The sequence below is a fragment of the Musca autumnalis genome, unplaced genomic scaffold, assembly GCF_047663935.1.
Source record: "Musca autumnalis isolate F117 unplaced genomic scaffold, ASM4766393v1 scaffold_4, whole genome shotgun sequence".
Classification (NCBI taxonomy): domain Eukaryota; kingdom Metazoa; phylum Arthropoda; class Insecta; order Diptera; family Muscidae; genus Musca; species Musca autumnalis.
The window spans coordinates 238545031-238615876 of record NW_027411977.1 but is presented as its reverse complement, the minus strand read 5'-3'; the positions used below and the strand labels follow the sequence as shown (position 1 = coordinate 238615876).

General features: G+C 36.9%; 8 protein-coding genes across 10 annotated transcripts in view; 3 read left to right on the top strand and 5 right to left on the bottom strand.

The window, feature by feature from the left end:
• Positions 1 to 3771: 3771 nt before the first annotated feature.
• Positions 3772 to 5667, bottom strand: Rpn10 (regulatory particle non-ATPase 10). The gene is made up of 6 exons (XM_073987855.1): positions 5503 to 5667; positions 5134 to 5274; positions 4953 to 5067; positions 4316 to 4888; positions 4176 to 4260; positions 3772 to 4113 (listed from the first exon to the last, which is right to left on the bottom strand). Exons 1-6 carry the CDS (start codon positions 5526 to 5528, stop codon positions 3881 to 3883), a joined length of 1173 nt encoding a protein of 390 aa, XP_073843956.1. The 5' UTR covers positions 5529 to 5667; the 3' UTR covers positions 3772 to 3880.
• A 2143-nt stretch (positions 5668 to 7810) lies between these two features.
• Positions 7811 to 8944, top strand: VhaM9.7-b (Vacuolar H[+] ATPase M9.7 subunit b). The gene is made up of 3 exons (XM_073980992.1): positions 7811 to 8079; positions 8171 to 8218; positions 8299 to 8944. The coding sequence occupies exons 1-3, from the start codon at positions 7985 to 7987 to the stop codon at positions 8426 to 8428; spliced, it is 273 nt and encodes a 90-aa protein (XP_073837093.1). The 5' UTR covers positions 7811 to 7984; the 3' UTR covers positions 8429 to 8944.
• Positions 8945 to 13715: 4771 nt separating this feature from the next.
• Positions 13716 to 15506, bottom strand: RpLP0 (ribosomal protein LP0). Its single transcript, XM_073987980.1, has 3 exons — positions 15396 to 15506; positions 15149 to 15249; positions 13716 to 14912 (listed from the first exon to the last, which is right to left on the bottom strand). The coding sequence occupies exons 2-3, from the start codon at positions 15200 to 15202 to the stop codon at positions 14022 to 14024; spliced, it is 945 nt and encodes a 314-aa protein (XP_073844081.1). The 5' UTR covers positions 15203 to 15249; positions 15396 to 15506; the 3' UTR covers positions 13716 to 14021.
• Positions 15507 to 21244: 5738 nt separating this feature from the next.
• On the top strand, positions 21245 to 24423 carry Ddx1 (ATP-dependent RNA helicase Ddx1). 2 transcript variants are annotated; one of them, XR_012412925.1, is made up of 7 exons: positions 21245 to 21369; positions 21425 to 21476; positions 21531 to 21952; positions 22010 to 22616; positions 22675 to 23491; positions 23616 to 23935; positions 23996 to 24423. XR_012412925.1 is itself a non-coding variant. In XM_073987077.1 (7 exons), the coding sequence occupies exons 1-7, from the start codon at positions 21354 to 21356 to the stop codon at positions 24221 to 24223; spliced, it is 2187 nt and encodes a 728-aa protein (XP_073843178.1). In that variant the 5' UTR covers positions 21247 to 21353; the 3' UTR covers positions 24224 to 24423. The 2 variants fall into 2 exon arrangements, 1 of the variants encoding a protein (XP_073843178.1); XM_073987077.1 differs by having other exon boundaries at positions 21247 to 21369; positions 22675 to 23434; positions 23834 to 23935.
• On the bottom strand, positions 24176 to 25113 carry LOC141403953 (GSK3-beta interaction protein). Its single transcript, XM_073987078.1, has one exon. The coding sequence runs from the start codon at positions 25111 to 25113 to the stop codon at positions 24628 to 24630; it is 486 nt and encodes a 161-aa protein (XP_073843179.1). The 3' UTR covers positions 24176 to 24627.
• A 3035-nt stretch (positions 25114 to 28148) lies between these two features.
• JMJD7 (Jumonji domain containing 7) lies at positions 28149 to 29221 on the top strand. The gene has a single exon (XM_073981859.1). It carries the CDS (start codon positions 28207 to 28209, stop codon positions 29191 to 29193), a length of 987 nt encoding a protein of 328 aa, XP_073837960.1. The 5' UTR covers positions 28149 to 28206; the 3' UTR covers positions 29194 to 29221.
• Positions 29222 to 31299: 2078 nt separating this feature from the next.
• On the bottom strand, positions 31300 to 57174 carry cmb (combover). Its single transcript, XM_073981978.1, has 6 exons — positions 56116 to 57174; positions 51750 to 51882; positions 44790 to 47159; positions 42642 to 43671; positions 40376 to 42017; positions 31300 to 32451 (listed from the first exon to the last, which is right to left on the bottom strand). The coding sequence occupies exons 1-6, from the start codon at positions 56599 to 56601 to the stop codon at positions 31606 to 31608; spliced, it is 6507 nt and encodes a 2168-aa protein (XP_073838079.1). The 5' UTR covers positions 56602 to 57174; the 3' UTR covers positions 31300 to 31605.
• Positions 57175 to 66334: 9160 nt separating this feature from the next.
• LOC141401645 (uncharacterized) overlaps positions 66335 to 70846 on the bottom strand; it is a 6756-nt gene continuing 2244 nt past the window's right edge. Inside the window, exons 1-2 of one of the 2 annotated variants that reach the window (XM_073981981.1) lie at positions 67638 to 67677; positions 66335 to 67560 (exon numbers count right to left, since the gene is read on the bottom strand). In XM_073981981.1, the coding sequence (XP_073838082.1) occupies positions 66407 to 67531 (1125 nt within the window). In that variant the 5' untranslated portion in view covers positions 67532 to 67560; positions 67638 to 67677 and the 3' untranslated portion in view covers positions 66335 to 66406. Of the gene's footprint in view, positions 67561 to 67637; positions 67678 to 70846 lie in introns of those variants that run through there. The other variant, XM_073981979.1, reaches the window with a different exon arrangement.

The following is a 70846-nucleotide window of genomic DNA, read 5'->3' as shown; positions in this document are numbered from 1 at the left end:
CCACGTATGGCAACTCTCAACTGAAGTTGCGAATCTCAGTTGACGAAGCGGCTGTTCTTCAGCAACCACAAATTTTCAGTTGCAGTGAACATTTTTGAAGAAACAAGAAGTAAAATAGAAGGAAAAATAAACATTTTGTTACCAATTATTCATTCTTTGCATCATTAATTAATTTTGTGTATCAATATGGTGAAAATAAAGACAAAGCAACAGTTCGAAATATTAATTGATAAACTGAGTGAAAATCCAAACTTAGCCCGAGGAGTTTGGGTTTTTGTTGAAACCAAAGCCACAGCGGATGAAGCGTGGAGGTCCATTTCGGACATTTTAAACAGCCATGGACCTCCAACACGAACACTTGAAGAGTGGCAGAGAGTCTGGATTCACTTTAAAGCAACGCCACTGGTGGTGGTCCATCACAAGAAGTGACAGCAGCAAATCTTTTGCAAATGAATTTGGTGACAAATCCAGTAGGTTCAGTTTATGGTACTGTGGAATCATGGGTACTCCCTCAAATTTCTTCTAATAAATGCAATGTCCTGTACATTTTCTTCTTCATCATCAAAAAATAATTCCACCGAACTTATCATTTTTTGGGATAGCAAATAAAACTTGACGATCCGAAGATTCAATGGGCAGGTTATATTCCAATCTTGGGTTGTTTTCCAAATTTGCTCGAAAACTCAGCCAAAATATTAAAATATTGTCCAGAATACACAAGAGTTATCTAAAGCGCAATAATTTTTAAAATGTTTTTTTTTTTTGCGAATAGAGGTCACAAGTTTGAAAAAACACTGATCGATAACATCCCAGCAAAATGTTTGCCTCCAAAGATGCAGTTAAATGATATGTACAAGTGATCTGGATGTGCATCAAATTATGCATTTTCACTGATGATTTTTACAAGAGCGTGACTACTGAAAGATGCACTCCAAAGCACTGCATTTTAACTAACCCTTTGGCACTGCATTTTAACTGACCCTTTGGCATTGCATTTTAACTAACCCTTTTGCACTGCATTTTAACTGACCCTCTGGCACTGCATTTTAACTGACCCTTTGGCATTGCATTTTAACTAACCCTTTGGGGTAGAATAGGAGGCAGTCCAAAGCACGTGTTTGGTACAGGCATTCTGCGGAAATTGTGCAAGCCATTACAAAATATGCCAGAACAAATAAAATGCATTTATTATTTGTGCAAAACAAAAATATTAACAACTTTATTACATTAACACAAATGATGAAAATTCTCCATTGAATTCAATCGCAAACATGCGTGTTTCCTCCGCTTGCATTTGTTCCAAGCTGAACTGTTTTTGCTTCATTTGCTAAATGGGTTGTCTTCCCATCACCAGTTAAGATTTCGACACGTACTCCAACAGCACTCCATTCGGAAATTTTCTTCTGGTGAGTTGCCGGAAAAATCTTCACAAATTAAATATTATTTAAATATTAATTATTATTTAGTTTGTATTAACAAATGTTTGGACAAGTTAACACGCTTATCTCTTTTTGGAAAATGAAAGCCGCTGCCTGTAGAGATGTACAATCTGATTTATGTACATATAGGGATCTCTAACAACTGCTAATAAAATGTAGCGAACGGAGTGCCTTTTTCACGACTCCGTTTGGACTGCATCCGGATGCTGTTAAATTGTGAGGAATTGGAGTGCCTTTTTCACGACTCCGTTGAACTGCATCCGGATGTTGTTAAAATGTGACAAGTGGATGTGATTCTTTAGATTGCATCCAAATGCGGTTAAAATGTGAGGATTGGAGTGCCTTTTTCACGACTCCGTTTGAACGGCATCAAAACATGCCGTGATAGAAGCAGTCTACATTGCACTACTTCCAATTTATTTTGCTGGGATGTTTATCGACCACCCAGTTGAGTTGACATTTCGTCTCAGTCGCGCAGACAACTCGTCGGTGTCATGCTTAAGTGTTCCATACGCCATTTGCCTGATTCGGGAAAAACTCAAGTTAATGTTTAAGGCCATACAGGATAAAAATGGTGCAATAATCCAATACTTTAAGGGCTCAGTTCTACTTAACTAAACTCAGAGAATATATCAGTAGTTTATTTTAGTCAGATATCTGTGATAGACTAGAATTTATGGCAAATTTTTATAATTGCAAAAAGTTGCTGAATTGTTCCATGGAATCTTTTTTTCATGTTTTTGTCAGTTTGTGTCACATGGAACACGTTTTGTCACATTTCAACCAAAACACTTTTTATCAATCGTGTTCCCCTCCCTTATATGAAGTGCTACTGTGGAGTTTAAAAATCAGGACTTTAAATGAAACATTTATTTTTCTCATATAAATACAATAAGGATCATTATTATAGGCTTCCTTAACATTTATTTAAGGGATTGCCTCCACTTATCACTATTTTTTGAGGTAAAAATTTCGATCGGACAAAACGGATTGAAATTTTGCATTTCTAAGGTAACATAGAACATTTAAACGCGATTTTCTTATAATACCATTTTTGTAGTCGGTTAGCTTCATGTCGAATGGACGTTTTGCGTATATTTTTGTGGACTTACATCAAAATGTTGTCTTTAAACTATGGATTTATTGTTTAAACGATTTATTGTTTAAACGACAATGTTCAACAATATTTGGATTTAGAAACTATTATTCTTCAGTTTTTAAACCAAGTCCTTTAAAACAATTTGTTCCATACGCCACACTTTTCCGTAACTTGGCAAAAATGGACAATTTTTTGTTCCAAACGCCATCATTTTTGGTGCGGAACAATTCGTTTTTGTCTATTTTTGTTCCATACGCCAAACGACATAGATATGGAACTAAAAAGTTCAAAGTTGTTTTGTTCCATACGCCAGGCTTTATGGATATGGAACAAAACGACAAGACTTTTTTTGTCACAAAGCGGATATGGAACATACTGGCATCTGAATATCTCAGAAACTATAAGAGATAGAGAAAAACCGACAAAAAGATCTGAAAGAGCATGGTTCAAAACCTTGTAAGGTACCTTAATCTCAAAATGTCAAAAATGGCGTATGGAACACTTAAGCATGACACCGACGAACTGACAACGCAACTCAAGTTTAGTGGCAATACAAGATAGACCCATTAAACATAAGTTAGCTATGATTATCTACGTGAAGTCTGTTAGCCACGGTTTCATATTGAACAATGGGCGAGTCGGACCACTGTACCTTTCTCAGTGATTATTTAAAACCTGTCCAGTAGTTTTTGGGTCTTGTCATTGGTAGCCATATTTCTCAAAAGTCAGTGTAGGCCGATGATATGCAAAGACAGTCGATTTTGTCCCATGGTTTCGTTGAAATACTTGCTCGGTTACAGTGACAGTCATCTTAATCACCATATAGTGGATAGGACCCCCACCAAGCAATGTCAGGAGTGATCTTCATGATCTAGAGAGAGGGTTCCAATGTTAAATGTTACAAAATATAATCCCCAGAAGAGCAAGCCTATTAAGCAGATTTGAATAGCATGCACACAGATGCAGTCGAAGATGCGATAAACTATCGTATGTATGCGGTCCTCGTACATATCCCATCTATCGCAGCTGAAGAAAGCTCGCTGCCACGACTACGTTTCTTTTGTCGTTCCACAATAGGCTGGAGCCAAAATAAATTTCTAATACGAAAGTGCATTTTTTAAGCATATTTTATATTTAGTATTCAGTGGCGGTGGCTACTCTGCAAAATAATTCTCATCAGATTTTTTTGGACCACACATCTCGATTTTCTTTTTGTAATGCAAAGGAATTACGTATAAAATATTAAATAAATGAATTTTTAATTGATTAATAATAAGAAATGATTCATTATATGCCAACGAGGGGAACGCTTATGATGACACCTCCTTTGACATTACTTAATTTACTGTTTGTCTGAGTTGCCATCATTCTTCTTATCCTTGTCTTTGTCCTTGCTTAATGAACCGACAGCATCACGTACAGCTTCCGATTGAGGATCTACACCGGGTAGATTTTCTAAAACACTTTGTAGGAAAGCTGGATCGCCAATAACTTCGGAATAGTCTTCATCAACTTCCATGGGGGCATTCTCTTCAGTTTTGGGGCGTTTGGCTTGTTGGGTAACGGTATCATCGGCTGGAAATATAAAACAGCATGTAGTTTGTATAAAGAACAAAATGTTTGAGGTCCATACTAACCTGCATCCTGCATAGACATTTGCATGGCAAAAGCAATCTGTTCTTCTTCAGTCATATTGGCAAAATCTGGCAAATTGTCATCGCTCTGCAAAAAAATCAACAATAACTTCCTTTCTAACTAAATGTATCAAAAAACATACCTGTTCAGTTGACATGGCCAAAGCACGCTGCAACATGGCCTCCTCGGAATTGGGTTCATCAACAGCAGCTGTGGTGGCAGCAGTAGTTGCGGTTGATGTAGACTTTTCTCCAGAAGACTCCTCAGCACTGGCTCCAGCAGCACGTCGTTGTTCCTCTTCTTGACGTTGCCTTTGTTCCTCCATGGAGACACGCAATGCCAAAGCCAATTCAGGATCTTCATTGGGATCAACGCCAAATTCAAAACCGGCTCCTCCCAAACCAGCACCACCCATACCATCTTCACCTTGGATTATGGGTGATGACAATAAAGCTTCAGACAATCCCGAACCGCGAGGAACACAAACCAAATGCGAGCTAGTACCGTCTTTGCCATTTAGGGTATTGATAAATGCTTGCAAGATTTCATTGTTGCTTTCATGATCGCCAAAGCTAACAATGTCTACATTGACCTTTTCTTTTTTCAAACGTTTGGCCAATTTAACCAAATCGCCTTCTTCGCTTTTAATTGGTGATCCCACAAACACAACAATACGCATTTTATGATTCTTTCCTTGGCGATGTTTCAGTACTAGCTGTAAATAAAAAGGCTTCGATTTATATGAAATTCCAGACAATATTTCCCATTTCTTTACTTACATGAGCAATACGTATGCCAGTCAACAGATTTATTTCGCCCTTTGGTTGTACCAAATGCATTTTGGAAAAAATACGTCCCACATCACTGGTTAGCGTGGCTAATACTTCTACGGTGCTACAAGAAACATATTTCAAATATTATTCTACTCAAATTTCTCGAAATTCACTATACTTTACTTACTTGGAGATTGTCATAAGGCCAACATTGTTTTCTGGATTAGAACGAACTTTAGTGAGGCAAACAAGATTAATGCCATCCTTTTGGACATTTAGACGTGTTGGAGAGTAATCACCATTACGCTGGTAATCACTGTTATCAAAACTAGAAACAAATATAAAGAATTAATGAACCATCTCCTCGGAATGCATTTTTTTGTACATATTTGCAAATTCATGCCCAGCAATATTCATGCAAACGGACAGACGGACACACAAACATGTTCGCACAAGAAAACGTCGTCAATTGTATCTTTGTAACTACACAATTTATTTATTTTGCTGAATTTGTTTAGCATGCATTTATTTCTTTATGTTTTTATTAAATATTTACCATATCATAGTACTTTCCAAAACCATTTTTACGGTTTTTTGAGATTTTTGTTAATATTTTTGCTTGTCACTTTCCCACTGAATAGTAATTATTTGCATTATCACCTCGAAATGACAGCTGACATAAACAACACAGATTTTCATAGTTGTTAACTTTCGCTTATATTATTAATGGGATTCCAATAATGGTGAGACTTGAATGTCGCCGTAACACAATTGGCAAGATTGCCAAGATAAATTTGACATTTGAAAGCAAGCAAATGCTTGGTTTACATTTACGAAATCCACTCGATTTCAACTGTCAAATCCATAGGTTAAACGTCAAATGAAATCCAGATGAGATTTCATTTGACGTTTGAGCTATGGAATTGACAGTTGAAATCGAGTGGATTTCGTAAAGTACCCATTAGCAAAAGAGCTGATTCTGCCACGGCCTTAACGCAATCTTTAATTTAGAGCTTTTTCCCGTGTTAACCCCCTTTATGAGAATTTATTTAAAGTATACGCAATGAATTTGACAATATAAATCCACTGGATAACAAAATAGCATAGTTTAAATATACTGTAGTTCTGTTCCTTTACGTGCAAGAATCTTCAAGTTTTTCACTTTTTATTCGAAAAGCGTTCCTTTACTTCAGATACCATACAATTCATATGAGAGCAGTTTACAACTTTTGCTACGTTTGCCGGTTTTACCATTTTCAATAGTAAAGGAACAGACCATGTATGTCAAATAAAATCAAGTGGACTTGAAACTATGAAGGCCTGCGTACATAAGCTGCTCTGTCTGATTGCCTTGCTTTCCTGCTGCATTTTTGACATAATAAAAATAAAAGAATAAAGAAGGCCGAGGAAATTTCGAACTGGGTTGCCCTTTTCTTTTTCATTCATTTATCAGGAGTAAGCAAGGTAAGCAGGCAAGGCAGCTTATGTACGCAGGCCTTGATTTATAGTAGGGTTGCACTAGAGTTTTTTTGCCGGGTTAACCCACTTCATGAGGATTTATTTGACGTGTGCCCTATGAAATTGACATTTGAAACCCAAACCCACTGGGTTAACCCGGTTGAGTGTAACCGGGATATTATTTGACATATACGCCATGAAATTAAACGTACTATAATTTCGGATAATATCAAACCTTTTAAAGGAAATATTTCAGACAAATAAGCATGAACCTACATAGTAGTCCTGTGTTTCATAGAATATAGAATAGAAATTCGAATTTATTGTTCTGTTCCTTTAAGCTGTAAATACATCCAATGTTTAGGTAAAATGTTTCGTTTGGCATTGATGCCCAAAAACTTATCTTGTTCTATTTCTCTATGTGTTGCACACAACGGCCCAGGGCCTGAATTCTTGTTCTATGAAAATTTGAAATGAAAAATATTTCCTTTATAATTTTTTTTTCATTTGACTGCTTTTTCCTTTATAAAAGTTTTCATTTCACATTTTCATAGAAACAGAATTGACACCAGGTTTATACCATGTTTACATTTACGAAATCCACTCGATTTCAACTGTCAATTCCAGTGCTCAAACGTCAAATGAAATCCAATCGATTTCAGATGAGTTTTAATTTGACGTATACACAACGGAATTGACAGATGAAATCGAGTGGATTTCGTAAATGTGAACATAGTGTTAGGCTTAAAACTTAACCATTTTTGAATTTGGCGGTTCGGCGGCGGCGGTTTTTTTTTAAATTTCTTTGTTTACTTGTCTCTAGTGTGGACCGGGCATAAGCGTACTCTTTTCTGGAAGATTCTGGTATGTAAATGAACAGAACTTATATGAGAGCAGGGACTGGATTCTTGTTCTATGAAAATGAAAAATGTCCTTACATTTTTTTTCATTTGACATTTATTTCCTTTATAAAAATTTTCATTTCACATTTTCATAGAAACAGAATTGAGCCCCAGTCACAACTTTTGACAGGATATACGAATAAAAGCCTCGACACATAAGAAGAATGACATTCTTGCTTAAGTCATATCTGGTAAATGACTAAAGACCAAGTTCGACCTAATTCAAATGTGATTCTGAAATCTTTTTATTAGGTCGAAATCGAAATTGAACTCGACAGTTCTTTGTTATTTTACCAGAAAGTACATAAGCATGTGTGGCAGCCATTTGTTTGTCTTCCCTTGACAGGTGATTATCATGATCAAAAGAATTAACATTAATTTTTTCCTAATAATTTACTTAAAAAGGTATATTTTTTATTATATTCACAAAGAAACATATCTTTGTCAACTGACGTGCATAATTCCGTTTCCATTCAAGTCACACTACTTAGTTATTATTCTTTCACATCTGGCAACACTACAAACTTAATCATGTGACAACGACGACAACCTGACCTGTGACAGAAAAAAACTTTATTTTGTTCGGTTGTTTTTTCCGTCGATTGGCTTGTAATTTTTAATTTTTCTTCGATTTTTTTGTGTTGCTTGCAAAATTAAAAGTTAAAAACAAACAACAAAATGGTTGAAGCCTACGTTGCACCCACCATCATTACCTGCATTTGGGGTTTTATTGGTATTATTTGCCCATTCTTTGCCAGAGGTCCAAACAAGGGGTGAGTTATTATTCGAGATGAATTATGTTACAGAGATTTGCAATTGATTGTAATCCATTGTTTGTTTCCTCTTTACCACACCCACCTTTAGCATTACCCAATGTTGTCTTATGTTGACAGCTGCCACTTGTTGGCTTTTGTAAGTTGCATATTTATTTTCCATAGCCAATTTCAAGGTTCTAATCAGTTGTTATCTATCTTCTCTGTCCCCCCTTATAGCTGGCTGTGTTGTTATATGACTCAAATGAACCCCTTGATTGGCCCTAAACTATCCATGAACGAAATCATGATTATTGCCAAGGAATGGGGTAATCCCATCGAAGACACCATCGACATCACCTATTACTAGAGGAGGAAAGAAAAACAATCGAAGATAGATTTCCCCTTTTGGGAATCATATCTATTATTTCGTTGGATTATTTGTTTTAGTAATACTACTTTTTTGTTTTGTTTGTGAAATTTACTGCCCCTTAAAAGGGTTTACAATATTCCATCAGTATATTATTATTTACTTTTATTTTCGTTTGTATTCCATATAATTGCGTATTAATTATTCAGCTGACTTCTCAAAATAATCAGCAGGTGCCTTAAAAGTTTTACAATAACAAAACATGTGACCTTCAAAAGTTAACAGCACAAATTTTTGTAAATTATCTATTCTCTGTGTACAGAGCTTTACATTGTTATTGTTTGCCTTGTGAATGTATCGGATCAATCATAAATGGTGTGTTGTGTTCTTGTTAAAAATCAAAATTTTTTGTGTAAAATATAAAGCCAATGTTATACATTAATAATAATTATTCCCATGTACATGTCTTGTTAAAACTTAAAAAATAAAAATCGAAGAAAGTTAAGAAAAATCAAATTTAAACATATTTTAAAGTCGTAACGGGTGTTTCTTTGGCTATCTTATCATCGGCAAATTTTTGTTCACCCCTTAAATGATATTAGGATAATAGAGGGAGAATACAGATGGATAAAAGGGTGTAGATCAACCCTGCTCAGTACGGTGACGCTAACAGGCAAATCTAGTTCGGAAACTCGTCGAGGCGACCTTTCTTTCAGAATGGTTCTACAGAAGCACCATTTCTTTCAGAAAGGGCAGGAAGGGTATATAGAAGCACTATTTCTTTCAGAGAGGGTCTATAGAAGGAAAACTTTCTTTCAGAAAGGTGCAGAAAGGTGCTATAGAAGGACCCTTTCTTTCAGAAAGGTGCTATAGAAGCACCCTTTCTTTCAGAAAGGTGCTATAGAAGCACCCTTTCTTTCAGAAAGGTGCTATAGAAGCACCCTTTTCTTTCAGAAAGGTGCTATAGAAGCACCCTTTTCTTTCAGAAAGGTGCTATAGAAGAACCCTTTCCTTAAGAAAGGTGCTATAGAAGCACCCTTTCTTTCAGAAAGGTGCTATAGAAGCACCCTTTCTTTCAGAAAGGTGCTATAGAAGCACCCTTTCTTTCAGAAAGGTGCAATAGAAGCACCCTTTCTTTCAGAAAGGTGCTATAGAAGCACCCTTTCTTTCAGAAAGGTGCTATAGAAGCACCCTTTCTTTCAGAAAGGTGCTATAGAAGCACCCTTTCTTTCAGAAAGGTGCTATAGAAGCACCCTTTCTTTCAGAAAGGTGCTATAGAAGCACCCTTTCTTTCAGAAAGGTGCTATAGAAGCACCCTTTCTTTCAGAAAGGTGCTATAGAAGCACCCTTTCTTTCAGAAAGGTGCTATAGAAGCACCCTTTCTTTCAGAAAGGTGCTATAGAAGCACCCTTTCTTTCAGAAAGGTGCTATAGAAGCACCCTTTCTTTCAGAAAGGTGCTATAGAAGCACCCTTTCTTTCAGAAAGGTGCTATAAAAGCACCCTTTCTTTCAGAAAGGTGCTATAGAAGCAACTTTTTCTTTCAGAAAGGTGCTATAGAAGAACCCTTTCTTTCAGAAAGTTGCTATAGAAGCACCCTTTCTTTCAGAAAGTTGCTATAGAAGCACCCTTTCTGTCAGAAAGGTGCTATAGAAGCACCCTTTCTTTCAGAAAGTTGCTATAGAAGCACCCTTTCTTTCAGAAAGGTGCTATAGAAGCACCCATTCTTTCAGAAAGTGTCTAAAGAAGCACCCTCATTTTCATTTTTCAAGGTTCTATAGAAGGCCTCTTTCCTTCAGAAAGGGTCTATAGAAGGCCCATTCTTTCAGAAAGGATCTATAGAAGCACCCTTATTTTCAGAAAGGGTCTATAGAAGCACCCTTTCCTTCAGGAAGGGACCGTTGAAACCCCCATTCTTTCAGAAAGGGTCTATAGAAGCACCCGTTCCTTCAGGAAGGGACCATTGAAGCCCCATTCTTTCTGAAAGGGTCTATAGAACATCCCCTTTCTTTCAGATGGATATATAGAAGCAACCTTATTTTCAGAAAGGCTCTACAGAAGCCCCCTTTCTTTCAGAAAGGGATTATAGAAGCCCCATTTCTTTCAGAAAGGCGCTATAGAAGCACCCTTTCTTTCAGAAAGGCGCTATAGAAGCACCCTTTCTTTCAGAAACTACCTTTAGAAGTTCCCCTATTTTCAGAAAGGGTATATAGAAGCACCATTTCCTTCGGGAAGGGAACATTGAAGCCCCCATTCTTTCAGAAAGGGTCTATAAAACCCTTATTTTCAGAAATGGTCTATAAAACCCTTATTTTCAGAAAGGGTCTATAGAACATTCGCTTTCTTTCAGAAAGGATCTATAGAAGCACCCTTTCTTTCAGGAAGGGACCATAGAAGCACCCTTTCTTTCAGGAAGGGACGATAGAAGTCCCTATTCTTTCAGAAAGGGTCTAAAGAAGCACCCTTATTTTCAGAAAGGGTCTAAAGAAGCACCCTTATTTTCAGAAAGGGTCTATAGAAGCACCCTTTCTTTCAGGAAGGGACCATTGAAGCCCCCATTCTTTCAGAAAGGGTCTATAGAAGCACCTTTATTTCAGAGAGGGTCTATAGAAGATCACCTTTCCTTTAGAAAGGGTCTGTAGAAGCACCCTTACTTTCAGAAAGTACCTATAGAAGTACCCCTATTTTCAGAAAGGGTATATAGAAGCACCTTTTCCTTCAGGAAGGGACCATTCTTTCAGAAAGGGTCTATAAACTCCTTATTTTCAGAAAGCGTCTATAAACCCCTTATTTTCAGAAAGGGTCTATAGAACATCCCCTTTCTTTCAGAAAGGTGCTATAGAAGCAACTTTTTCTTTCAGAAAGGTGCTATAGAAGAACCCTTTCTTTCAGAAAGTTGCTATAGAAGCACCCTTATTTTTAGAAAGAATCTATAGGAGCACCCTTTCATTCAGGAAGGGGCCATAGAAGCACCCCTTTATTTCAGAAAGGATATATAGAAGCACCCCTTTATTTCAGAAAGGATATATAGAAGCACCCTTTATTTCAGAAAGGATATATAGAAGCACCCCTTTATTTCAGAAAGGATATATAGAAGCACCCCTTTATTTCAGAAAGGATATATAGAAGCACCCCTTTATTTCAGAAAGGATATATAGAAGCACCCCTTTATTTCAGAAAGGATTTATAGAAGCACTCTTTCTTTCTTATAGGAGAAACGGACACCGTAACGGTAGGTTTTCCTAAACTGGGGCCTAATTACGACATTCGATTCGATCGAGTATTTGCTCGTGAATAAAAAAATCGAACTATGAAAACCTATGCGTTTTCAAAGAACATTGAGAAGGTAGATGGTAAAAATGGGTTTATTTTAAAATAAAAATTAAAAAACAAAATTTTTAATTAAAAAAATGTAAATATTTGTTGAAATCGTTGAAAAATGTACGAAATTATTTATTTTTGTAAAACATTTTGAGATTGTTGTAACAGATTGCTAATGTATCTACCTTATGGGTCGATTCCGTATTGCGGGGCGAGTCATGTCGCGTCGTCTATCTTCTCTGTGACAAAATTTAAAAAATGCACTACGTAAAGCGATAGAAAATAATCGTTGATAACAAGTTATCGGTGATGTAGCGGAGGGTTTTTTGTTTTGATTTCAATAAATTAATAAAAAAAATATCAGAACAAGTTGTACACAAAAGTTATAGTTCTCAAAAATCTATCAGACGACACTTAAGAGATAAATCTAATCCTTTAGAATTGTCATCAATATTGTGAGTTTGTTTGGTTTCCAACATTCATCAAAATAATTGTTATTTTTTTAGGTTTAAAGCCTATTTTCGGATTCCAAAAGACGCTGTTATTTATATAGTGGAGGCATTAAAAATGACTTCAACAAAGCCACAGATCAACAGCAATACAGCCACTACTTAAAGTTTGTGCTGTTTTAAGGTTTTTTGCAGAAGGGAGCTTTCAAAAATCTCATGGCAATGACTTTAACCTCGGGATGGCTCAACCCACATTGTCAAAGGTATTAAGCAAAGTTCTGGAGTTAATAGAGGAAAAACTGTGTGCAATTTGGATTGTTTCCAAATTAACAGAAGAGGAAAAGCGTCAAAATAAAAATTATTTTTATTTAAAAACAAATTTCCCAGGCGTCGTCGGATATAATAGGACCAAAGGAAGATGGTCGCCATTTATATCTGAATAGAAAAGTTTTTAGTTTAAACGTTTAGTTGGCAAGTACGTTGTCAATTTCTACTTCATTTTGAGGTTTTTCATTTTCTACCACAGCAAATTGTCCAATTTCACTGTTATTATCATCCCATGTCTCTTCAATTCCGTAGATCGCACCTGCAGGATTTGAAACCATATTAATTTGCAGTAAGTCTGCTACCGCTTGCTCCATCGACGATAAAGATATTTCTTGTGATGGTCCACCTCCTGTAGCTGTAATGTTCTTATTTTAAGATTTTTTTCCTTTTGTTTGGATTTAAAATGAGTCCATACTCTGTTCCATTCATCTGATGTACGCACACAACTATTTAATTGCTCCACAACATCCTTCCACAACTCATCAAAAGTGGCTTTAGTTTCGCCAAAAAGTCTGACTCCACGAGCTACGTTTCGGTGGGCTTCCATTTTTTCAAGCAGCATTTCAAATTGCTGTTTTAAAGTAATTTTTACCAATATATGTAAGTACTGAAAAACCAAAAAACTTATATAATATTAAATAAATTCACTTAAAATAAATGAAAATGTGATTTACGATTCATTTTTTCGTTTGCAAAAAAGCACGGCGACAGCTAATTTGTTGTAGCCGGAAAATGAACTTTATGGCGACAAAATTTGACGTCGTCGGGCTTTTGCCATACGTAATAGAAAAATTGCAACTGGCAACGCGACACGACCCGCGTCGCAATACGGAATCGACCCATTAGTTGTTGGTGGCGCGAAAAGGTTTTCATAATTCGATTTTTTCATTCACGAGCAAATACTCGATCGAATCTAATGTCGTAATTAGGCCCCTGGCCGTGTTCCCAGAATAAGGCTTGGGGAAAATATTTCTATCCGACACTCAAGCCTACTATTTACCGTGCGCCATCTCCCCGAGTTATGGGAATTTCAAGTCATACGTACTCCCAAGGTCACCTTTACCATAAGGATTCCAAAAGCCCCACAATAATTAATGACTAAAAATAATGACTAAAAACAATGACCCAAAGTCCTTTAATCCATTGCCACTGACATTTAAAACCCCAACCCAAAAAAGAAATAAAACCCAACTTTAGATTACGACTTAATGTTTATTTTTAACATATACGATTTCTAAGCACAACCACACGTATACAACAACTTGCCATTGGGTTTGTCAGAACCGCGACAATAATTTGTTGCAACAGTGGGTTATTAGCATACAAATCACAGTTTGGATGGTATTTGTCGAAAAACATCAACTACTGACTGGGGCCATACAGGTGTTATACATGGTGTTATTTTATATGGCAGCAAATCGTCGTAATCTCTTCAACTCAAATACCCAAGAACATGGGTAAAATTGTTGTTCTGATGTTAAAAGTGCAATCGAACTTCTTAATCGAAGAGACCCAAGCCCATATCGTCATCATCCTCTTCTTCGGATTCTTCTTTCTTGGCTTCTTCCTTCTTTTCGGCAACTGGAGCGGCAGCAGCAGCTGGAGCAGCGGCAGCAGCGAATTTGCTGGGATCCTTGATGTATTCCTTGATGGTGGTGGCTTCCTTGAATTCCACTTCGGTGGTGGCGGCAATAGCCAACAAGTTCTTGAAACCGTTGGCAATGCTGTGAGGAGCAGAAGCAATGGTGGGGTAACCAATTTCCAAAGAAACGGCAGCCAAATTGGCAACACCAGCTTGGAACTTGGCACGCAAATCCTCGGGCTTGATATCCAAGATTTCGGGAGAGAAGATTGAACCAGAATCGTAAACTTGGTTGACAATCAAACCATATGAGAAGGGAGAGATGTTCAACATGTTAAGCAAGGTAGCTTCGGAAGCACCGACCTTGTCACCAGGCTTCAAGATGGGGACATCGTTGATGATTTCAATTGTACCCTTGGAAATCTTGGTGGGGATGGACAAGGCTTGGAAGAAAGAAGTCTTTTCGGGACCCAAACCGGTGTTCTGGGCTGGGATGATGACGGGCAATGGAGCGATGGCACCGGCACGAGCTGGAGCACGGACCTTGGATTCCAACAATTTGTCACGAACTTCAGCCAAATCGCCCTTGGTGAAGACGAAACCAACATTACCCTTGATGTGGGGCAACAATTTTTCCAATTGGGCGTTTTGCTCCAAATGACCACGGATGGCCTTGCGCATCATGGTGTTCTTACCCATAAGGACAACACCCATACCACGGAGGCTGGTACGGATGTGTTGCATTTGACGGGAACCGACATTGTCAGCACCTACAATGAAGCACTTGGGGTATTCGTTGAAGAGTTCCTGGAAAGGGATAAAGAATTAAATCATTAGTAATTCATTCAAAGGTAAATGAATAAAAAAATATTTTTGTTTACTATCAGACGCGCTCTAAGAGCATTTTCGCAACTTCTAGTCTACCAGAATACCTGGGTTCTGCTTTTTCAAGCTGGGCATTCAGACGATAGACATTCAGACGTAAATTTGTTACATCATTTGGGTTCCAATTGTATTCATATAGTGAATAACAGGATACTTACGACTACTTTAATGAAGTATTGAGCCTTCCAGGCAGCTTTGTTCTCCCTAACCATCTTGAATAAAGTGTGAAATTAGGGACTCGAGAATATGAATTTAAGAACTGTAAAAAATAAAGATAGTTCATTGTTAGTTAAATATTCTTCATTGCAGGAATTAAAAGGATATTGTTTTTTTGTATAAAATCAATGGATGTTTTATATTTTTTAAGATTTATACAAAAAAAATATGTAAATGTGACACACTCACCAAAGCAAAACGATGTGTTCACGTTGACGTCTTTGACGAAAAGAATGGCCAAACGTCAATTATCTTCGTCATTCATTGACATTTGTTTCGCTATCAACTGCAACCAACTTCGGAGTGTTGTAAATCGTACACTTAAATAAAAGCGTATATGCGTTCAACATACGACGAGTGAGAGGAAAGCTGAAAACACATTCAACGTTTGGGAAAAAGTTTTGTGTCGTTTTGGCCGTTTTTACACTGTTGGGCATGATGCCGAAAAATTCAAATTCATTTGAAATATATGCCGGCAAACACATCAACGCCGGACTTTGGTATCGGCGTCGCCCTGTTGTTGTTTTTCGACGCCCAACACAAAACTTTACTCAAACGTTGTATGTGTTTTCAGCTGAAGGCTTTTCATGAGAGAACTTTGTCGATGGTCAGACTAGCAAATGTTTCTTGAAACCAATTTTGTTAGTCCCGGTCCACACTAGAGTGATTTCATTGAAAAAATTTCATGAAATTATGCGTCTCTAGATCGACTTCCATAGTAGAGTAAAATCATAAAATTGCTGCAGTGAGGAATTCGATTTAAGAACGCCTAATTTCATGCAATTTTTTAATGAAATTCACGCTAGTGTGGACCGGGACTTAAAGTTTCTTTTCAAATTTCGTTAGTCCCGGTCCACACTAGAGTAAATTTCATTAAAAAATTTAATGAAGTTAGGTGTTCTTAGGCCGAATTCCCCATTACAGCAATTTCATGATTTTACTCTACTATGTCCCGGGCCACACTACAGTAATTTCACTGAAATTTTGATATGAAATTATGCGTCTCTAGATCGACGTCCATAGTAGAGTAAAATCATAAAATTGCTGTAGTGGGGAATTCGATTTAAGAACACCTAATTTCATGAAATTTTTTAATGAAATTCACGCTAATGTGGACCGAGACTATGGAACTCAATCTAGAGACTCATAATTTCATTTTAAAATTTCAGTGAAATTATTCTAGTGTGGCCCGGGACTTAGTGTCCATACACGTTAGCGTGAAATTTAAGATTTTTGCGTGTCCTCCTTATTTTACCATTCGCGTTTGTTGTGTTTCTCATACCAATGAAAACAAAACAAACATAAATGATCTAAAAAACAACACAAATGCTCTGTTCCAGAACCTGCAACAAGCTACTATTTTTTACTACGATAACTGGGTTGCCCTTTTCTTTTTTATTCTTTTATCCGGAGTAAGCAAGGTAAGCAGGCAAGGCAGCTTATGTACGCAGGCCTTGATTTATAGTAGGGTTACACTAGAGTTTTTTGCCGGGTTAACCCACTTCATGAGGATTTATTTGACGTTTGCGCTATGAAATTGACTGGCTTAACCCAGTTAAGTGTAACCGGGATATTATTTGACATATACGCCATGAAATTAAACGTACTATAATTTCGGATAATATCAAACCTTTTAAAGGAAATATTTCAGACAAATAAGCATGAACCTACATAGTAGTCCTGTGTTTCATAGAATATGGAATGGAAATTAGAATTTAATGGTCTGTTCCTTTAAACTGTAAATACATCCAATGTTTGGGTAAAATGTTTCGTTTGGCATTGATGCCCAAAAACTTCTCTTGTTCTATTTCTCTATGTGTTGCACACAACGGCCTGGATTCTTGTTCTATGAAAATTTGAAGTGAAAAATATTTCCTTTATAATTTTTTTCATTTGACTGCCTTTTCCTTTATAAAAGTTTTCATTTCACATTTTCATAGAAACAGAATCGAGCCCCAGGTTTATACCATGTTTACATTTACGAAATCCACTCGATTTCAACTGTCAATTCCAGTGTTCAAACGTCAAATGAAATCCAATCGATTTCAGATGAGCTTTAATTTGACGTATACACAAAGGAATTGACAGATGAAATCGAGTGGATTTCGTAAATGTGAACATATTGTTACGGAATTAGATTTAACTAATGTCCGTGTAGACGTTGTTTTATTCCCCGATACGATTTGTACCAAATAAAACAGGGTTCGTTTTAGATTACGTTTCTACAATTCTTTATTTACTTTATTACACTTATTCAGAACCGACTTTAATTACTAAGCACACAGCAAGTCTCTAGTTAGCACGCAGCTCTTATTTAACCGATCTGTTCAGTTCAACGCTTAAAACACAACTCAACTCGTCATTGCCAGTTCCCCTGTATTTATATCCCAAAGTCTCCCTGTTCGAGAGTCCTCTAGAAAATATCTGGCAACTCCTCGAATATGTACAACGAACACACAGACGCACATTCGCACTAAGGCGGCCATCAGACCATCTGCTTTTTCATATGTATGTTGTCACTTTGAGTATACTAATATACAGAACAGCTGATTCATACATGTGAAAAAGCAGATGGTCTGATGGCGGCCTAATGGGTACTTTACACGATATGTTTTTTACATATGAGTTGTCACTTTGCATATACATTTTGTATGGGAGAAGTGACAACTCATATGTAAAAAACATATCGTGTAAAGTACCCATAAGCGAACAACCAGACTCACATACATGGGGGATGATCAATGACGTAATTACAACAACAAATAAATGCAAGAAAAGAAGTAACAAACTAAACGATAATTGCATGATTTTGGCAAAACAAACAAAAGAACATTAACAAAAGGTAATGTAACGACTAGAATGATGAAGAGAGTTCTACATGATAGTTGTTGTTGCTTAAATAAAATAACTGCGTGATAAAACGTTACGTTACAATTCAAATTTTTTAATTAACGGAAATTAAACTAAATTAACTTAAACCTATCAGTTACATTCGTAACAATATGGTCTGTTCCTTTACTTTTGAAAATGGTAAAACTGGCAAAAGTAGCAAAAGTTGTAATCTACTTCCATATGAATTGTATGGTGTCTGAAGTAAAGGAACGCTTTTCGAGTAAAAAGTTGCAAAACTTGAAGATTCTTGCACGTAAAGGAACAGAGCTATAGTGTTAGGCTTAAAACTTAAACATTTTTGAATTTGGCGGTTCGGCGGCGGCGGTTTTTTTTAAATTTCTTTGTTTACATGTCTCTAGTGTGGACCGGGAATAAGCGAACTCTTTTCTGGAAGATTCTGGTATGTAAATGAACAGAACTTATGTGAGAGCAGGGACTGGATTCTTGTTCTATGAAAATGAAAAATGTCCTTACATTTTTTTTCATTTGACATTTATTTCCTTTAGTCTGTGTTTAGACATACAAATTTCTCGGGAAAGTAAATTGATTTTTTTGGGAGAGATCGGAGAGGAAAGAGCTCCTCAATACTCTTTCCTACCCCCTATTGCCTAAAAACTGAATTTACTTTCCCGAGAAATTTGTGTGTCTAAACACGGACTTATAAAAATTTTCATTTCACATTTTCATAGAAACAGAATTGAGCCCCAGTCACAACTTTTGACAGGATATATGAATAAAAGCCTCGACACATAAGAAGAATGACATTCTTGCTTAAGTCATATCTGGTAAATGACTAAAGACCAAGTTCGACCTAATTCAAATGTGATTCTGAAATCTTTTTATTAGGTCGAACTTGGTCTTTAGTCTTTTACCAGATATGACTTAAGCAAGAATGCCATGCTTCTTATATGTTGAAATGGAAAGTTATGTATATTTAAATATTTAGAAAAGTAAAGAAAGAGTGTTTATAATGTAATTTTCAGATCGATTGGTCGAAAGAAGCAGTCTTGGAAATGATTGCTTTGTGGAAAAAACATAAATGCCTCTATAACCCCAAAAACCTATTCTACCACAACAAACATGCTAGATATTCATTTTCCTTTAACCAAAATTAAAATATGCGCAAATTTGCAACTTAACAATAAATGTAAACAATAACAAAAAAATGTGTTTTTATATTTATAGGTTATGTCATACGAAAATAACACTTGTAGGTATGAACGCACAAATTGAAAGTTATATGGATGACGTCAATTTTGACAAACATAGGGAATGTCATAAAATTACTTTTGTATGGAACTCGATCTATGAACGCCAAAATAATGGGAAAGTTTCGTATGAAAGTTTTAGCGTGTAACATAAGAGTTTGTTTACGTCTGTTTCGTAAACAATCAAAAGAGCAAAGCGTACATACCCACACACGCATGTGTATTCGTTGATGCGCCAACACAGACTGATATTCATTATTTCATGAGCTTTGTTCCTTTACTTTGGTGGTAAAAGAGAAAAGTGTCTAAATTGCTCGAAATTGCTCTCTCATGAACATTTTTACCAGAAAAGTAAAGGAACGGAAAATGGTAGATCTGGCAGCAATGTCAAAAAGAAACATAAAAAAATCAATTTTCGTCTTTTATTTCACAGTTTTTAATGTAGTTCGACTTTTTCTTCTGGTTTTTCATCCATTTTCTTTTTCATTGTGAAATAATCGTCAAACAAAAGTCGAAAAATCAGTTCTGCCATTTTTTACCTGCAGAAATTTGTCTGGTAGCCTGTGGTAGAAGAGAAAGCCATTTTCGCTCTCTCTCCACTCTCACTCTCTTAAAAATTGCTTCCAGTTTTGCCACTTTTCGGGGTTAAGGAACGCTTTGCAGGTTAAAAATGGTAACAAATGGTAAAAATGGTAACCTCAGGTAAGTAAAGGAACACAGCTATGATAAAGTTTGAAAGCTCTAATAAAGCTTTCCAAAGTTCTTTTGTGAAATATGAAAGCTCTTTTCACGTGAATACAGAACAGCAATTGCTTTCACAGGTGATGTGCATGTGTGATGTGAAATTGATGCACGGTGAATTGCAGAACATGCCCGTATGTGTATACACATGCAATAAATAGACTTCTAAGTCCCGGACCACACTACAGTAATTTCACTTAAATTTTGATATGAAATTATGCATCTCTAGATCGACGTCCATAGTATAGTAAAATCATAAAATTGCTGTAGTGGGGAATTCGATTTAAGAACACATAATTTCATTAAATTTTTTAATGAAATTCACGCTAGTGTGGACGGGTACTAAGCACAAAATATTGATGAAACTAATTGATTTCAGTATATCTCAAAAATTCATGCACTGAGTGGTGAGGACTTTTAATTATATCCCACCAGTAAGACATACGGTGATGATAAATACGATTTGGGTCATCAAATCACCCCAACGTAATAGCAGGGTTAAGAATGACTAATTTCATGAAATTATTTCATTGAAAACTCTCTAGTGTGGACCGGGACTTACCTCGAGTTCCATACTAAAGTAATTATATGAAATTGCTGCATTAGGGAACTCGATCTAAATAGACGTTTACACCAGACAGTTTTTCTTCAAATACAACTCTGATATACTAACACATACATACATTTGTCGGCTGTCTTCCAGCTGTCCATCACTTTTTCACAGACAATCGGGTTAACAAATTTTTGACATTTTTGTAAAAATAAGTGAGATAATAATTTAAATGTGTTGTAAATAAAAGAACATGAACAAAAATAAATTACGTGAATTGAAAATAAAAGATGATTTTCAATCATAATTTTACAAGTGTTTTTGCAGTTTTCGGGACGCCTACGTCACACAGGCAAGTTTTGGGTTTTTGACAATCAATACAGTTTCATAAATTTTTTTCAATGAAATCACGCCAGTGTGGACCGGGAAATAGTAAAGATTAATCTGGCAAAAAAACTCCAATGTAAACATAGTGTTAATAATATATATTCTATTTATCGATAAATGTCGCATTTGTAGATCCATATATGCTCTGTTCCAGAACCTGCAAGAAGCTACTACTTTTTACTACGATAACATTTTTTCCTTTATGTTATCGAAAAAAATAGTAAAAATTAGTAGATTCTTGCCGTACTGGAACAGACCAATTAATTTTTCTCATTTATAGATCCCTACCACTTCAATAGACAAAAACTCGCCGGCTTTTTTGCAGACATTTCTGGACTTTTATTGGAATACACGGATATTTATTGAAAAATGACTGCATTCGAAGGTATTTAAATATAAATAAAAACTTTTTGCAATGTAATAACATTTAATTCTTACAGAGTTTGGCGTTTTGCCAGAAATTGCAAAGGCCATTGATGAAATGGAATGGACGTGAGTTGAACTGTCGTTTATAGAGGGGATGATGCATTCATATTTTTTTTCCAGATTACCAACGGATGTCCAGGCAGAAGCAATTCCTCTTATTTTGGGTGGTGGTGATGTTCTAATGGCTGCCGAGACGGGTTCGGGTAAAACAGGTGCATTTTGCTTGCCTATTTTGCAAATTGTATGGGAAACCCTTAGAGATCTAGAGGAGGGCAAGGGTTCAAAGGGGGGTACAGGGTCTTCGGCAAGTGCAGCCCCATGGACAATGTCCTTCTTTGATCGTGGCAATGCCCTGGCTGTTACACCTGATGGTTTGCGTTGCCAGAGTCGTGAGTTTAAGGAGTGGCATGGTTGTCGTTGTACAACTGGTGTTAAAGGCAAAGGAAAGTTCTATTTTGAAGCCATCGTTACCGATGAGGGTCTGTGTCGTGTAGGCTGGTCTACACAACAAGCAAACTTGGATTTGGGAACATGTCGTTTTGGTAATAATTGGAAATTTTGTTCTTTGAGAAAGCAATAATAATTGAGCTCTTTTTAAGGTTTTGGATTTGGTGGAACTGGCAAAAAGTCCAACAATCGGCAATTTGATGATTATGGCGAAGCTTTCGGTAAAAATGATGTAATTGGCTGTTATTTGGATTTGGAACGGATGGAGGTTTCGTTTAGCAAGAATGGTGCTCAGTTAGGCACAGCTTTTCGCATTAATGATAATCTACGAAATGAAACTTTTTATCCTGCTGTAGTTTTGAAAAATGCTGAAATGGCTTTTAATTTTGGAAAGACGGATTTTAAGTATCCGCCCAAAAATGGCTTTATAGCTGCAAGCCAAGCTGGTCCATCACATACTAAACCAAATCCCTTGGCAAGTCCTGCTGCCAATTCAGCAGCTAGTAAACCTTCTCCAAATGCGCCCCAGGCCATTATTATAGAACCAAGCAGAGAATTGGCTGAACAGACATATAATCAAATTGAAAAGTTTAAGGTTCATTTGTCCAATCCAGATGTTCGCAGCCTATTGTTAATTGGTGGTGTTAAGTTGGAACAACAAAAGAGCATACTGCAGCAGGGAGTGCATATTGTTGTCGGCACCCCAGGACGTTTGGAAGAAATGATAAGTGGTGGTTTTGTCCAATTAACACATTGCAAGTAAGTGAGGTGTTTTGAGGATTCAAGGATATTCTTTAAAGTTGAGATTATCTTGCAGATTTTTCGTTTTGGATGAAGCTGATGCTTTGCTTAAACAAGGCTATACCGATCTCATTGATCGTCTGCATAAGCAAATACCAAAAATGACCTCAGATGGTCGACGCCTGCAAATGGTTGTTTGTTCAGCCACACTCCATGCATTCGAGGTCAAGAAAATGGCTGATCGCCTTATGCATTTCCCCACATGGGTAGATCTTAAGGGTGAAGATGCTGTACCCGAAACTGTACATCATGTTGTTTGTATGGTTGATCCCCAACGTGATACAGCATGGCATAATTTGCGTCAACATATTCGCACTGATGGTGTTCATGCACGCGATAATCCCCATCCTCACAACCTAACTCCGGAAACTTATTCCGAGGCAATAAAAATACTAAAAGGTGAATATTGCGTTCGTGCCATTGAAGAGCATAAAATGGATCGTGCTATTTTATTCTGTCGCACAAAATTGGATTGTGATAATTTGGAAAAATATCTAAAATCTCGTGGAGGACAGAGATATTCGTGTGTCTGTTTGCATGGAGACCGAAAACCAAATGAACGAAAACAAAACTTGGAAGCATTCAAGAGAGGCGATGTTAAGTTTTTAATTTGTACTGATGTAGCCGCCAGAGGTTTAGATATTACTGGTCTGCCATATATGATTAATATTACCTTGCCCGATGAAAAGTCAAACTATGTCCATCGTATTGGTCGTGTGGGACGTGCAGAACGTATGGGTTTGGCTATTAGCTTGGTGTCAACTGTACCCGAAAAGGTAAGTATCTAGGATAATGAACGCAGCAGGCCTTGCAAAATTTGGCATAAGTTGAATATACGGACTGGATTCGGATCGATGATAAAAAATTTCGATTTAAAGGAAAATTTTGTTCACGTTAGCCGAGATTTGTTCCTGTCCATAGGAGAAAGTCTTAAAACTCCGGCCGAAGTCCTGCTACAAATGAAAAAATTTCGATTTAAACTAAATTTATCGCCAAAACCAAGGGAACTTTTTGAACTTTCGGAGCCTATATCTCGGGAAGTATGGACTTCCTGCCCGTGATATATACATTGGCGTGATCAGCACTGCAAGCCCTTTCTGTGATAAAAATTTCAGATAGATCCGAATACAGTCCAAGCATTAATCCTGGTCCCAAAATTTGTGTTCTCCTTCCAGGTATGGTACCATGGCGATTGGTGTCCAACTCGTGGCCGTAACTGTTCCAATACAAATCTCACCGATAATCGTGGTTGCTGCATTTGGTATAATGAAAAGAATGTAGGTCACATTTACACTCCTGTTAAAATTGTTGGTTATGATGTCCTTTTGTTTTTGTAGCTTTTGGCCGAAATTGAAGATCACTTGAACATCACCATTCAACAGGTGGACAAAAACATGTCGGTACCTCTTAACGATTTCGATGGTAAAGTGGTTTATGGCCAGAAGAACCTTAATACTGGCACCGGTTACAAGGATCATGTCCAACAGCTAATACCAATTGTTAAAAAGCTCACTGACTTGGAACTACAATCACAATCTTTATTTTTGAAACGTTTAAAAGTCTAAACAAAATATTACATACATACATATAGGTATATTTGGAACGATCATCATTATACAATCGTATGGAATTAGTAATGTTTAAAAAACAACAATCACATTCATTATTCTTCTAATTAATAATACAAAAAAGCGTTCGACGAGCGTACATATACAAATACTCTCCAAGCTGCTTATTAAAAGAATACCATAACACAAACAGAAAATTACATGTTTTATTACAAAAAATGCCTATGAGATACGTAGGTATGTGTTTTTGAGGGACATTTCCTAATGGCAAATTTTGTAAGTTTTTCATTTTGTTTTGCAAATTGATACATGACGGGGTGGGTTAGTCTTCCTTCTTGCGAAATGGTTAACTTATGAGTCTAAAATGTTAGTCTGTATTCTCCTAAATATTGTTCGTTGATTCAATCATCTTCCTCGTCCTCTTCTTCTTCAAGGCCTTCCTCATCTTCCTCCTTGAACTCCGTACGCATTTGTTGTAGCTGTAGTAGTTGTTTGCATAGCTGATTACCAAAGGATTCAACATATCGTGGACTTATTTTATCCAACAAAGCATAAGGTGTTTCATAGACTTCATCTTCGTTCACTTCCGCCTTATCTTCATCTATGGTATTGTAGATTTCCGAAACAACTCGAAAGCCCATACTACTTACATGTATACAATAAGTTGCTCCTTCAAAAGTACGAATATTCATGTAGATATGACTTTCATTACTTGGTAGTTTGGCTATTTCAATTTCGGCTACATGGGTCTTGACATCATTGATTATTGCTGTTGCTTCCACCTGCCAGTTGATAATTTCCTCACCATTGTCATCCGGGTCAGTGGAAGGGATATTAGCAGCAGAAGTTGTCACTGGCAGCACAGATTCCTCTACTTTGGTATCCATAATCTTAAATTAGTTTTTTTATGCTACGCTATGCTAAGTTTCATTCAATGATGGTATAAAAATCAGTTCCAATGTGTTTTTCTTTCAAAAATGTCAAAGATTTTTTGTCTAAAAGCCTGTTTGCACGACGATTTGCGAGGCGTGCAACTGGCAAAGTTTGATTAGGCTGCCATCAGACCATCTGCTTTTTAACCCAATGATTACACATGCAAGTAACTTACAGACAGTTGTGTATACATATAACTCTGCGTTTACAAATGACAGGACAGTTGACTTCATGTATTGATTGTCAAAATACCAAAACTTGCCTGTGTGACGTAGGCTTCCAGACAACTGCAAAAACAGTTGTAAAATTATGGATGAAAATCATCGATTTCTTCTTGTTTTCCGTTCACATATTTTGTTTTTGTTCATGTTCTTTTGTTTTCAACACATTTCAATTATCATATCACTTCTTTTTTACGAAAATGTCATAAATTTGTTAACCCAGCTGTCTTTGAAAAAATGATGGACAGCTGGGAGACAAAAGACAAATGTATGTATGTGTTAGTAAATCAGAGTTGTATTTGAAGACAAACTGTCTGGTGTAAACGCCTAGTTATAGTCGAAACTTCAATTTTTTCGAACTGACACTTGCATGTGTAGACGTTCGGAAAAAAATTGAAGTTACTTTCAAAGCACTTACATTGATTACTGACAAGGAAATTTTGTCGGCAGTGAGGTTGTTAGTTGGTGTGGCAGTGAATATGTGTGAGTGTATTGGTATTTTTCGAACTGTCACTTGCATGTGTAAACGGGGGGTTACATGGAAAGTATTCTTTGATGAAAAAAGATTGTTCTATGTCCCAATTTACATTAGGCAAGTTTACTTGCGGCAAGTCTCTGTTTGTGGGAGAGACACGTAAGGGGAATGGAAATGGAAAAAAAATTGCTCGTACCGGCAATTTTCAGGCGATTCCTTTTATATTTTTCGTATTTGACATTATTTTCATTGTTTTGAAAACAAATCTTGTCGGAACAAAATTGCCTTTTATAAACGCAAGAGGCAAGTTTAAAAAGGAACGAGAAAAATTGCGCAAGTAAACTCGCCTAAAGTACGAAATAACTATTTTTTTTATATTTTTCAAAAAAAAATCGCTTCATTTGTATATTTTGTCGCTCGCCACAAGTCACGTCGTGTAAAAAGCCTCTCAAATAGGGGTATAAAAATCGAATGTGTGTAACATATGTTTTTCCATCGGAAGGGATAAGAAGCTTGTGAGTAATCGATTGTCGATAATAGGTCAGCAAAAGAAACTGATGCTAGGTTTACATTTACGAAATCCACTCGATTTCATCTGTCAATTCCTTTGTGTATACGCCAAATGAAAACTCATCTGAAATCGATTGGATTTCATTTGACGTTTGAGCAATGGAATTGACAGTTGAAACCAAGTGGATTTCGTAAATGTAAACATAGTATGAGGAATATTTCATTTATTTAACCATCTCGTCTAAATAATAAAAAAAAAAAAACAAATATGACACTCTCATATAGTTTCTGCTCTCCACGGGTATAAATGAAAGAATCTTGTGTCTCCTTATAACTTAGTATTGGTCTGTTCCTTTACTTTAAAAAATGGTAACAGTGGCAAAAAATGGTAAAAGTGGTGAACTGGTCTCATATAAATCGTATGCTTGTTAAAGTAAAGGAACGCTTTGCAAGTTAAAAATGGTAAGAAATGGTAACCTCAGGCGGGTAAAGGAACAAAGCATGGTACAATAATTCTTAGTAGAGTTGTACTTTTTAGCTCTTTTAGCTGATCGCTCTTTTTAGTTCAGCTCTTTTCAACGAACTAGGTCGTTCTTTTAGTTCAATCGTTCGTCGAAAAGCTCTTTCAGTCAGCTGTCTTTTCGTTCTATCGTTCAGCGGCTCTGACTCGTTCGCTTGCAAGTTCGTTCATTTGTATACAAACACACATAGAAACATATGTATACCGATAAAGAACAAACAACAGAAGAATATTTTAAAGAACCTAGCAACGAAAATAGGTTTGGTGTGATTAAAAAGCTAATTTGGAGTTTTTTAAACTTTAAATTTGTAATTAAGTTTAAAATAAATGAAAATATTAAAAATATAAAATTACGATGGATAAAGATGTGTGTGGGTATCTGTGTAAAATTCAAAATGTAAACAAAACTATTACCATTACAAAGGCAATAGTTAACTCTGACGACGCCGTCACATTTTGATACGTGAACTGAATTGTTCGTTCTTGAATCGAATCGTTTGATTTCATCGTTCTTTTATCTTTCGGTCAGTGCTCAGTGAGCTACTGAACTATAATGAACTATATCGACTGATCTAGTTCGTACGCTCTTTTCAATGAATCGTTCAATTGAACTAGTTCGTTCGTGAACTATACAACTCTAATTCTTAGGTAGGCCACAGCTAACAGCTGATTACAATTTTTTTTATGGCTTAATCTGTCAAAACTGTGTTGACATGCAGAGTTGATATTTATTATTGATCAAAAAATTCAACTCTGTTTTGTTTTTATTTCAACATTTCGTTCTTCTTCTTTGTATACTCATCCGTTATCATTCATCAAAACAATTTTGACGTTTTAAGCCATAGCGACAGGGTTGTATTTTTTTGGCGATTCTCATACCTGTCCTACCTATGAATTATTGTACCATGGAACAAAGCTTATATTTGTGATTGCTACCTTGCATGGTACAATTACTTAGGTAGATGCCTCAGCCCAGCTGATCGAATCTAAAACGTCAAAAAACTAGGAATTCGCTATGAAAAATCAAAACAAAAAACCATATGATTCGGTAAGTAAGAGATAGCATGTGTTCACTTCACTGTACAAACACAAGCGATAAAAAGAGACAACAAGAAACCATTTGGCGAAAATTTTGACAGTTTACATTACAAAAAATGTTGCTTTGTTGTAGCAATTCGCCGATGTTTCTACCTAAGTAATTGTACCATGCTACCTTGTTAATGATATTAGGGATCTATAGAGACCGACAACAGATGTTTCCGCTATCACCTGCTCCGACAACCAGAAAATTCCCTGCCTCTTGCCTCCTAGTCAAAACACAATGAGTGACAAAATAAAATCTTCCTTCAATTTACTGCTGAATGAGGCACAAGATTTTTGTATTGGAACTGAAATCAATGAACTCAATAATCTACCGGATGCCTTGGAATTTTGCCGTGAGTATTATGCCAAACAAAAACCGGTAGTATTTAGAAATGTTCTGTCGTCTTGGAATGCTTTACACAAGTGGACACCAGCGTATTTTAAAGAAAAACTTGGCTCCAAACTAGTGGATGTAGCTGTAACTCCCAATGGTTATGCTGATGGTTTGGCCGTAAGGCATGTGGATAAAAAGGAATATTTTGTCCTACCATATGAAGAACAAATAACAATGGAATCATTTCTCGAGCGGCTTGATGATCCTATGGGTGCAGTGTACTATATACAAAAACAAAATTCCAATTTCACTTTGGATTTCCCAGAACTGGCTGAAGACATTGATCCCGCGATATTTGAATTTGCCCAAGAATGTTTTAATAAACCTCCCGATGCCGTCAATTTTTGGATGGGTGATGAAAAGGCCATAACATCAATGCATAAAGATCCATATGATAATATTTATTGTGTTATATCGGGATATAAAGATTTTATACTCTTTCCACCACATTGCCTGCCATGGATACCCAAGGCAATGTATCCAACTGGTGTATATAAACGCAACGAGAATAATCAATATTATATTGATCCTGTATTGCAGGAACATTATAATGAGGAGGGTGAAATAGAATCGATTGGGCCAGATCCTTTGTTAACAGAATGGATTAGCATAGATCCCTTGGCTCCTGATTTGGCAAAATATCCCCAGTATTCTAAAATAAAACCTCTAAAAGTGCGTCTTAATGCTGGTGATGTTTTGTTCTTACCAAATTATTGGTATCATCATGTTCGTCAAAGTCACAAATGTATTGCTGTAAATTTTTGGTATGACATGGAATACGATAGTCGTTATTGTTATTATAGAATGTTGGAAGAATTAGCTAAAAGTTAACGAAATAACAGATACTTTTTTTTAGGAATGGCGATTGTCAAAAACTTTGGAATCTATGGAAATAATCAACTTTTGTTCTCAATAAAATTTTAAATGGAGATGTTTGTATCCAGAAAACTTAGTTCGCATTCGTCTTGCTACAACAACAGAAATGGGGAGAAGAACTTCAATAGGCCTCTGTGGGGAGAATAATTTTTAAAGGTCTTCTATAGAAGAGAATAACTTCTAAAGGTCTTCTATAGAAGAGAAGACCTTTTAAAAGTCTTCTGTTGGGTGAATCCCTACAGGTCTACTTTAGACGGAAGATCCTGTAATGGTTTCAAAAGGTATTCTATATAGACAGAAGACCTTGTAAAGCTCTTCTTTGAACAGAAGTGCTTCTAAAGAACTTTTATAGACCGAGGGTTTTCTTAAGGTCTTTTATAAACAAAATGTTTTCTAAAGGTCTCCTGTAGAGAGAAGACCTAAAGATTTTATATAGACAGAATGCCTTCTAAAGACAGAAGACCTCTTAAGTCTATCATGGAAAGAAGATCTCTTAAAGGTCTTCTGTGGGCAGAAGACGTTTTAAAGGTCTTATATGGAAACAAGACCTTCTAATTGTCTTCTACGAACAGAATACCTCCTAAAAGTCTTCTACGAACAGAACACCACCTAAAAGTCTTCAATGGAGAAGATTTAAGTTCTTCTACAGACGGTAGAACTCGAGAGGTTCTCTACAGATAGAACTCGTGAAATCTTCTATATAAACAAGACGTCGTAAAAGTCCCTTCTTGGTATTTCCCTTCTTGGTATTTCTAAAGGCACAAGACCCGCAAGAGGTCATCTATAGATAATATAAAAATGTTGAGGTATTCTTCTTCCCCTTGAGATATCTTATAGACAACAGAAAACCTTTTGAGGTCCTCGGCAGACAACAAAAGACGTCTTGAGGACTTTTATAAAGGCCTCTTGAGGTCATTTATAGACAACGGAAGATATCTTGAGGTCTTTTATAGACAATAGAAGAACTTTCGAGGTCTTCTGTAGGCAACAGAAAAACTTTTGAGGTATTCTATAGACTATAGAAAACCTCTTGAGGTCTTTTAGAGACAACAGATGACCTCTTGAGGTATTCTATAGACGTGGGAAGACATATTGATGTATTTTACAGACAATGAAAGAACTTTCGAAGTCTTCTATAGACAACTGAAGACCTCTTGAGGTCTTCTATAGACAACAGAAGACTTTTTGAGGTCGTCTACAAACAACGGAAGACCTCTTGAGGACTTTTATAGACAACGGCCTCTTGATCATTTATAGTCAACGGAAGACATCTTGAGGTCTTTTACAGACAATAGAAGAACTTTCGAGGTCTTCTATAGACAGCAAAAGACCTTTTGAGTTCTTCTAGTGACAATAGAAAACCTCTTGAGGTCTTTTATAGACAACAGATGACCTCTTGAGGTATTCTATAGACGTGGGAAGACATATTGATGTATTTTACAGACAATGAAAGAACTTTCGAAGTCTTCTATAGACAACATATGACCTCTTGAGGTATTCTATAGATATGGGAAGTCATCTTGAGGTATTTTACAGACAATAGAAGAGCTTTCGAGGTCTTCTATAGACAATAGAAAACCTCTTGAGGTCTTTTAGAGACAACAGATGACCTCTTAAGATATTCTATAGACGTGGGAAGACATCTTAATGTATTTTACAGATAATGGAAGAACTTTCGAAGTCTTCTATAGACAACAGAAGACGTCTTCAAATCTTTCATGGACAATAGATTATCTTTTGAGATATTCTATAGGCAAGGGAAGGCATCTTGACGTCAACTTTCGAAGTCTTCTGTAGACAACAGAAGATCTCTTGAAGTCTTTTATAGACAATAGATGATCTCTTGAGATATTCTACAGACAAAGGAAGACATCATTGCCGTCTTCTTTGAACAACAGAAGAGCTCATGTTGTGTTTCACAGACAACAGAAGACCTCATTATGTCTTCTTCAGACAACAGAACACCTCTTGAATCTAGAAGAAGACCGCTTGAAAATTAGACATTTCTAGGTCACCTAATTATCTTGGTCCCCTGATTTCCGGTTAACACTTTTAAAAACATTTAATTTTTTGAATCAGCTGTTTATTATTTGCCTGGATATATGTATAGCTTGTTTATATTATAAAAGGGAATGTTGTGGTTTCTAGTTTTAGATTGGGGGAATAAGGTTATGTTGGGGTCAAATTGGGGGAAGGAATGTAATTATATAAATGCCAATATTATTTAGGAATAATTCAATAAATTAAAACATGTATAGGATAGAATAAGGTGGGACAAACTTAAAAACTAAACGGAAAATATACATCTATATATGTATGGGTGTGTGTGAATATAATAGCATACCAATAGAGCCGAGCCCCGATGGTTTATTCTTTTTCGTTAGTATCTTGTTTTTCTGATTTTATGCCAGTTTTTTCAATAGCTGCTACAAGGGGAACAGATTGTAAGCCATCTAAATGATTGGTGGTGGTGGTGGTGTTAGAAGAAGAAGATGAAACTAGTGCACAAGCCCCCTCTAAGTTGTTATCTTCATTAGCTGCAGCCTCCAGTACTACTAGTTTGTTGGAATTTTCACTCAGATTCATGTCGGTTGGAGTGGAATCAACGTCTTGCAAATAGTTAGCACTGTTGTTGGATGAACAATTTTGATCAGCTTCGGCTAAATCACCATCATCTTGCTGTTGTGGTGGTGGTGCTGCAATTGGTGGTATTGATGCTTGTATACCATTTTGTTGCTGTTGTTGTATGTTTATGGAATTATTATTGCTTGTTTTGGATGCTTTCATTTTCCCTTCATTTGGAATATTGCCAAATAGTGTGTTTTCTAAATAATGTTGATACCATGTCAAAAACTCATCTCTTTCCTTGGGTATGGTTAATTTTTTAATTTTCGTATAAATCTTCTTGGGTGATATAATGTTGCCATTTGTATTATTACAGGTGGTGTTGTGGGCATTCTGTGCCACTGAGGCGGTGAGCTTGGCCACCTCCACCAATAGGGTGTCATTGATTAGGGTATTAGTATGCGTTTGATTGCGTATTCTGGAAATTATGTATTTGATAAGATCACCCTCATTAGCTTGGGGTGTTGTTGAGTGATTGGCATTAGATGAAGAAGCTTGGGCAGCTACTGATGGGGTGTTAGATGATGCTGTTAGACAAAGAACATTTGCGGTATTGCTGTTATCAGCGCCATTTTTCATTTCGTTTTGCTGAAATGGAATGAAAAGACAATGTGAGTGTTGCGTTAGGAAGGTTGTCTATGCAAGGGGCATATTTTGTAGAAGGTAGATGTATTAATTACAATAATTAACAAATTTACAAAAACAACATTGTGGTTAGTGAAAATAAAATGTCAAAAAACCCTTTAAATTACAACAAATTTGAATCAAGATGTAAATATAAAGCATTCAGAACTGTCGTAGGTCCTTTTATTACAGTTTTAGGATAAAAAGATGTATTTCATGTTAGCAAATACAACAGGTGGTGGTCTCGAAAAATTTTGAATATGTTATGTCAAAATTTTCTTTATGTTGTTGGGGAAATTGTAGTAATTTATTAATTACAAAAATAATTTTGCCACAGAGGGATTTGACACTTCATATTCCAACAGCTGGTGTGACACCACTACCTGTATTTGAATTCTGTAACTCATTTTACCGACAAAAATCGGCGAAATTAAAAGTCTTATAATTTCGGTAAGTTAACAACCAAAATAAAGCTGTCGCTAAGTCCAACCGATAGCAACAGTGTTGTCAACTTTTATTGATACTTTTTATTCATAATTTTGCGTTTTAATTTTAGCGACATTTGTCGGTAACTCCAAAAATGTCTTACAGAATTCCACTACTGGTCAATATGCCTTGAGTAAATCCCGGAACAAGTGTCGTTTAGGGGCAACTCTCGGATCGGTCAGAAATTTTTTACCATATGTAGCCCTTTGGACCCTGATTCCAACGATATATAATTTTCTGGGGGGAAGTCCATACTTCCCGATATGGGTCTTGACATTTCGGAAATTTCGTACTTTAACACCTATAGGTTGTTTATGGGCACCTCTCGGATCTGGCTGAAATGTTTACCATATGTAGCCCTTTGGACCCTGATTCCAACGATATATAATTTTCTGGGGGGAAGTCCATACTTTCCGAGATATGGGTCTTGATATTTCGGAAATTTCGTACTTGTAACACCTTTATGTTGGTTAGGGGCACCTCTGGGTTCGGGCTGAAATTTTTACAGTAAATAGCCCTTGGCACACTGAACATAAATATATATAGCTTTCCGTGGGGAAGTCCGTACTTCCCGAAATATGGGTCTTGACTTTTTTACTTTTATCACCATTATTTTTAAAACCTATGCAATATGGGACTCGTTTTAAAGCTCACGAAGAGTACTTTCCAATGCCGCCAATAATTAATAATAGTAACTAGATTTTCTAATAATTATTTATCAAGTTATTATTGGGCTACGCAATCAAAACTCTCTTTTAAATTGAAAGTGTTCTTAAGTAGCCGGCCTGCGGTCGGGTATTTAAGATTTTCTCCTATGGACAGGGACAAAAGTGGGCTACGCGATCAAAACTATCTTTTAAATTGAAAGTGTTCTTAAGTGGCCGGCCTTCAGCCGGGGATTTAAGTCTTTCTCCTATGGACAGGGACAAAAGTGGACTACGCGATCAAAGCTCTCTTTTAAATTGAAAGTGTTCTTAAGTAGTCGGCCTTCGGCCGGGGATTTAAGACTTTCTCCAATGGACAATGACAAAAGTGGGCTACGCAAACAAAACTTTCTTGTAAATTTAAAGTTTCCTAAGTAGCCGGCTTTGAACAGGAATTTAATACATTCTCCTATAAACAGGTGTAAAAATAGGTCGCGTACATAAAAGTACTCTCCGTAAGCTTTAAAACGATGCCCATATTGCTAACGTTAGAATTGTAAAATGTCAAGACCCATATCTCGGGAAGTATGGACTTCCCGCCGGAAAATTATATATCGTTTTATTCAGGATGCCAATAGCTATCTACTGTAAAAATTTCAGCCCGATCCGAGAGGTGCCCATAAACAACCTAAAGGTGTGAAAGTACGAAATTTCCGAAATGTCAAGACCCATATCTTGGGAAGTATGGACTTCCCCCCGGAAAATTATATATCGTTGTATTAAGGATACCAAGGGCTACCTACTGTAAAAATTTCAGCCCGATCCGAGAGGTGCCCATAAACAACCTAAAGGTGTGAAAGTACGAAATTTCCGAAATGTCAAGACCCATATCTCGGGAAGTATGGACTTCCCCCCGGAAAATTATATATCGTTGTATTCAGGATGCCAAGGGCTATCTACTGTAAAAATTTCAGTCCGATCTGGCATTTACGACATTTAAGCCTAGATCCCATTATATTTTGAAACCCCAATTTACAAAAAAAAAAAAAAAAAAAAACTGATTGCTGATTGTCACTTTTACCCTCTATAAATATGCCTTGATCATATGGAAATAAATGAAAAATCAAGTTCACCTTTAGCTCTCGCAGCGAACGGTCAACATCTCTTTTTCGTGCGCTCAACACAAAAGTCTATATTTCGTATCAGAGTAAAACAAAAAAATTAAAGTTCATTTTCTCTATCATCTTTTATTTTTGTGTACTCGTCATACAAGTTTTTTTTTTCTATTACTGCCTGTTAGTGATCGGTACTCGTAATGGAGTCCTCCTCTGGAGGAAACTACTATGCTAGTCTAGACCCAGGGGAACCAAGTTCCGCCTCTCCTAGACGCAAAAAACAAAAAACAAACGCAACCGTCATGCTTGGAAATTCCATGGATTATCCACCTCTTTTGCAAACACGAAACAAGAAGCAACAATGTCCAAAGTTCGTAATCATGAAGAGCAAAAATATCGACCAACCGTTGAAATCATACAACATTTTCCTTTTATCAAAAGCCATACAAGGCATTTCTTCAGAGCCAACATTAAAAACAATATTCACGAGAGATGGAAATTTAATGTTCCTTACAAAAAACGAATCGCAAGCCCATCGTTTCATCAGGGCAAAAAGTCTACCAGGCCTTTGCCCAATAGAATGTGCACTACATCCTACTTTGAATATTGTCAAAGGTTTTGTATACTGCGATCTGTTAACCAATCTTAGCGAAGAAGAAATTGTAAAAGAAATGAAATCCCAAGGAGTTGTTGGATGCAAGAAGATAACCTCATTTAAAAATGGCATTGTATCTAATACACCCATGCATATTCTCGATTTTGATCTCTACGAAGTTCCACAGACTGTTGATATTGGCATAATCCCATGCAAAGTGAAGGAATACGTACCAAACCCTTTGCAATGTAAAAACTGTTACAAAATAGGCCACACAAAAAAATTTTGCAAAAACAACACAGCATGTGAAATTTGTTCTTCTGTAATACACGATCCCACACCATGCACTAAGATCCAATGCATCAATTGTAACCACTCTCACCGCTCCACCAACAAACAGTGCCCAGCCATATTACAGAGAAAAGAGATCTTAAAATATAAGATAAAAAATAAATGCTCATTTAAAGAAGCATCCCAACAATCACCAAAGCTCACGAATTTTGAAATACCAGTAGAGAAATTAGAGGAAGCAATGGAAGAGCGAAAACTCAAATTAAATACAATAAACAAAGACAACAACATCTCAACTACCGTTGAGAAAACAACAAAACCACAATCTCCTACTGAAAAAGTCAACAACCAATTAAGAAAAGAAACTGATTCAACAATATGTACAACATCCACCACTGAAAATTCATCATCAAACACTCTGCTAAATTCTTTTTTGAAAACCAACAATTCTATCTCCTCTCTCAGCCCCACAACTGAAAATACTAAAACTACCATTTCACACACAAATACATCAACATCACCTACAAATACTTCAACATCATCATCACCCGCAAATACATCAACATCATCATCACCCACTCAAAATGTACAAAGCAACAAATTCACCTCTTCGTTTCTCAGCAACTCAACTACATCATCACTCAATATCTCAAGAGCATCATCTGCAGATACAAAGAGCAATACTCTCAAAGAGACACCTGCTAAAATCACTGCAAGAAGGTCTGAAATAGACACACAAGATATTGACATGACAAGTAGCTAATCTGTTATAGTACTTTTAGATTTCTGTATCCGCTCGATTTTGAGTGTCGATTCCATGGCGTATACGGCAAATGAATCCAATGGTTTTTTTGACGTATGCGCAATGGAGTTGTCATTTGGAGTCGAGCGGATTTCGTAGGTCTAAACGTACTATTAGATACATTCCATCTCGATTATCAATATGGATAACTTTAAGATTATCCAATGGAATATTAAAGGTTTGATCAATAATTATATTGATCTTCAACATTTAATAAATGATTATAATCCGGATTTTTTATCCATACAAGAAACACATATACCATATAACGGAAATATAATTGCGCCATCCCCATTTGCTTGTTATTCAGCAAATCATCCGGATAACAGAACTGCTAAAAGTGGAATCGCTGTTTTTATTAAAAACCATATACCTCACAAACAAGTTACCAATAACTCTAAACTCCTGAACATATCAGTTGAGGTTACTCTTAATATAAAATTTACGATTGTTTCGGTATACATCAACCCGAACGAAACATTTTCACTTTCCGACATCTCAGATCTTTTTTGCAATATACGTACACCTATAGTATTCGTCGGCGATGTCAACAGCTGGAACATAATTTGGGGATCAAATACAACTAATCCTCGGGGTAATATTATAGAAAATGCCCTCAACATTCAAAATTTGTGTGTGCTCAACGATGGAAAACCCACGCATTTGTCAACATTTGGCACTCACACCAATATAGACATTTCGTGCTGCTCTGCATCCCTATTATCATCCGCTACTAGTCACACATTGGACGACTTATATGGTAGTGACCACTTTCCCACAATTACCAATATCTTGTTGGGTACTTCTTTCATAAAATCAAAGCCATCGATCAAATATAACATAAAAAAGGCGAATTGGGACTCTTTTCAAATTGATGTCGATAAGAAATTGGACACTAAAAATCTTAAAGGTAACCCAAATAAAATTAATGCGATCTTCACAAAAGCCATTCACGTAGCTTGTAACAAAAACATTCCAATTTCTAAAATTATACCAAGAAAGACCGTCCCTTGGTGGAATAAGGAATTGGACACCCTACGAAAATACAAGATGCGTTGTTATCGGAAATTTAGAAAATCACCCTCTATGGAGAATTTAAAATTATACAAAAAATCCAATGCCAAATTTAGATTTGAATCCAAAAAAGCAAAAGCGTTATGCTTCTACAATTTTACTAAAACCATAAGCCGTGATCTTCCCATAAATTTTGTGTGGCAAAAAATCAATAGATTATCAAAAAAATGTGAGCACCACTCCTTTACAACCATGGAGTCCAATGGTATACTTATAAATGATCCTGTTGATATCGCTAATCACTTTGGTAATAAGTGGTCAACCGAATCCTCTAACACCAATTTCTCCAGTGATTTTTGTTCCGCCAAATCAAAAATTCCATCAACATTTTCCAATATCGCTTTAAATAAACAAGCATCTACAATTGAATCAAAAATTGAATTCTCCGAACTTTTATTGGCGATGAAAAAAGTCAAAGGGAACACACCAGGACGTGACAATATATCATACCCAATGTTGCTAAACTTATCCAACAAATGCAAACATAAACTGCTCTCGTTTTACAATGATGTTTTCGAAACTGGTATAATTCCTCATGCGTGGAAGGCTGCAACAATTATACCAATCCCAAAACCAAACAAAACCAAAACAGATTTTTCTGCGTATCGACCCATATCCCTACTGTCTTGCATTTCAAAACTATTAGAACGCATTATCGCCAATCGGTTATCATGGTTTCTAAGTACACGCAAACTAGTTGCAATTAACCAAGTTGCATATAAATCAAATCAGGGTTGTACAGACGTACTTCTACACATTGATTCGTATGCATCAAAAGCCATCTCTACAAAAAATCATGCATCCGTATTATCAATAGATTTTGAAAAGGCATTTGATCGCATAGGACTGCATGTGATCTTAGAATCCTTATTGTCTTGGGGCGTTGGCTACAAAACCTTAAACTTCATCAAATCATTTCTAACAGGACGTCATTTTCGAGTTAGAATTAACAATTTCTTCTCTGAGCAATACACAATGGATAATGGTATCCCACAGGGATCTCCACTCTCTGTAATGCTATTCCAAATAGCCTTTAACCAAATAAGTGATATCATCAACCAACATCCAAAAATATATCATTGTCTTTACGCCGATGACTTATACATTTTAAATTCTAACAAGGATAATACCACTACCAACAATCTGTTCTCCAACATAATATCTGACATCAACACATGGTCCAAGACATCCGGTGCCAAAATATCTTTCTCAAAGTCTTCAATTCTTCACATTTGTCGAAAGCACAATTGTCTTCCCACAGACATATCGGGAAATGGATTTAATATATCTTACGTTAATAAACTCAAAATTCTGGGCATTGTATTCCAAAAAAATTATCGGTGGAATGAACACATCCTAAAATTGAAGAAAGACCTAATACCGAGGTCCAACATCATCAAATACCTGTCATCAAAAAGTTTTGTCCACGTAAATACTCTGACATACTTGGTAAAGACATTGGTTTTAAGTAAAATTGACTACGGTTTGTATTTATTCGGCAATAGCCCCAATTCAACACTAAAACAAATAAAATCTGTATACCATGACAGCATCAGAGCAAGTTTGTACGCGTACAGAACGACACCCATAACTACATTGCTTATAGAATCTGGGTTACCCTCTCTCGAAGACAGATACCAAGAGTCTATAAATCTGTTATTGCCGAAAATTCTGTCTTCCAAATCCTCGCTTATCGACGCAGACGTATCCAAAATTATGAAGGCGAAAAGAAAACCCAAAACACCATCAGCCATTTATTACTCTCTTACAAACAACGTACTCAATTTCAAAGATAAGCTGTCTTCCAACAAAATAAAAAGTCCCACTTGGTGTTTTTCAGACAAAGCTTGCGATATATCCCTCAGTACTCTAGGCAAGAGTACAACTCAAAATGAAACATACTGTCAACATTTTCTTAATTTTTCTTCTCAACATTCTGATTGGCAGTTCCTATACACTGACGCATCGAAAACAAACACAGTATCATCATATGCCGTGGTTGATGCTGAAGGCTACGTTTTAAAGACCAAAAAACTCATAGACTTTGCATCCATCTTCACAGCTGAGGCTGCAGGGATAATTGAAGCCATCAACTTCGCAACATCAACAAAACGTAAAACAGTTATTTGTTCTGATAGCTTATCAGTAATAAAAGCAGTTTCTAATCTATCAAATATTAAATGGACTTCAGTTAACACAATTAGAGATGCATTATCTGAAAATAACAACATTAAATTATATTGGACGCCTGGGCATGTTGGCATTAAAGGAAATGGTTACGCGGATGAAGCGGCTAAGAATGCATGTACAGCCCCTCTAGTGTATGACACAATTACAGAGAAAATTGATTTGAGAACTCATATTAAAACTGAGCTCCTCGATATTAGAGCAAACAAATTAACTCTATTTAGACATAACCATTACAATCATGTCAATCCTAAATGTATCAAGCCCATTTATCCCACATATGTGGACAAAAAGAAGATAAGATTATTCTCCAGACTACGTATGGGACATACTATATCCACGCATCAACATCTTATTAACAAGGACATTAACAATACTTGCCCGAAGTGCGGAAGTATCTGTACAGTAGAGCACATCTTGCAGAATTGCAACCAACTTTCCCATCATTACCACACATATCTTAACAACCGAGGACTGGATATCCTGAAATCTCCAACACCTGCCAACATTGAAGCAATTTATAATTTCATATCAAAATCCAATTTTATAATCTAAACTAATTATATTGTAACTTTTAACTATTACAAGCTCTAGCTGATGGCCACAGTAGCCAATGCTAAATCTTGCTTTACTAACTATGTATTTACTACATTGTTAATAATAAATAAATAAATAATAAATAAATGAAAAATACCTTATCTTTATTAACCTGTTGCTGCTGTTGTTTATGATGTTGCTGGGCAGCCAAGCTACAGGCACCTCTTAAATTGTCATTGTGTTCTTCTTCTTTGTTGCAGGAAGAAGCAGCATTATTGTTATTACTTGGTGGTGCTTGCTTGCGCAAGTTTTTCCTTTTCTTTGAGCAGTTCTTGACACTAGTTGTGGAATTGCTAGGCCCAACAGCAGCAGCAGCAACTGTTGCTGCTTGTTGTTGTTGTTGCTGCTGTGGATTACAGTTGTTTATATTATTCTGCCGCCAATTGCTGTCTTCTTCGGGTTTTTCATTTTCGTTATCCCCATTTGGGTCTTCATTATTGACATTTGCCGCTGTCATTGCCGGGGCATAGTAATCATTACGTGGTGCATTAGAGTCATCGGAAACATTTTGTTGTTGTTGTTGCTGCACATTTGCATTGTCAAATTGTGAAGAAGTAGATGAAATTGAGTGCTGTTGCTGCAATTGTTGTTGCAACTGATCTCTTTGTTCATTTAAATTCAGTTTCCTCAAGGAATGATTGCCGATGTTATTGAATAGCTGAGGAACATTGGCTTGACTTTGTGTTGCAAGGTTGTCCTTATCAAGTAGCATACTTTCTAGCCTTCTGAAAACATCCTCCTTTATGGATTCATAAAATTTCGTGGTAAATTTATCATTTTTCAAGGCATTTACCAGGAGGTTACGTTTAATCTCTTCTGAGGTGGTATCATCTTCTTCGTCATCCTCCTCTTCCTCGTTGTTTTCATTGTTACATTCGGAATTTGTGCTTGGTATAATGTTCTGTTGATTGGTGGTGGAATAATCGAGAGGCATTTGTTGCAGTTGGTGATGGAAATTAAAGGCATTGCCATCCCCATCATCGTTGACTTGTAGCAGAAAATCGTGATTCCTATTTCCGGTAGCTGTCTGATGGGTTTGTTGCAAATTTAGATACTGGGGAGTTGAGTGCTGCTGGGCAAAGGAGGTATTTTGATATCTTGGCAATGGCGGTTGCCTGCTGGATTGTTGTAGCCGATGATTTATGGCCAGATTATAGTCCTCGTTGAGATTTCTAAAACGCCAATTGGGCTTGGGACCCACCTTATTGTTTTGTTGTATGTTATAGTTGTGATACATTAGATCGGTGGTGCTGCCACCGGAGCTGTTGTTGGTGGCATTATTGGTGTTAGCGGAGCTTCCAGCATTACCACTGTTGCTATTGTTGTTTTCATGATGTTGCTGCTGTTGTTGTTGCTCCAACCAATTCAGTTGCTGCAACTCCCGTTGTTGTTGATATGCATTCTGTTGATATTGCAGCTGTTGTTGTTGCTGATTGATGCGCGATCTTTGTAAAATGCGTAAATATTTTGAGGCTGCATCATTGCTGTTGGGACTCACCGCGGCAGCATAGTTTAAGTTGTTCACACAATCTTCCAGATTGAGATTTTGTTCATGGAAAATTTGTGGCTGTTGCTGTGGTGGAGGAGGAGCAGTAGCCGAAGGATGTTGTTGCATGGATTGGGGCCTTTCATAGCCATTAGATTCCTGCTGTTGTTGTTGCTGCTGCTGTTGTAAAATTTGTTGCTGCTCTTCGTTGCTTTTATTGGAATTAGTTGAAAGCAGATTTTGCCGTGAATAGCTTTTGTTGTTATGAGCAGCATGAATGGAGTAAAGATTAAAACAAAACAGATGCAATGAAAAGAAGAAGAAAAGCAAACATGAAGAATTCTTATTTTTGGGCGTTAAACATGCAGACATACAAAAACAAAAACGTTAATCCAAACAACAAAAACATTGGGGTACTCAAGAAAAGTCTTCTACTTACGAAAGTGTTTATTTGGAAAAATCGTTAAGGACACTTTTGAAAATGTGTTCCAGTCCTTAACAAAAATAATAACGAAAACCCACTTCTTTATGATGGTGAATATATATTTTTATATATTTAAATTGTTGTTGTTGTGGATAGTGTATAAATTTGGATAAAATCTTTTCACATTTCTTATCTTTAAAATCTCATTTTCAAATATAACAAAAAGTAAAAAAAGAATAACAAACTTAGAGTTGAAAAAAAAACAACCTTCAGATTCTATATAAACTCCCCTATAAAACAGAAACACAATGAAGGCAAATCACATTAAATTAGAGCAACATACATTCAGTTTCTTCTTTCCATGTGACTTTTTTACTTGACCTTCATCGAGTTTCTCTCCCTACATATCTCTCTCTCATCATAGTAGTTAAAGTTGTTGTTGTGCAAATTTACCTTCTAAAATTATCCCAATAATTGTTGGCACGATTTCCAGGTGGCACCTGATTATTCAATGTATTCCCAGCGGCAATATTGCTATGATGATGTTGCTGCTGTTGTTGTTGATTTTGTGTACGCAAGTTGGCATTATTTTGATGTATCGAATTATTATGATGATGCATAAAAATGGGTGCTGGACCTCCCGATGAACCCACCACCGGTGATGGTGGTGTTGGTATTTCATTATTGAACAGAGTTGTGCCGCCGTTGGGTTGTGGTGGTATCACCGTGGCATTATTCAATGTGGAATACATGCTAGCCGAGGCAGTAGATGAAGAGTTATGTTGTTGAGTTTCAGCACTAAAATTATAGCCACCACCACCTGGAGTATTATGTAATGGCTGCTGTTGTGATACCCTACGATAAACATGATGTTGATGATGTTGTTGTTGCTGCTGCTGATAGCTACCACCAAAACCATTATTTCTTTGCGGCATATACAAGCTGGTAGGTTGTTCTGATTGAGCACGATTAATGGTCATATACAAATTATTGGGTAAAGCTTGGGTAGATGGTATACCAGCCAAACTTGGTGGTGGCACAGATTCGGAACGCAATGTATAACCACTAACTTCAGGATTACTGATTGGAGTGCCACCCAAAGATATGAGACGTTCTTGCAGTATGTGTATAGTTTGATTGAGATTATCAATTTCCCTCTGTTGATGCCACAACATTTGATTGCATTGGCACACGGAGTTAATCAACATTTGTTGGGTTTGGATAAATTGTTGCAACATTGGATCAGAGGCTAGGGTGCCATTATTTGTAGCTGCACTAGTTGCCGTTGATGAAGATGCTGTAGCATGCCCCAGATTATTTGCTGTACAAATGCATTCGCTATTGCTGAGGGTAACATTATGACCAGCATTTTGTGTCAAACCATAGCTGGTAGTTTGAGGTGGAGGAGGAGGTGGTGGTGGTACACCTGCAGCATAGTAGTATGGATTCCATGCAGTCGGCAAGGGTGGTGGTATGGGACCAGCTGGAAGATAGGAAACAAAATAAATTATTTCCTAGAAGTTCTAAGGCTATTCTTTACAAAAGACTTTTTAGAAGTGTTGAAGGGAGTTTTTGTATATGAGCTGAAGACAGTCTTTATAAAAGACCTAAAGGCTGTTTTTATAGACGAGCTGAAGGTCGTCTTTTTAAGTGAGTTGAAGAATGTTTTATGGACGAGCTGATGTCCGAGGTCATTTACAATAGAGTAGATGACATCCGATATCATCTACAATAGAGTAGATGACGTCCGAGGTCATTTACAATAGATTAGATGACAACGGAGGTCATCTACAATAGATTAGATGACGTCCGAGGTCATCTACAATAGAGTAGGTGACGTTCGAGGTCATCTACAATAGAGTAGATGACGTCCGAGGTCATCTACAATAGAGTAGGTCACGTTCGAGGTCATCTACAATAGAGTAGATGACGTCCGAGGTCATCTACAATAAAGTAGATGACGTCCGAAGTCATCTATAATAAAGTAGATGACGTCCGATGTCATTTACAATAGAGTAGATGACGTCCGAGGTCATTTACAATAGATTAGATGACGACGGAGGTCATCTACAATAGAGTAGATGACGTCCGAGGTTATCTACAATAAAGTAGATGACGTTCGATGTCATCTACAATAGAGTAGGTGACGTCCGAGGTCATCTTCAATAGGGTAGATGACGTCCGAAGTCATCTACAATAGAGTAGAAGACGTCCGAGGTCATCTACAATAAAGTAGATGACGTCCGATGTCATCTACAATAGAGTAGATGACGTCCGAGGTCATCTACAATAGAGTAGATGACGTCAGAGGTCATCTACAATTGAGTAGATGACGTCCGAGGTCATCTACAATAGAGTAGATGACGTCCGAGGTCATCTACAATAGAGTAGATGACGCCCGAGGTCATCTACTATGCAGTAGATGTCCGAGTTCATCTACTACGCAGTAAATGGCTTCCGAGGACATTTAGTATGCAGCAGGTGGCTTCCGAGGGCACCTAGCATAGGATAGATGACGCCCGAAGTCGTCTACACTGAAGTTATATCATCCAGATACACAAAAATCATCAATAGACTCATTTCCCCATTTGTTTTACTTACGAAAATTAATGCCCATTGCTGACATTGGTGGTGGTATTGAAAATGACCTCGAACTGCCCGACTGCATGCTGGCACCCTCCAAAGAGGCACCATCGTGAGCCGATGAACTGGCCGCCTGGGCTATGTGAGTGCCAGCATTTGAGGAGACACCAGTTGAATTCAACGAATCCTTGCCACCTCTGGCATTCGATGATGTGTTTTCGTTATTCCTCGATGTTGCTGGTGTTGAGGTGGGAACAAATTTAGCACTTTCAGCATAATCCGATTCCATATTATCTTCTTCGGCTTCATCGTCAGCTTCCGAAACAATATCTTGACGTGTGGTGGCATTTGACGTTTGTTGTTGTGCTGGAGTTTCTTCTTGTTCCAAACGTTTGCAGATGACTTCAAATTCTTTCTTTTTACGTTCATATTCTTCTTTGAGAGCATCACGTTCATGCTGAGTTCTTAAATGCTCCTGCCAACGTTCCTCATGGCTACGGGTGTCGTGGTGCTGTTGTTGCTGCATTGGTGTTGGTGTCAAACTGTTGCGTTTTAAGGCATCATCACCCATTTGCACGGCAGCCGCCGCTTGTTGTTTGCGTCGCTCTATCTCTGCCTTAAGCATTTGTATGCGATCCTTTTCAGCTTGCAGTGATTCTGCTTGTTCCCGCAAATCTGAAGTGACTTCATTAAGCATACGAACCTTGCGGGCCAATACTTCTTCATTGCCATTGTTATCATTAAATCTTGAAGGCATTGCTATGGGTGTACGTTCACGATCGTAGACAATGGGCACCTCCCTTGTTGGTGTACGACTCTCATCTTTGCTGGTGTGAGCCTCTATGAGGCTAACAGTTTCCATCATATCTTTAAGACGTTTCAATTGGGCCTTCATTGCTTCAATATCGGCCACCTTTTGTTGTATTAAGTGAGCGGTTTCTTTACGTTCGTCTTCATCCATGTCGGTTTCTTCATTCTCAGATTGTTCATTGCCATTCATTTGTGGCGCACGTTGACGTTGTTCTTGGGGACGTTGAGCATGTTGCAATAGTTCTATGGGTACATTTCTGGTAAATTCCACAGGGACTTCACGTTCATTATTTGAAGATTTCTTGGCTTGGGCAACAACTGCGGCCGCTGTTGCCTGCTCCTGTTGATCATTTTCTTCAATATCTTTTTCTTGTTCAAATTGTCGTTGCCTAGCCTCCTTGGCACTTTCCTCAGCCGAACGATTGACACTTTGCAATTCAGTAACCAAATTACGCATTTCATCCCTTTGTGCCCGCAAAGCTTCCAGTTTCCTTTGCAGAACTTGTTGTTCTGCCAAAATTTCAGGGCAATCTTCGCCCATCATACTGGAGAGTTCATTTTGATTTTGTATAAATGTGGTGAGATTTTTCATGCGACCAACCAAGTTGGCCACATCACTTTGCACCTGGCCAACAGATTCATAATCGGGTGCACCATCAGATGTAGTACCTGGAGCAAAACTTAAATGTCCAGCTTGTTGTCTCAGCTTTTCCATATCGCTTAAATGTTGCTTGGCAGCATTTTGTAGTTTCAACAATTGCTGTTGTTGTTCTTGCATGTTTTGTATGTTACGATTGGAAGCCTCTAAGCGGGCCTGTAACTCCTCGTAGGATGGTGTGGTCTCAGGAGTGGGGGTCTCAATATTGCTATGCAATGATTGTATGGATTGGGCTCTATCACTCATATTACTCTGGGGAACATCTTCCAAACTTGTGGAATTAACCACAACATCATGTTGACCACTGGTACTGGGATTGATTTCATGAACCATGGTGGTGGCTGTGGTTTTGGGTTTCAGGGGTTTTTGACTGTTGTTATTCAGATTCTGAAAACGTTGAGCCAATTGTGTTATTTCGTTGGTATTGTGATGGAGAATGGTGTTTGCCAAAGCAGCCGAAGACGACGCCTGTATGCCGGGCAATAAACTTGTGGTCAAATTCAAAAATGGGCTGGTTTGTGAATTCTCAAAAAGTTGCCTCAGCCTTTGAAGAACAATTAATTGTATCTGCTGTTCAAATTGTGCACCCAAAACGGCTTGATTATCATTTATGGTTTGGGAGATATTTTGAGCAACGAGATTGGCGGCGCTTGGTTGTATCGGTTGTACTGTTGCAGCCGCCGCAGTTGTAGCGCTATTGTTAGCTGTCGAAGATTGATTCGGAGGTGGTACACCCGGCGTGTGGGGTATAACAACACCAATTGTCGTATTTAAATTTGTATTGCCAACGTTTGCCGCTGCTGTGTTAAGGAAATCGTTTTGCAATTGTTGCTGTTGTTGATTCTGTATTTGGGGTTGACTACGTCGTGGTATGGGACGTACTGGATAACAGAAACGTTGTTGATTCTCCTGGGAGTTCTCTGTTGTGGAAAGGGGAAGAAATAAAAAAGGAAATACATTAGTTTTTTTGTGTGTCAACTGGGAGGTGCTAAATGAATATTTGACTTTTGAATAAATAAACAGGTAGATAGAAAGGGAAAAAAAGTCGTTAGGGTTGGCCATGTGAGACCATGAGTTACAATACAGATGACTACTAAATTACAATCCCACGGCAGCGGGTTCTTTCGTACCTGATTGACCCGGAACAACACAAAACCAATGTTGCGGGCAGTGGCTGCCACCTCAGTGTGTACATGTTTGTATTTTTTTCGTTTTTCTGTATTGGGAGCAGCATATCCCGGAATGCCTGCTCCGAATTCTATTGGTCCGAGCCGGGACGGAGGAAAACCCAGGACCAATATATCTGTGCTCAGTTTGTCAAATCCGCATCTTTACCCACATCCAACCTTCGGTGAGATGCAATAGATGTCAGAAGTGGGTGCATCTAAGGGGTTGCTCTGGACTCGTCCACGTGAGGGACTACGACAGGGACTATGTTGCTGCATGAACACAGTCCCCAGTGAGTCGTCGTCGGATTTCGAGACTCCCTCGTCGTCTGATTACGAAACTCCCCCGCAGTAGCCTCGGCAACAACCGCACACGCAGCCTTTAACACAAGCCGTTGTTGTCCCAATCCCCGAAAATGCAGTCTTTTTGCAATTGAATTGCAATGGACTCCGAGGTAAGATCCAGGAGATAGTAGATTTTATGAGTCGGAAGAACATCAAGGTCGCGGCGGTGCAGGAAACCAAGCTGAACAACAACCACAGCTTAGAGCATTGTGATGGTTACAATGTTCTGAGGAAAGATCGCACCAGAAGTGGAGATGGGGGATTGGCTTTCCTATTGCACCAGTCTGTCCAATACAGACCTATCTCGCTTGAGCCTGTCTCTAATGACCCGTACATGGAATGTATGGGGGTAGCAGTCAGGTGTGGAGCTGCCGAGATAGAGTTGCTGAATGTATACATCCCGCCGAGAAATAGCTGTATCCCTGATTATAGGCCTGACATTAGCCCGCTCTTGCAAGGGGATTTTAATGCGCATCATGAGATGTGGCATTCGGCCCTCGGAAACGACCAGAGAGGTACAGCGCTGGCTGAGCAGATTGATAGCTCTACGTTTTGCACGGTCAATGAGGACGCCCCTACCAGAATTAGAGGAGAGAGTCACAGTTCGTCTGACAAATGACGTTACCTGGCAACACGTCATTTCCCTTGGATCAGACCATCTCCCCATAATTGTCTCCATTAGCAGACCACCCTACTTCATCACCTCTGAACGCCGGACGTTCGTCAATCATAAAAAAGCTGATTGGTCGAGTTTCAGAGAGTTCACCAATCACCGCTTCAGAGAATTGCCCAATCCTTCTGATGTTCGGGTAGCGGAAAGGACGTTCCGGGACATCATCACTGCTGCAGCCGCTCGACATATCCCTGCTGGTCGAATACCCGAAGTAAGACCAAATTTCCCAGCAGAGGCGACGGGATTAGCAAATGAGCGTGATGAGCTTCGTCGTATCAACCCCAATGACCCCAGAGTCAGGGAGCTGACACTGGAAGTTAACAGGCTGGTCGGGGAGCATAAGCGGAACAAATGGTTAAATCATCTGAAGAGCTGCAACATTGGAGCCGGTATAGGTGAATTGTGGGCAACGGTTAAGTCACTCTCGAACCCTGGAAAAAGGAAAGATAGGACCTCAGTCACGTTTGGCGACGTTACGTTGACTGACCCGAAGAGGTGCGCAAGTAATTTTAATCGACAGTTTGTCGAGCATCCCTAGAGTATTACGTCGCATCAGATCTCTGCCTGCCGAGGATGAGCCACCACAATTTACAATGGATGATGTTGCCAATGCCATCAGGAACGCTAAATCATCCAAAGCGTTGGGCCCTGATGGAATCTCCATGGTAATGTTGAAGCAGCTGGATGAGCCGGGAGTCGAGTATCTCACCAAAGTCTTCAACTTGTCGCTAGCCACCCTCGTTGTTCCCGAAGTCTGGAAAATGGGCAGGGTGGTCCCACTACGGAAGCCAGGCAAGGATGCCAGCTAAAGTGAATCGTACAGACCGATTTCGCTTTTGTCGCCCGTAGCAAAGACACTTGAGGCCTTGCTCCTCCTCAGTATCAGAAATTGCTATCAAGTTGCCGATCATCAGCATGGATTCCGTAAGCAGCACAGCACGACAACAGCGCTGCACGCCATTACCACATATATCTGTAAAGGACTCAACCAGAGACGGCCGAGCCATAGAACAGTGATGGTGGCACTTGCCTTATTAAAAACCTTTAATACAGTCAGGCACTCCACGCTGTTTGAGGACATTGAGCAGACAACCCTCCGGCCAAGCTTGAAACGTTGGATAGTCAACTATATTTGTGGACGCCAGTAGTACGTGGAATTCAGGAATAAGAAGTCCAAACCCGGTGGAGTGAAACAGGGAATTCCCCAAGGTGGGGTGATATCTCCGGAACTGTTTAACCTCTACCTCTCCTGTATTCCAACCCCTCCAGACGGTATTGAGATCGTGACGTATGCAGATGATTGCACGATCCTGGCGTCGGGTACCTATCCTGATGACATCTGTGAGAGACTGAACAACTATTTAACCGATCTTACCACCTTTTTCCATTCGAGGAATATGCAGATTTCCGCCACAAAATCTACAGCCACGTGGTCGACGGTAGCAGAATTCCGACCACAAACTGTCCTAAAATGTTAGGGGTCACATTCGACACTACATTCACGTCGTGCGCACACGCCACAGCTATCTGCGACAAGTTGAAAAATAGGAACAAGGTCCTCAAGTCCCTGGCCGGCAGCACTTGGGGCGCAGATAAAGAAACCGTGTTGGCCACGTATAACGCGATTGGTCGGTCTGTGGTAAGCTATGCGGCTCCAGTCTGGTCCCCGAGATTGTGTGACACGAACTGGAAAAAGATTCAAACTTGCCAGAATGCCGCCCTGAGAACAGCGACAGGTTGCCTCATCAAATCTTCAGTGGACCATCTACATGAGGAGGCAAAACTTCTTCCTGTAAGGCAACACAATGAGATGCTTTCGTTGCAGTACCTGCTTGGATGTTATCGTGTGAGCCATCCCAATCACCATCTTGTGGGTAGGCCCGGCCCATTCAGGGAGATCAGGAAGGATATCCATGCTCTAGAGGGAGAGGTCCAACGATACAGGAGAGAACCCCTAGATCAACAAGAATATCAAGCAGGATTGAATAGCATTCACACGGACGCAGTTGCCAAGGACTTAAGCAATTATAGTGTGAATAAAGTACTCGGAGTGCGGCATGGGCCCGCACGACACACAACACCTTTTTAACTGCCCCGCCAAACCTACCCATCTAACTCCAGTGGATCTGTGGCTACATCACATCGAAGCAGCCACTTTTCTGGAACTGGAGATAGAGCCAGAGCCAGATTGAACAGAGGAACGAACAAATAAACATAACAAAAACACTGTTACAACAACAACAAACCTCTAAAAATGCTATAGTGTCGAAATGGCCTCATTATCACACTGAGACGGCTGAAATTTAGTATTTAGTCTTCGTTGGGGGTATAAAACTTTCTTCCATAAATTTTAAGGTATAGGTCCACGCCATCATATAGCCCTCTTAGAACGGTACCTTCCGATTTTCGGTAATTTGAAGGTTGTGGCCACATTAATCCACCGAAATGGCTGAAATTTGTGGTGGAGGGTATAAAAAGTTCGGCCCGACCGAACTTATCGCTTTTCCTACTTGTTCAAGTTTAAATGCAATGCAATGTGATCATGACGACAACTTTATACTTTTTTTTAGATATGGGAAGCCCATACATCCTGAGATATGGTCCCAATAGTTATGCCCTCTGCATCATATACGTGTCGTATAAAAGACGATTTTCGAAACTTTGATGGCCGATTCTTCCCCTTGAAAATGGATTGGGCCTAATGTTGGTGAACCCAAACTAGTTATAAATACAGTATACCCTTCTAGTTTCCAGTGGAAAGAACAAAGTGTATAAAAGAGGATAAATTATAAAAATCAGACATAACATAAACAAAGCGTGATGATTGACATTGGACTATGGAGAATGAAATTTTGATATTGCCTATAAAATGACGTTAAATGTCTCACCTACACTAAATTTCATTCCAAATTTCGAAAAAGCGGCATTTCAAAATCATTTAATGAAAATAAATTAAGGCCCAAATAGAATTTTCTTGTTTTTGATTTTGAAAATAAATCATAAAAAAGGAAAAAAAAAAACAGCATGACTAAGAATTTTGCTAATACGAGTATATATCAAAAGAACACACAAGTAATTTGGTTGGTATATATAGAGAAGAACAAGATGTTGTATGCAGCAATAATATAAACACACACGAAATATCTAAATTTAGATACTCTACAGAAACAGAAAAAAAAATATAACGCAAAGGTACTATCCAACAGCCAAGTAGTGGCTAATGCGAAACACGCTGGGAAATGTGAATTACTTATAACGATGAAGAAAAGTAAAGAAAAGTTCAAATGAAAATTATATAAATAACTGTATTGTGAACTTTTACTTACCTATATCACTGCTTGCTGTTGCCCCAAGGCCTTGTTGTTGCTGCAATAATGTTGTTGCTGGATTGTTATTGCTGCTAGTGGTGGTGTTGGCTGCCGCCGCTGTTGTTGTAACCACAGTAGTTAAAAGATAATCCTTAAAATGATGAAGTAGAAGTAACAAAAAAATTGTTATAACAAACACAAGTGGCAAATCAATTTTGTAAAGTTTTTTATTTTTTCGTTATTTATAGAAATTTGAAGAATCTAATTCGTTTTATATTTTTTGCGAAATGACAAGTTCGACAAGCGTTCGATATGATGGGATGTTCGTTATCGGCCGTGTATAGAATGCTACTACGCAACATGTGAAAAGAGCCAAGTGGAAAATCGTATTCAAAGATCCAAGAGTTTTTCTTTTTGTTTTGAAAAACGAAAGTAAACAAATGAGAGCAAGAGATAGAAAATGTTCTTCTTTTTTGCTTTTCAAAAGAGATTTTTATGAATGGCAGATGATCGCTGGTGCTAGCTGTGGTAAGGAGGAAATGTAGTTTCCTAAATAAATTTTACTTTAGATGCAATTTTTGTTTATTTGTTTTGTAGGTGGGTGTCATTCTGATCATTTCTTTTCATTCCATTGTTGGTTGTTTATGTTATTTTTGGAAATTATGACGCATGTTGGAGGTGGTATCAAAATATTGACAACAGCGTTGAAGCTTTGTCTTATACAATTATGTATGATGCAGGTGATTGAGGCACAGTGACCAACAAAACTGAGAGATATTTAACAGTTTTTATTTTTAACATGTATAAGTAGACGACAGAGATGCTATTATAGGCCTTTCCTAGAAGAAAAGGTTATTTCATAGACCTTTTCTGAAAGAAAGGGTGCTTCCATAGACCACCTCTAAATGAAAGGGTGCTTTTATAGACCCTTTCTGAAAAAGGGTGCTTTTACAGACCCTTTCTGAAAAAGGGTGCTTTTATAGACACTTTCTGAAAAAGGGCGCTTTTATATGCCCTTTCTGAAAAAGGTGCTTCTATAGACTCTTTCTGAAAAAAGGTTGCTTCTATAGACCCATTTTGAAAGAAAGGGTGCTTATATAGACCCTTTCTAAAGGAAATGGTACTCCTATAGACTCTTTTTTAAAGAAAGGGTACTTTTATAGATCCTTTCTGAAAGAGAGGTTACTTCTGTAGACCCTTTCTGTAAGAGACGGTACTTCTATAGACCCTTTCTGAAAGAAAGAGTACCCTTTCTGAAAGAGAGAAAGGTTGCTTCTATAGACCCTTTTTGAAAGAAAGGGTGCTTTTATAGACCCTTTTTGAAAGAAAGGGTGCTTTTATAGACCCTTTTTGAATGAAAGGGTGTTTTTATAGACCCTTTTGGAAAGAAAGGGTGTTTTTATAGACCCTTTTGGAAAGAAAGGGTGCTTTTATAGACCCTTTTTGAGAGAAAGGGTGCTTCTATAGACCCTTTTTGAGAGAAAGGGTGCTTCTATAGACCCCTTTTGAGAGAAAGGGTGCTTCTATAGACCCTTTTTGAGAGAAAGGGTGCTTCTATAGACCCTTTTTCAGAGAAAGGGTGCTTCTATAGACCATTTTTCAGAGAAAGGGTGCTTCTATAGACCATTTTTCAGAGAAAGGGTGCTTCTATAGACCCTTTTTCAGAGAAAGGGTGCTTCTATAGACCCTTTTTCAGAGAAAGGGTGCTTCTATAGACCCTTTTTCAGAGAAAGGGTGCTTCTATAGACCCTTTTTCAGAGAAAGGGTGCTTCTATAGACCCTTTTTCAGAGAAAGGGTGCTTCTATAGACCCTTTTTCAGAGAAAGGGTGCTTCTATAGACCCTTTTTCAGAGAAAGGGTGCTTCTATAGACCCTTTTTCAGAGAAAGGGTGCTTCTATAGACCCTTTTTCAGAGAAAGGGTGCTTCTATAGACCCTTTTTCAGAGAAAGGGTGCTTCTATAGACCCTTTTTCAGAGAAAGGGTGCTTCTATAGACCCTTTTTGAGAGAAAGGGTGCTTCTATAGACCCTTTTTGAGAGAAAGGGTGCTTCTATAGACCCTTTTTCAGAGAAAGGGTGCTTCTATAGACCCTTTTTGAGAGAAAGGGAGCTTCTATAGACCCTTTTTCAGAGAAAGGGTGCTTCTATAGACCCTTTTTCAGAGAAAGGGTGCTTCTATAGACCCTTTTTGAGAGAAAGGGTGCTTCTATAGACCCTTTTTGAGAGAAAGGGTGCTTCTATAGACCCTTTTTGAGAGAAAGGGTGCTTCTATAGACCCTTTTTGAGAGAAAGGGTGCTTCTATAGACCCTTTTTGAGAGAAAGGGTGCTTCTATAGACCCTTTTTGAGAGAAAGGGTGCTTCTATAGACCCTTTTTGAGAGAAAGGGTGCTTCTATAGACCCTTTTTGAGAGAAAGGGTGCTTCTATAGACCCTTTTTGAGAGAAAGGGTGCTTCTATAGACCCTTTTTGAGAGAAAGGGTGCTTCTATAGACCCTTTTTGAGAGAAAGGGTGCTTCTATAGACCCTTTTTGAGAGAAAGGGTGCTTCTATAGACCCTTTTTGAGAGAAAGGGTGCTTCTATAGACCCTTTTTGAGAGAAAGGGTGCTTCTATAGACCCTTTTTGAGAGAAAGGGTGCTTCTATAGACCCTTTTTGAGAGAAAGGGTGCTTCTATAGACCCTTTTTGAGAGAAAGGGTGCTTCTATAGACCCTTTTTGAAAGAAAGGGTGCTTTTATAGACCCTTTTTGAAATAAAGGGTGCTTTTATAGACCCTTTTTGAAATAAAGGGTGCTTTTATAGACCCTTTTTGAAATAAAGGGTGCTTTTATAGACCCTTTTTGAAAGAAAGGGTGCTTTTATAGACCCTTTTTGGAAGAAAGGGTGCTTTTATAGACCCTTTTTGAAAGAAAGGGTGCTTTTATAGACCCTTTTTGAAAGAAAGGGTGCTTTTATAGACCCTTTTTGAAAGAAAGGGTGCTTTTATAGACCCTGTTTGAAAGAAAGGGTGCTTTTATAGACCCTTTTTGGAAGAAAGGGTGCTTTTATAGACCCTTTTTGAAAGAAAGGGTGCTTTTATAGACCCTTTTTGAAAGAAAGGGTGCTTTTATAGACCCTTTTTGAAAGAAAGGGTGCTTTTATAGACCCTTTTTGAAAGAAATGGTGCTTTTATAAACCACTTTTGAAAGAAAGGGTGCTTTTATAGACCCTTTTTGAAAGAAAGGGTGCTTTTATAGACCATTTTTGAAAGAAAGGGTGCTTTTATAGACCCTTTTTGAAAGAAAGGGTGCTTTTATAGACCCTTTTTGAAAGAAAGGGTGCTTTTATAGAGCCTTTTTGAAAGAAAGGGTGCTTTTATAGACCCTTTTTGAAAGAAAGGGTGCTTTTATAGACCCTTTTTGAAAGAAAGGGTGCTTTTATAGACCCTTTTTGAAAGAAAGGGTGCTTTTATAGACCCTTTTTGAAAGAAAGGGTGCTTTTATACACCCTTTTTGAAAGAAAGGGTGCTTTTATAGACCCTTTTTGAAAGAAAGGGTGCTTTTATAGACCCTTTTTGAAAGAAAGGGTGCTTTTATAGACCCTTTTTGAAAGAAAGGGTGCTTTTATAGACCCTTTTTGAAAGAAAGGGTGCTTTTATAGACCCTTTTTGAAAGAAAGAGTGCTTTTATAGACCCTTTTTGAAAGAATGGGTGCTTTTATAGACACTTTTTGAAAGAAAGGCTGCTTTTATAGACCCTTTTGGAAAGAAAGGCTGCTTTTAAAGACCCTTTTTGAAAGAAAGGGTGCTTTTATAGACCCTTTTTGAAAGAAAGGGTGCTTTTATAGACCCTTTTTGAAAGATAGGGTACTTTTATAGACCCTTTTTGAAAGATAGGGTACTTTTATAGACCGAATCTGAAAGAAAGGGTACTTTTATAGACCGTTTCTGAAAGAAAGGGCACTTTTATAGGCCGAATCTGAAAGAAAGGGTACTTTTATAGACCGTTTCTGAAAGAAAGGGTACTTTTATAGACTTTTTTGAAAGAAAGGGTACTTCTACAGACCCGTTCTGAAAGAAAGATAGCTTCTAAATACTCTTTCTGAAAGAAAGATAGCTTCTAAATACCCTTTCCGAAAAAAGGTTACTTCTATAAACACATTTAGAAACCTCATTTAAAGTTTATGTTCGGAATCCTATATTTTTTTCAGCGAGTTTAGATGATGTTAGAATTGGCTACAAATTAACATTTATTTTACCTATACATTTCGGTTACCAAGGCCTTTCAGAGGTAAACATTTCAAAATGATTCGAGTAGAGACTCTAAACTAATCTTAAGGCAGGAATATAAACAAATTTACCCCATGCCTTCCCATCTAAAATTTGAATAATATTGTCATCATACTTACATTCAAATCCTTCAATTCCCTTCGAATGGGAGCAACAATTTCCGTATTTTTATGTAGCTGTTGCCCCGTAACTGGAGCAGCATGTTGATGATGATGGTGGTGGTGTTGGTGACTACGAGCAGCATGTTGTTGTTGCTGTTGTATAGATGCTACAATATTTAAAGGACTACAACGATTTGATAAATGTTGTTGTTGTTGAGCCAACACTGTAGGTTGTTGTAAAATAGGTTTGTGTGATGGTTGTTGGTCATTCACTTCTGGAATAACACTTTGCTGTTTGCTTGCCGTTGTCGATGACGATGAGATTTTTGTTGCTGTCGTTGCAGCCTTCGGAACTGTTCCAGTTTGTTTACGCCCTCCTCCCATTGGAGATGAAGTGCCCGATGTACTACTTGTTGAGGGGGGATTGTGAAAAGAGCTGCTACCACTGCTAGGAACTATATTACGTGAATCTTTATTGGGATTTTTTGTTGGTGCTGGAGACATAATCGTTTCGTTTCTTCACAGGGACTTATACAAAATATGTTTGTCACAATGTCGTCGGGTTGGTTGGGGAAAATATGTGTATTTTTCATTGATTTTTTTCTTGTAGTACGCCCCTTTCTTTTTTCCTCTCTTCTTGAGGTTTTCTTTTGTATTTTATATATCGATTTTGCTACATTCTCTTGTCGAATTTATGTTTGATGCTAAGTTTAGAGTCCGTTCTTGTCTGGCGTTTAAAAAAACATTGTAAACATTGTTAATGGAAAATTGAATAAACAAATAAATTCAATTCAATCAATTCAATAAAAAATGTTCTCTTCTCTCAGCGTTAATACACTGAGTCGAACCGGCTGACAATTAGAGCTGGCAAACCATCGATGGGATTATCGATACTTAATTTTTTACTCCAATATCGTACAGCTGGCAAACCATCGTTTTGATTGCTGTCGTAAAACAATGGTTACGGCGGCCACTAAAACAAGTTATTTGGGTTATCTTTCGCGAATTATTTAAAACATAATTGTATCCGAGTCCGTTATAAACAAAGCTTTACGACAGTGATCAAAACGGTAGTCCGACTATCGATAGCTTGCCAGCTTTACAATATCGATGAATAGTTTTTTATATCGATATTATCAAAATTATAGAAAAGCACCAAAAACATATGACCTAACATGGGATCTATAGATTGAAAGTTGTGGCAAAATACGTGGGGATCTACAGATTGAAAGTATGGCAAAATACTAGAGCTGGCAAACCATCGATATTCCCAACATTAGATATTTTCGATATAATGTTTTAAAATATCGATTGCTATCGATATTATCGTTAAGTTGTCATCACCATTAATTTGGAAATGAAAATGGCGGAAAAGTCAATGATTTTCTTGAAATTTTGCACAAGTAGTTCACAGAAATGTGAGGGAGAATAAACAATTGCTTTTATTTCATAAAAAATAAAATAATACATTTTACTTTACCGAAAAATGTGTACGTGTGACTACGGGCTTACTTTCTCACACACACATAACCGAAAAGTAGCGAAATTTCTATTTATTTCAATGAATTTCAGGTTAGCGGTTTTAATTCCGATAATATCGATAGGTAAAAATATCTATCGATATTGAATTTTTAAATAACAATCGATATTATCGATAGTGCCATCGATTTTTTGCCAGCTCTACAAAATACGTGTGGATCGATAGTCTGTGTTTAGACACACAAATTTCTCGGGAAAGTAAATTGAGTTTTTTTGGGAGAGAGCGGAGAGGAAAGAGCTCCTCAATACTCTTTCCTACCCCCTATTGCCTAAAAACTGAATTTACTTTCCCGAGAAATTTGTGTGTCTAAACACGCACATAGATCGTCAAAAATAATAAACTATTGGTCTGTTCCAGTACTGCAAGAATCTACTAATTTTTAATAATTTTTTCGATAACATAAAGGAAAAAATGTTATCGTAGTAAAAAGTAGTAGCTTCATGCAGGTTCTGGAACTGAGCATATGCTTCTTCAACTCCGCTTTGGTCATTCACTGGTGTTTGAGAGCCTAACATTACAAATGACAGTACTACCATGTAGAAATGCGTGTTGTTAATGCGGAAAGGGAAACGCATTTTACACTTAACATGTGTTATAAAACATTCATCATTTAAGTCGTCAATTCCATACAATACCTGTCAAATAAATTGAGTAAACTCCCAAAACACCTGTTTAAGTGAAAGTGCAAAATACGTTTAAATATAACCGTTTACATATAACCGAGTTTAATAAACCCACTGGGTTTCAATTGTCAACTCCATTGCGTGCAAAAATTAACCCTCATAAAGAAGGTTATAATACGGCTACACTAGAGTTTTTTGCCGATTAACCCACTTCGAGAGGATTTATTTGACGTTTGCGCTATGGAATTGACATCTGAAATCCAAACCCACTGGGTTAATCCGGTTAATGTCATGTTCACACGAGCGTTTCAATTACGTTGTTCGCCTGTCGAACGACGTACACGAATTAACCCGTTTCCACGACACCATTCGTAATTAACAGAAACATAAACAAAATTTCCTTCATTTTTGTTTCCTTGTTTTCACGAAAATTTGAACCGAAAACACATAAAATATACATTAAATGAATAGGAATAGCAAGAGACTTTCCTTCAAATGTATCTTCTATATTTAACTACACATATTTCATTCATTTTTTCCATAAAATCTGAATAATTTTGTATTTTCAATATATTTTTATATGTATGTTTCTATTTTCAAAATTAAAGAGAGAGAGACATGTCAAAACAATGTTTGTGTATACAGACTTTCAGTTAATTGTTTCCTTTTTGTTTCTGATTTTTTGCGCGATTTTGAACTTATGGACAAGAAATGTGTGTGGAATAAAGAAGGAAACACTACCATCTTCCTTCTGCATCTATATAAAAAGTTTAGTACATTAATTTTCATTCATCTTTTTCCTTTTTTCTAAAAATTTTTGTGTTTTCAACAAATTTTTCAATTTTGAATTTAGACATGTCATAATTAATTTTTTCGATAAATTCTCTCATTTGTTAGGGATGGGACATAATTATTCGTCATTCTGAGAGTATTTCTAATCGAACAACGTAGAAAAATCGTCGTTCGTTCATAGAATTTAGTGTGGGGAAATAAGTAATTTATTCGTAGTTATGGGTCGAACAACGAATAGAGAACGAACGACGTACCGTGGAAACGGGCTATAAGTGTAACCGGGGTACTACATAAAATCCAGAAATATGCAAAATTGAAAACGTATATTAGGGTTAAGGGCTGGAAAGAATCTCCTCAAAGTCCACCTCGAGAGCAAGAAAACGTAACGTACCGACGTTTTAAAATTGAATTTTACAGCGGTATTTCAATGACATACGAAATGTAAACAAAACACGTTTGTTGTCAATTTTGGCTTCTAAATAAATATGGGTGACAAATCTACGATAGTATCGATAGTTTGAAACGGAAATATCGAAAAAATCGAATGGGGCAGATATCGATAGTTTACCAGCTCTACTGACAATGACGTTTTATGTGCATGACAGAGTTGCCATTTTTATGAAATGCAACATGACTAAACGAAAAACAGCTGGCGTTTAACGTATGGCTTTGAACTGTTAATAAAAGTCGAATTCATACGACTGTACATAACGGTTATGGAAAATTACGTGTTTAAAAATTAAATTGTAATCAAGGCCTACAGAAGTTCGGACATTCAGAGTACTGTTAACAACATTTGACAATAAACATAATAGATTTTACATTGTTGTGATTTTCGTTTCTTTGTATTTTAAATCACAATCATGTTTTTGACATCAAACATAATAATCAGCTGGGCTTATTGGCCGACCTTATGTATGCCTTGATTGTAATATTTCAATATTATTAGGGGTATTTTTTTTAATTGACCTTAATTTTCTAAAATAAAACAAAACGAGTCATTAGCTACAACTGGATATTTGCTCTGTTCCAGAACCTGCAAGAATCTAACCACCCCAATCATGAATGAAAATTCCGTGCGGAATTTCTATCTTTTCCCTTCTTTGCTATCACAAACAAAAAATCTGCACGGAAAAAATTCCGATGGAGAAAAAGTAGGTATCATCAACGCTCTCAAACATGTGTTTTCCTCCAAACAAATCTCCCTTGCAAAACTGAAGGGAGTTTACAAAAATTCTAGTATTTCCCACAAACTTTGTACAAAACATGCAAAATAAGCACTTTTGTTGGGATTTTATACTAAAATCTTTTACTTGTGGTTGGAAATTTAATAAAAATTGAACAAAGTTTACAAAATAACATCACTTTGCAAACTTAGTCACTCTCCACTTTTTGTACCCATCAACGATGGGATGAGAGAATTTTGAACATACAAAATTGTTGCACAACAATTATTAAAAAAACACTGGATAGAAGCATATTTTCATTTTTTTATTTCAGAATTCATATTTTTTCAATTTTTGCCATTACTTAATTAAAAACACTCGTTTCTAACACATTCATGTTAGTGGCAGTTCCATAGCACAATGATGGAGTCAATTGCATTGTCTTCTTAGAAATTTCCAATCACATCTGATGTTTTTCATAATTAGTAACATCTTCTGAATGTCTTTGATGTATAAAAGTATAATTTATTTGATTAAATGTTAATTTTGGCTAAAAACACAAACACTTAACATTTTCTCTTTGTTTTCACAACAATTAGGGCACACAAGGTATGAAAAAGACCCTTCAGTGCTGCCAAATTCAATGATTATTTTTCTCACATTATTCATGATAGGAGGAATGTTCCGCGAGAGTTGTATTCCGCAAGAATATTCATGATTGGGCTGAATATTTTAAAATGCATAAGGAAAAAGTGGTACAAATTTCAAAAATAGGTTAGATTAACCCACATAAAGCCACTGGCTGCTTAAACGCCACAAAAAATAGTTCCAAAAATTGACGTAAAACTCTGATATTTCCTCAATTTTTTGTGCGTTTTTTTTTGCTTTTGTTATAGTATTGTCTGTTATCTGTCATTCCATGCTTATAAAGCTTCATTTGGTCCGTGCATTTCTACGAAATTGGCCTAAAACGCAAGCAATTCAGAAAAATCTAGATAGTACATTTATGTAAAGTCAGGGATTTATTAGGAATATAGTAATGCTTGGTTTACATTCGGCGTCGTTTCGTAATTTCGAATGCGTTTCGTGATTTCGGGCGGAATCAAGCAAAATTTATCATGATTTCACATACAAAAATTAAAGCTCTGTTCCAGAACTAAAAAGTTTTTACAATTTTTACCACTTTTACACATTTTGCGTTCCCGTACACAAAATTTATATGAAAATCGTTTACGACTTTTACAACTTTTACGACTTTTACCACTTTATGAAGTACGGGAACAGGCCATAAATCATCTCATTTCGCGATTTCAGCGAAATCAACATCGAAATCACAGTACACATGATATACAACCCTGATTTTGCCTAAATAAGTACCAAAAGTTGCAACACTTTTCACATATCACAATAAACAAGGTAGATGGTCAATTGCTATTTTAGTATCAAAATTTGTAAACAATGTGAAAAAAATATTAAATTACTTTGTTACAATGCTATTTTTCATTGTGTTCCCGTACTTTTTTAGTAGTAATGTTAGAAAAAAGAGCGAATTGTCAAAATGTGCTTCCCCATACAAATTTCTTAAAAATACGGGAACGGAAAAATGGCGGAAATTGCAAAAAACTCCAGCAGAAATGTCAAAATCAACGTATCAACTATCGTGTTTAGATGCCAAAGAAAATGCTGCTAGTTTCTACTAGGCCAAAACTGTATTGCCTAAAACAGGAGAAGAGGGTGTTATTCTGCGCTATTTTTGTTTAAAGAGAAGTGCAAGTCTTGCCAGATTTCAGAGTACGGGAACGTAATTTTAGCACTAAACGGGAAAACTACTGCAAGTAGTAATATTTTGCAGGTTCCGAACCCAGTTTTTATCTATCAAAATTTATTATTATGATGTCTCAACGATAAAATCATTTTTATTTTTTTTCATTTGTTAGTACTATACACAATTAATACGATATATATAATTTTACGATAATTTTCGAAATAAAGTTCTATCTTGTCGTATATTTATGATGATTAATTCAATTTACAACAACTTGTTTTGAAAATTCATGTTCGATCAGCCGCGCATATGCATCTACCTTGATTATTGGGATATGTTTGAAATCAACAAAAAATACGTGTAAACTCCGGGGTGTATTTCAGGATTTCGTGAAATCCAGTGGATTTTGGAGCGCAAGTATAAACTTGGTATCGCGTGGAGCGTTGCGTTACAACAACCACATGAAAAATTCAAAAACAAACTTGGCATCACTTGCACCTTTTTCATGTGGTTGTTGTTTTCAACGCGTGACGCGACTCAAAACGGACCGTATGTGCCGGGGCCATTAGAGTATTTTCTCAATCAAAAACCAAGAGATTGGCATGTTATACTACGTTTACATTTACGAAATCCACTCGATTTCATCTGTCAATTCCATTGTGTATACGTCAAATGAAAACTCATCTGAAATCGATTGGATTTCATTTGACGTTTGAGCAATGGAATTGACATGACAGTTGAAATCAAGTGGATTTCGTAAATGTAAACATAGTATTAGTCCGGGGCCACACTAGAGTAATTTCATTGAAATTTTGACATGAAATTATGCGTCTATAGATCGAGTACCATAGAAGAGTAAAATCACGAAATTGCTGTAGTGGGGAATTCAACCTAAGAACGCCTAAATTCATGAAATTTTTTAATGAAATTCACTCAAGTGTGGACTGGGACTTAAGGGGTTTCTACACGGTATGTATTATACATGTTATGCATAGCAACTGTAATGCCAAGTTTACACTTGCGCTCCAAAATTCACTGGATTTCACGAAATCCTGAAATACACCCCGGTGTTTATACTTATATTTTGTTGATTTCAAACATATCACAATGATCAAGGTAGATGCATATGCGCAGCTGATCGAACATGAATTTTCAAAGCAAGTTGTTGTAATATGAATTAATCATCAAAAATGTACGACAATATAGAAATTTACAACTTTATTTGTAAAATTATCGTAAAATTATCTATATATCTTATTAATTGTGTATAGTACCAACAAATAAAAAAATAAATAATGATTTTATCGTTGAGACATCATAATAATAAATTTTGGTAGATAAAAGTTGTGCTCAGAACCTGCAAAATATTAGTACTTGCAGTAGTTTTCCTGTTTAGTGCTAAAAATGCGTTCCCGTACTCCGAAATCTAGCAAGGCTAGCACTTCTCTTTAAACAAAAATAGCGCCGAATAACACCCTCTTCTCCTGTTTTCTAGCATACAACTTTGGCCTAGTAAAAACTAGCAGCAAGCATGTTCATATGTTAATTGGTATCTAATATTATAGCTGATACGTTCATTTTGAAATTTCTGCTGGAGTTTTTGCAATTTCCGTCATTTTTCCGTTCCCGTCTTTTTTAAGAAATTTGTATGGGGAAGCAATTTTTGACAATTCGCCCTATTTTCTAATATTACCATTAAAAAAGTACGGGAACACAATGAAAAATAGCATTGTAACAAAGTAATTTAGTATTTTTATCACTTTGTTTACAAATTTTGATATTAACATTTTTTTTGCAGCAATTCGCACATCTACCTTGTTTATTGTGATACGTGAAAAGTGTTGCAACTTTTGGTACTTTTTTAGGCAAAAGCAAGGTTGTATATCATGTGTACTGTGATTTCGATGTTGATTTCGCTGAAATCACGAAATGAGATGATTTCATTTTTGTATGCGAAATCATGATAAATTTTGCTTGATTCCGCACGAAATCACGAAACGCCTTCGAAATCACGAAACGACGCCGAATGTAAACCAAGCATAACTGTTTTTTCGCCCATATGTAATTCCTTCTGCACGCCAAAATTTTCTTATTCATTCGTTTTCTGTTGTTTTCGTTATTTATATTGTAAACAAAACAAAAGAGCGCTGTTCGTTTTGTTGTACAGAGAATATAGCGCATTCTATTCGTATGTATACCCATATCACTTTGATGGATTGAAATTTATGTTTAGTTCACACGATGTGTACAAAATTCAGATCTTTAAAAAGAGACAGTCGTTATGCATAAAACCATGGCACAATTACCCAGGTAGTGGCATCGTAAAATGTTTAATATGTTATGTCAAAACTTTCTTTATGTTGTTGGGGAAATTACAACAAAAATAATTTTTTTATAGAGTGATTTGACTTTTCATATTCGATCAGCTGGTGTGATACCACTACCTGGTAGTTCTGCCATGCATAAAACATACCGTAAAAATACACCTATACCCAGCAAACATTTTTGGAAGTTGTGCAATTGGAGTTATGATTTCACAACATCTTTCGATATAGTCCAACAGAGTTATGAAAAATGGACTCCGTTGGTTACATTTTATAAGCAGTTGCTGTAAAGATCCCTACAGAAAAAACAAGTTGGTTGATCCCTACACATTTCTTCAAAAGATAAACAAGAGTGTATACATTTCGAAGAATTTGTTATAAAATAAAGAAATAACAACTTCAGTTGCGAACATTTTTGCGGTAATTCACGAGAAGGACATTTTTAATGGAATGGAGTTGGAGTCCATGTCGAAAGCTGAGCTAGTGATGGGAAGGCAGCATAAAAAAACTTTAGGATGATAAAAGAAAATCAGACGCACTTGGATTAAATCGAGAACGGAGGAAGTAAGCTCAAATGTGATTGAATTTAATGGAAACTTTTTTAATTTGTGTTTATATAATAAAGTTCTTTGTGTTCTTGTTTTACACAAATAATAAATGCATTTTATTTATTTTGCGATATTTCGTAATGGCTTGCATTTTAATTGCATCTTTGGACTGATTAAAAATGCAATCCGAAGAGAGCCTTTAAATTCAATCCAAAACACTACATCAGAAGCTGTGATTTGGATCGAAAATGGAGTGCATCCTAGCTGTGTGCTGTGGAAGCAAAATGGAGTGCATCCTAGCTGCGCGCTCCCTTGTAAAATTCATAAGTGAATTCATAGGCAAATGTACCGTACACTTGTAGTGATTCAACTGCATCCGTGGATGCAAACTTTTTGCTGGGTTTCTAAGACTTTGTTATAAAATAAAGAAACAAAAACCTTAGTTGCGAACATATTTGCGGTAGTTCATGAGACGGAAATTTTTAATGGAGTGGAGTGCAGTTGGAGTGCATTTCGAAAGCTGAACTAGTAATGGGAAGGTAATATAGAAAACCATTATGATGATGAAGCAAAATCAGATGCGCTTGGATTAATTGGAGAACGGAGAAAGTAAACTCAAATGTGATTGAACTTAACGGAAACTTTTTTTAATTTGTGTTTATATAATAAAGTTCTTTGTATTCTTGTTTTACACAAATAATAAATGCATTTTATTTATTCTGGGATATTTCGCAATAGCTTGCATTTATACTGCATCTTTTGATTGATTAAAAACACAATCCGAAGAGTGCCTTTAAATTCAATCCAAACGACTGCATCAAATGCTGTGATTATGATCGAAAACGGAGTGCATCCTAGCTGTGTGCTGTGGAAGCAAAATAGAGTGCATCCTAGCTGCGTATAAAATTCATAGGAAAAGATGTACTCCAACGACAAATGCACTGTACACTTGTATTGATTCAACTGCATCCGCGGATGCAAACTTTTTGCTGGGTATATTACACTTCAAAGTTTTCGGCACTTTTAAAAGAACTTTAGAGAAAAAAGTTATGGTACGTTTATATATAACACGATTTAACAAACCCACTCGGTTTCAAATGTCAATTCCATTGCTTATATTTCAAATAAATCCTCATTAAGAAGGTTAACCCTACAAAAGGCTATAATATAAACATGGCCTAACAATTGTTACCAAATTTTACTGGAGGTTATCAACCACCAAAAACTGGCGATCAAAAGCAATAGATATTATATATAACAAGTATAGGTCTTCTATAAGAGGCTTTGAAAACAATAATCCTATAAGGAAGACTTTTATAAAAACCCTGACTTTAGGTCAAACTCTCCAAGAAATACGAATATGTAGTCCGACTACTATAACATCTGACTTCATAGCTCCGCTTCTATGTGGAAAAGCCACCTTATTGCCTCCATTCAATAACTGCAATTACTGAAAATTTTTAAAAAACACAATACATATTTTAACTCTTAAAATTTCTTAATAACTTTTATTTAAACTTATTACATGTTATTGTTATATTGTGTTATAATCTACTGAGGTGGTTGTTCTTTTTTCGAGGCAATTATGTGCTCTTTGAGTGCCTTAATACGTTCCCTTTCTTCCCTCAGACTTTCAGCCTGACCCTTCAAATCGGAGTTTAAATCTTGAAACATATCTATCATTGATTCCAAAAGCTGTCGTTTTTCATCTCCATCTGCAGTAATGGCGCCCGACGTGGATGATGATGAAACGCTTTGCTCCATCGAAGATTCCATAATGGCACTGGTGGCGGAGACAGCTGATTGTTGTTGTATAACTTGTTGTCTAGCCTCTTGAACAACTTTGGTGGATGAAGAGGTGGAGCTTTGCATCGATTCAGATGATTGTTGTACAATCTCATGACTGGCCTGTTTAGTAATGCTTGACGATGAGGAACTTTGAATAGATTCGGAAATTTGTTGTTGTTGCACAACTTCCTGGCTAGCTTGCTTGACAATGCAAGATGCCGAGGTTTGAGAAACTTGTTGTTGTTGTTGTACAATTTCTTGACTAGCTTGCTTGATGACGCTCGATGAGGAGGATTGGGAAACCGATTGTTGTTGTTGCTGCACTACCTCTTCACTAGCTTGCTTGACAATACCCGATGAAGCGGTGGCACTACGTATAGCCTCGGCTGCTTCTTTAAGCTCCGCCACCGATGCTTGTTGTCCAATGTGCTTTTCAATCATATCCGTGGTAGAGATCAAATTCTGTACCCTATTGAATTGAGCCTTTAACTTGGCAATTTCAGCCAATTTGGCACGAATATATTCAGCCTCTTCGGGATTTTCATCTTCATCAACTTCTTCTACTATTACCTCCTCCGTTGTGGTACAGCGTATGTGCATAACTTCTTCAGCCGCCACTGAACGGCTAACTTGTTCCACAGACCTTTCTGTGACTTGGTGAGTTTCGATTTCATGTTGTTCTTCTTGGACTTCACGGACACTTTGTAGCTGTTCGGCACGTACTCGCAATTGTTCCATTTCTTGCATGAGTTCTTGATGTTCTGTCTGCATTTCGACAAGTGCCTGACTGGATGCTGCCAAACGTTGACCCAATTGTTGATTGTCGAGAGCAGGGGGTCCATCCGCGGGGGAAGTGACTGTTGGTGGTTTATTAATTTCATTGACCATGATTGATGGATGAATGTGTCGGTTGGTTTCTGCAAAGAAAATACAAAAACAAAACAAAAAATTAAGAAGAAAATTTAAAAATACATATTGACGTTGACTGACTGACACACAGTGCCGAATTGTTGTGGCGGCGCTGTGCACAACAATGACTAAACAAACAACAACAGGCATCTTCTATATGTACAGAGCAAACAAAGCAATAGCTACGCATTCTTTTGTGCCCAGGTAAATTAAAATTTTGTAGACTTCTTTAATATTTCAAGTATATAAAGTGTGTAGTATATACTTTGCCGCCCCTACAATATCTGATACCTGTGCCATTGCCTATAAATGGGCTTTGTAACAAGTATGGAATTTGTTTTCATTTATGTTTTTAAATTAAAACAATACAAAAGACGACATGTGTTAATGAAACATCATTTTGGCTAGCTGTCAAATTTATAGAACATCCGCATTGATTTCTTCTCAAAGGCGAAAGACAAATATTGAAAAAGAACAATAGAGTGAATATTTGATGTGGTCTACAGACATACAAATTAAGTGTTTGTATTTTAATGTTAATAATAATTACTCAAGGGCTGAGAAGTCCTGGCCCGAATAATATAATTTCTTTTCCTTGTAAATATTCAAATCAAGACATGTTTTTGTATTCTAATACGTTTGAATATAAACGGATTTAATAAATCCACTGGATATCAAATCTTATATGCTGTTTATATTAGAGCTTTTTGCAGGGTTAACCTTCTTTATAAGGATTTATTTGAAATATAAGCAATGGAATTGACATTTAAACCCAGTCGGTTTGTTAAATCCGGTTATATATAAACGGGGTATTAATTCCATTGCGTATACGCCAAATAAATCCTCATAGAGAGTATGTCCCGGCAAAAAGCTCAAAAACCGCGTTTGCATTAGAGCTTTTTGCCGGGTTAACCATCTTTATGAGGATTTATTTGACGTTTGCGCTATGGAATTGACATTTGAAACCCAGTGGGTTTATTAAATCCGGTTAAGTGCAAACGGGGTATAAAGACGAATATACAATCAACGGTTGAGCAAAAGTTTTGCATAATTTCTGGTAAAACGGCATTGGGAGCATTTTGATTCCCAAATAAATCCATAAATCCTGAGAAAAGTTTTGACGTGAACTGTCTTCTTTGGTCAACTGTAATAGCGAGTTTACATATAACAAGATTTAATAAACCCAGTTTCAAATTTCAATTCCATTGCGTATACGTCAAATAAATCCTAATAAAGAAGTTTAAACGGAAAGAAACTATATTATATAGACAGGCTATTAGTGTAAATGACGTTAACTATTATAACAGAAATCAAATGAATGTGAATTTTAAAACTTATAGTACATTTAGGGCCATTATTATATGTGTTCTTTTACTATCTGATGAATTTGAAAACACAAAATAAACCAATTTGGAGGCATTAAAAATATGCTTTTTACATTGAAAGTCAATGCCAAGAAGCTCCTCCTTGAAATGTAATCATCACTTTTAATTTTAAATTAAGCGGAACGCTCTAAATCTGTTCGGTAAATCCAGAATATAACAAAAGGAGACTTGTAATAATGGGGGTTAGACTTATAATAATCTCGATTTCGAATGTAAATTCATAGTGTTTACGTCAAATAAATCATAGTTTTAAATCCACTTGATTTGACATATACGCTATGGAATAGACATTTGAAATCGAGTGGATTTCGTAAGTCTAAACGTACTATTAGTGGGTATTTTATACGGCTATATATAAACCATGGCACAATTACCCAGGTAGTGGCATCGTAAAATTTTGAATATGTTATGTCAAAACTTTCTTTATGTTGTTGGGGAAATTACATGGTAGAACAAATACAAGATAAAGTTAATACTACAACAAATACAACTCGAACAACAACCACAAAGGAATTTGTTTTTGTTTGTAAACCTTAGTGTCAACGTAAATGTAAACAAAACAAGGAAATGTCTATAAATTATTGGAATTTAAAAAACTAATATTTTTTCACATTTGATTGAATATTTTGGAAAACATGAATGAAAACTCGTTAGATTTTCAATTTGAATGTTTCCATATCATTCCACTAAATGCATAATTTCTCGCAGAAAGTAGAATACTTGCAAAAATGTTTCGGGTCGCTGGTAATTCATTGAAAAAAGAGAAGATGTTTCAATCATTTGCTTTTGAAAACAAAAAAGCACATGTTTATTAGGGCTTTATTCTTTTCAAGTTTAACAAAATACCACACATATTAACAAATATTGTACCTCCTCTATAAGCGATGTTTTAGTGTGCGGCATGTCGTTCGGACCTGGAGGAGGTTACATGTCAATGATATGAAGCCGTCTTTATGGGAAATAGTTTTTTTTTTCTCATGAATAAATTTGTTCTTCAAAAATATATATCCCTAATATCATCGAACATAGAAATAAATACATAAAATGTCGAATGGAATTTGACACTAACACTACAACCCAGTTCAGTCAGCTGGGTATTGCAGCTACCTTTTCTTGTTCTACCATGGGGAAATTACAACAAAAATATTTTTGTTATAAAGGGATTTGACTTTTCATATACGATCAGCTGGTGTGATACCACTACCTGGTAGTTCTGCCATGATATAAACGTACTAAACAATCAGTCATATAAACCACATTAGCTCTGTTCCGTTTCTTCTTTAAAAGGGACAATAATAATACTTTTAGAAAATCCACTTGATTTCAATTGTCAATTCAAATGAAAACCCATCTGAAATTCATTGGATATCGTTTGGCGTTTAAGCAATGGAATTGACAGTTGAAATCGAATGGATTTCGTTAATGTAAACATACTATCAGCAATAAAATTGACAGTTGGATTTCGTTTGGCTTTTAAGCAAAAGAATTGACAGTTGAAATCGAACGGATTTCGTAAATGTAAAAATAGTATCAGCAAAAAAATTGACAGTTGAAATCGTGTGGATTTCGTAAATGTAAACGTACTATTAATTAATTAAAAATTGTGCAGCTGTTTTTTGTACGGGAACGCTTTTCGAATAAAAGCCCTGTTCCTTTACGTTAAAGAATCTTCAAGTTTTACCACTTTTTACTCGAAAAGCGTTCATTTACTTCAGACATAATACAATTCATATGGGAGCAGTTTACAACTTTTTCTACTTTTGCCGGTTTTACCATTTTTATAAATAAAGGAATAGACTAAAAGACATGCAAAGTCTAAATTTGAACCCTCAAAATACCCTTAATGTAAATGTCGTTTTATATTATTGAAATCAATGATCAGTAGTGGGATTCTGTAATTAATTTTTGC

Bases quoted from the DNA above. Each gene is read 5' to 3' on its own strand.
- Rpn10 (XM_073987855.1), bottom strand. From the start codon at position 5,528: ATGGTTTTGGAAAGTACTATGATATG. The intron at 5,068-5,133 runs GTAAGTAAAGTA...TGTTTCTTGTAG, and splicing joins GGCCTTATGACAATCTCCAA to CACCGTAGAAGTATTAGCCA. The intron at 4,889-4,952 runs GTAAGTAAAGAA...TTTTATTTACAG, and splicing joins CTGGCATACGTATTGCTCAT to CTAGTACTGAAACATCGCCA.
- VhaM9.7-b (XM_073980992.1), top strand. From the start codon at position 7,985: ATGGTTGAAGCCTACGTTGCACCCACCATCATTACCTGCATTTGGGGT. The intron at 8,080-8,170 runs GTGAGTTATTAT...ACCCACCTTTAG, and splicing joins GCCAGAGGTCCAAACAAGGG to CATTACCCAATGTTGTCTTA. The intron at 8,219-8,298 runs GTAAGTTGCATA...CCCCCCTTATAG, and splicing joins GCTGCCACTTGTTGGCTTTT to CTGGCTGTGTTGTTATATGA.
- RpLP0 (XM_073987980.1), bottom strand. From the start codon at position 15,202: ATGGTTAGGGAGAACAAAGCTGCCTGGAAGGCTCAATACTTCATTAAA. The intron at 14,913-15,148 runs GTAAGTATCCTG...ATCCCTTTCCAG, and splicing joins AATACTTCATTAAAGTAGTC to GAACTCTTCAACGAATACCC.
- Ddx1 (XM_073987077.1), top strand. The intron at 22,617-22,674 runs GTAAGTGAGGTG...ATTATCTTGCAG, and splicing joins GTCCAATTAACACATTGCAA to ATTTTTCGTTTTGGATGAAG. The intron at 23,435-23,833 runs GTAAGTATCTAG...TTCTCCTTCCAG, and splicing joins TGTCAACTGTACCCGAAAAG to GTATGGTACCATGGCGATTG.
- LOC141403953 (XM_073987078.1), bottom strand. From the start codon at position 25,113: ATGGATACCAAAGTAGAGGAATCTGTGCTGCCAGTGACAACTTCTGCT.
- JMJD7 (XM_073981859.1), top strand. From the start codon at position 28,207: ATGAGTGACAAAATAAAATCTTCCTTCAATTTACTGCTGAATGAGGCA.
- cmb (XM_073981978.1), bottom strand. From the start codon at position 56,601: ATGTCTCCAGCACCAACAAAAAATCCCAATAAAGATTCACGTAATATA. The intron at 43,672-44,789 runs GTAAGTAAAACA...CCTATCTTCCAG, and splicing joins AGCAATGGGCATTAATTTTC to CTGGTCCCATACCACCACCC. The intron at 42,018-42,641 runs GTAAATTTGCAC...TAACAACAAAAG, and splicing joins TATTGGGATAATTTTAGAAG to CTATTCACGGCAAAATCTGC.